General features: G+C 39.0%; 1 protein-coding gene and 1 long non-coding RNA gene across 2 annotated transcripts; one reads left to right on the top strand and one right to left on the bottom strand.

The window, feature by feature from the left end:
- Positions 1 to 29,258: 29,258 nt before the first annotated feature.
- LOC149788045 (uncharacterized) lies at positions 29,259 to 48,365 on the bottom strand. The gene is made up of 3 exons (XR_016424138.1): positions 48,052 to 48,365; positions 30,572 to 30,730; positions 29,259 to 29,883 (listed from the first exon to the last, which is right to left on the bottom strand). It is a non-coding gene; the product is annotated as an uncharacterized LOC149788045 (long non-coding RNA).
- Positions 46,733 to 69,925, top strand: LOC149788044 (putative inhibitor of apoptosis). The gene is made up of 4 exons (XM_089974326.1): positions 46,733 to 47,941; positions 48,395 to 48,411; positions 57,690 to 57,825; positions 63,263 to 69,925. Exons 2-4 carry the CDS (start codon positions 48,406 to 48,408, stop codon positions 63,454 to 63,456), a joined length of 336 nt encoding a protein of 111 aa, XP_089830452.1. The 5' UTR covers positions 46,733 to 47,941; positions 48,395 to 48,405; the 3' UTR covers positions 63,457 to 69,925.
- The last annotated feature ends 2,164 nt before the right edge of the window (positions 69,926 to 72,089 follow it).

The following is a 72,089-nucleotide window of genomic DNA, read 5'->3' as shown; positions in this document are numbered from 1 at the left end:
CTGGAAGGTGCCATCATTAAGTACGTGTCACTGGAGTTCAAAAACAAACAGCCCTTTTCAGGGCTAACCAATACTCTAGAAAAGAAATAGTAATCGATTTGCCGATGTGTGTATGTAGAGTAGTGTGAATATAAACACTGACTCTTTTTATTTGTGTGAGTGTGTGTTTTTTATGTGTGTGTGTGTGTGTGTGTGTGTGTGTGTGTGTGTGTGCGTGTGTGTGTATGTTTGTAAGCGCTCACGTACGTTTGTGTGGATAGTAGATTATTGGGTTATGTAAGAGCTTAAGTTGGTTTGTGTGAATAGTAGATTAGGGTTTCATTTTAATGCTTTGCGTGTGTGGATAGTAGATTATATGAAATAAGAAAAGTAGGGGATGTTTCCCTTCAAGTGCGCGCGTTGTTTGGTTATGATCTAGGTAATATAAATTTTGTTTTAGGGGGATGTTTTCCATCCCGTCGGCGCTTTCACTATAAGAGCCCACAGTGTTCGTCGTTCAAACCATTCTACAGAGAATAAAAAAGAAGATGGCTTCAAACCAACTTGATAAAATGAAAACATTGCAAGACGTCCTGGACAATTTGGGTATGATGGATCAAATGTTAGTGAGGCTAAACGAGGATCACTATTCTTATAGTCCCCATCGAGTGAAGATGGAGATCAACAATTTAAGAAAAGTAAAGGACATGATCAGTGCTCTGATGAAAGAAATAAAGGAGGAGAAGGAGGATGAAGAGGAACGGATAAGGATGAGAGAATGGAACGAAAAAATTGAAAAAGAAGAAGAAAATGAGAAGAGGAAGAAAGAAGAGGAGGAGAAGCAGAAAGAAGAGAAAAAGAAGAAAAAGGAGGAAGAAAAGAAAGAAAAGAAGAGAAAAAGTGTAGGACAGAAAATAAGAAGCTGGTGGAGAAATAGAAGAAATTAGAAGAAGAGAACCAAAGGCCCTTTTCAGGGCCACCCACATCTCTCGAAAGAGATCGACTTTCAATTGCCTACCCCATTTTTTTATTTAATATGTGTGTGTGTGTGTGTGTTCTATCCCTCTCCCCTGTTCCCTTTCCATAGACCCCTCAGGTCGGGACCTTATTAAAATAGGGTCCCGACCCTGTTCCATTTTGTCGCTCAACAGACCCACAATCTATTCCCATGTTAAATTTACATTGTCCTCAGATTGTCCCATGATTTTTCCCCATGTTAAATTTCCATTGTTCCCAGATTGTCCCATGATTTTTCCCTATGTTAAATTTCCATTGTCTCCAGATTGTCCCATGATTTTTCCCCATGTTAAATTTCCATTGTCTCCAGATTGTCCCAAGGGGTCCTGTAATGGTAATTCCCATTGTCTCCAGGGTATTCCACTTCACTACTGATATATATAATAGTTCAATCAGAACAGTGTTAGGATGGCCTGAAGTTGCTCCGCCGACACGACCAACACGACCAACGCCAAAAAAGTCTGATTATGTCACTGATAATAAGTCAGATCACGGACTTAGACTGTTATACAGATATATTTTGGATGAACTAGAAAAATCAACGGACAGGGTAATATTTGAATTTTACCGCACGAATGAAATGATATGGAGGTTTCCAGTCAAGGATGAGGACCCCGGCACATACATGACTGTGCGCCCAGATATGATCGCTGAACACTTTAAAATCATTAATCGAGAAAACGGAAAACAATTACAGCTGCTGCGACAACTTTTCAGGAAGATATTTCCGATATAACAAGTTTATTGACACGCAGCGAAATCATCAAAACCGTAGAAACATTAAATCACCTTGCGGCCGATATGGAATACATTAACCAGCGAATCGTTCAGTTAACAATTGATCACGCTGATGACATAGAGCCCTATAAACAAAAAGTTCTCGATTATTACAAAATAACGGAAGCGAATCTGCTGAATTTTAAATTTCCCGGATATAACGCGCCCGAACTAAGAAAGTCTGTCACCGACATCATCAATGAGTCCTTCGACGACATTCTTGCACAATACAAGCGAAAACTGCCAGCACTGACTATTCTCCGACACAACAACAGTCAAATCTCCGATGGCCGACATGTATCTCCGGCATCGTAAATATAACCGAAGTGGTCGCGGTCAGTCTTGTGTGTGATGTCATTGATGGCAGCTACAGCACAGACACGACAGTATCAAATCAAGCCCAGCAAATATTTGTTCTTTATTCATTTACTCCGAAAGATGTACCACCTGGATTTCTGATTGTGTAAGAGCCAATCAATCCAGTCTATCTACGATGTCATAATCCGTGGCTGACCAGAATAAATTTTAAACTAACAGACCAGAGTGGTCACCTTCTTGACTTTCGAGGTGAGACACTACATATTAATTTACTTGTGAAATCGTAAAACGATTTTCGGTCTTACAGTAAAAATATTTTATTTTATATATATTTTGTACACACCGACCAATTTCTCAATTTTGATAGGGTAATTACTAGTAAAAATCACAGAAATCGACCAATTTCTCAATTTTGATAGGGTAATTGCTAGTAAAAATCATGCGAATTTAGTAATCTGCAGAAAAAATATATTTTTGTTTTTACTGACAATTAATCAAGCGAGTAGTATATAATGTACCACCGCGTGAAATGTTTCATACATAATAAAGAACTTCTGGATGAAGCTGTCAGAACCGGAAAAGTTACCCCGGAAAAAATAATTGTTGATGAACACGGCGCTGATGATTTTATACTGACTGATACGCAACAACAGCAACTAAAAAAAGATCATATTGTGATCTCGCATTGCAGTATACCTCAAATTTAAGAGTATACACGCGTATTTGGATCTTGAAATATTTAAATATGTACCACCACATAAATGTTTTCGTGTATGACAAACAAGCGCTCGAGCAAGCAGTTAGGGCTGCAATTGCACAAGAAGAAATTAACGTTAAATTCATTATTGACGAATACGGAGACGAAGATTTCTTACTAACACAGCAACAGTTAGATAGTCTCAGACCCGAGCATATTATTTCAATTGTATGCGACCGAGATCAAATTCTCAATGATGCTCACTCTTGCATTAAATCCAGCCGATTAAGGAAAATATCGCCTTGATAAAATTAAGGAAGCAAAAAAAAATATATCGTCTTTTCTTTCATTTTCAAGTCCTTCATTTCTATGTATCCTTGATGATCAAATCAAGGTGAGGTATTTACTTTCTCGTCAAGAGACATACAATTTTTTAGCTTTCTTACACGAGTATTTATCACCTTCCTTGTTTCATATTCTTGAGCTAATTCCAACCTAATCTTTTCAATTGCACGAGACAATGAAACAAATTCATTTATTTGTGCTTCTTCTACTGTAGCCAGCGATTTATATAAATTGGTCTGAATCCTCTTTATAAATCGGCACTGAGCAGGCAGAATATAACTCCCTGCGCATTTAGCTTCATGTAGTGTTTCAAAATCAGACATGATTGTTTCAGGATTTAGTTTATCGGATATATTAAATCCGCGCTCTTCTAATTTTTTAATAGCAACAATCACATTTCGTAATCCATATATTTATAAATATTATATATTTAAAAGAAGAAAAAAAATTGCACATCACATCTCCTTGAGTCTCTAGCTTATCAAATGATAGGCTACCAAACTCAGGAGCGGAAACACAACCCCCATGTGAGCCCCTAACCTGTCAAATAACAGTCTAGAAGGCCCAGAGGGCGTGTTTGCGAAAGACGAAACATTCCCCATGTTGAACCCCTAGCTTACCCAAATGATGTGCTAGCGGGTTCATATAGGGACAGTACAACATATAGTATTTACATGTATTTACATTGTAAGCTTCTAAGGTGCCATCGCATCTTAGCAAGTTTACAGTAGGACAGCACAACATATAGTATTTACATGTATTTACATTTGTAAGCTTCTAAGGTGCCATCGCATCTTAGCAAGTTTACAGTAGGACAGCACAACATATAGTATTTTTTAGCTAAGGACGACACAGACAGATACGGGGTTATATTCTACGCTCAACAAAGTTGCACATCCTCCCCCAAAATCAATCCCGCGCGGCGTAAAATGTCACCCCGTCAAGGTGATAACGCGGAAAGTTGTGCAACTTTGTTGGGTTTCGAAAACATCGTACATAATTCGGACGCTATAGTATATAAACTGACTAATACTTGGAAGCTCAGAAATAGCTTGCTCGGGTTTTCGTAATTGTTTTCTTAAATATAATCGCAGAAAATAAAAACAGATGAACCAGAAAACCAAACGAATTCAGTAAAACAAGGATTTTATCTGTGAAAAAAAAATATTATTTATTGTACACCCGCCCGTGTTGACAGTTTTTGATAAAATCCTTGATAAAATCAACGGGAAGTAATTGGAGATGTTTTACTTCCGTGTTACCTGTACACGTAAAATTGTTTACCGTTGTAGTGTATATCGTTAACAAGTTCTGAACTGAATTTAAATTTTAACACAGCTCATGAAAAATAACACTTACCTGTACTGACAAACGCGGAAGTGTTATAGACTGTGACGCAGTGTGTATACAATTGGCTGTATACCGCTCTGCCGCGCTGGATAAATTGACATCTCAAGAGTGTTGCGCAAGGGAGGGAACTAATTGCATGAGATCTGATTAACAAAGTTATCTCCTATTTTACATTTAAAAAAAACTTCAGGATTTTAGGGAAGTAAATAATGAAAAACAAGTTTTTGACTATATTTTTTTGAGAGGGCAGATTTGTTTATATTTTTTGCCACGGAGTGTATTGAGAGTCTGTGAATATCAAAAACTTACCAGCCTCGCACATTGAATGAAATATTATTTCTTCATTTGTATCTAAATTTCTGGATAAAAACTTCCTTGGCTCTTTTAATGTTACAGCCAGTATTACCAGATTTACAATTTTGGCTTTGTGTGACAACCCTCAGATTGGATAAACTATTATTAAGTTTTTGTCTATCAACGTGATCGATCACAAGACCATCTTTTATCTCTCCGTTAAATACCTCGAACACGAAACGATGACAGAGATAATGTTTCTTTCCAACAGTAAACATTAAATAACCAGCATTAGTAACAAAACCAACAGGTTGTTTTAACCTAAAATTTCTGACTATTCCCTCAAGATTCGCTTCATAATTCTTAATGATAGGATGTGAGACAAATTCTTGGCTCATTTATATAATAATATATTTGTCTAATTTATAATTTGTCTGAAAACTTAGTTATAATATCGCGCTCACATTTTAGCGCAACATCGTTATTTTTTTGGTTATAATATCTTTTAAGTTCACTGTATCTCTTTCCTTCGCAACTTGCACATAACTGTGTTTTATCTCTGACCCCAACACCACATCGCAGGCAGGGTATTGGTCCTAAACTCCCCCTTCGGACGCTTTGGGAATGTTTCCCGCAGAATTCTTTTCTGCAGGATTTATTACAAACAGTTACAGATCCAAACTGAAGCCACTTGCACTGATTCATTATATATAATATTTCTTATTTAAATGTTTGTGTTAAATATAATATCGAGGAGTTTAAAAGATTATTTGCCATCGGCACCGGGAAAGCTTCTAGATTTGATCTTGACAGACTAACCCCTGATTCGCGGAGACGAGTCCTGACTGATCTGTTTGATATTATCAGAAATGCCAAAAAAGAATTTCGTAACGACGGTGCATCTCACGTATGGTGTACATTTAAAATTATACGCAACATTGACGAAGTCAATGTCGCTGACTCTGTCATTGATTCTACAATAAATGATGCACGAGCGAAAACAATTATCGATTATCTCTTTGATAATCAGAAATATTTTTTCAGAATAAAATTTATTGTGCAAGGTGATTCCGATATTTGGATTATCCGTGACAAAAATGACCCTGTCCTTGCTAATGAAAAAACCGCTCTGTTAAGTAAAGATTCCAAACCAGGAATGTTGACTGGGATTGATAAACGATATTACACTCGAGCGTGTCATGTGACCGCGGTCATTTATGGAATCTATCCGATAAAAACACCAAAAATCAATAAACTTACCCCAATGAGATTCTCAAAGCTAAATTGTGTAGCCGAGCGAGTAATGGAACATTTCAAAAATGCGATGCGCGGAAACGGTCTAACTGATTTAAGACGTTCCAAGATAGCAGAGTGGGCTGAAAAGGTCAAGGACACAGGAGCGTCAATAAACGATGTTGCTGAACTAGAATAAGCACTTAGATTTCCCATAACCGTAATAACGATAACAGAGGAAGTATTATACAAATCGAAATATAATCGGAACGGAGCTCCAATAAATATCATTCATCATAACGCTCACGCTTGGACTAACGCAGTTACGATATTTCCGCGGGATCGTGTTGTGAAATATTATTCGGGAAATATATTTGATTTTATTAAACCGATAAGCAAAAACGACCCTGTGTCAGTGTGGTTGTTTAAAAGTTCCGAAGATGGCGAGTATGATCAATTTGTAAGATCTAACGGTGAATTATACCGGACGGAATCTCTGCAACAGGAAATGAAAAAAACTCGCACAGAGATATTCAGAAAACACTGAACAGTTATTAACTAATTGTTTTACAGTTCCATCAGTTACTGCCCATACTGCCAGAGAGAGAAATTCGTGGAGACCAACCCGAAGTGAATTTCTCGAGGATATACAATTGAGTTGTGTCGAGTATGGACACGGCGGTTTGTGGAATACCAAGTATGACCACAGCGAGATGATTTCGGTAGACATGGTTGCGTGTTATCCGGGAAGCCTTCTTGGAATAGGCGAGTGTAGTGGATATTTTAAAAGATTTGGACATCCCACGAACTCGATGACACGAGTTGCTATAAACGGTCCTTTACCCGATTTTCCCTGACAGGATTTGCTCGTGTGACGTCGTTTGCGCTAGCAGAAAAACTTCATCCAATTTGTCATGTTTGGTTTGGCAGACACTTCTCAGAGAAACGCTGGGCACCAGTAGTGTTGTTGCGATATATGCTTGACAGCCGAATACTGGTATAGTTGTCTATCAGTGAAGCAATCATATCATATCGACCGCAGACTTTGGTTTGGTTACCAACACCAGAGCGTATCAGTCTCGATGAAGTCATTGAAGAATATGCATGAGAGTGTCCCCATCAAACCATGGATGTCATTAACAATAACGCTACTAATATTCTTAAGACTAAACTCAGCAATAGTGAAACAACAGCAAAAGATCTCGGTAGAAGAATAATCGGTAAATTTACTCAAGGTGGGGCATATGATCATAAACGACATCACTCACGATTGATTATGGATGATGCCGAATTAAATTTTATAATTGCTGATGTCGCTGCGAGAAATATATTTTGTAATCTGGAGGACGCTTTCTTTTCCGACGGAACACGGTTGCTACAATTGTAAGTTACATTAATGGAGAATCACCACAATACACACATTTAAGATCTTCGATGCTGGCTTATGTTTCTATAAATTTGATATCGCAAGTAAATAGATTTCCCGACACCGCAGTTAGAGTTGCAACGGACTCATTTTACTTGAATAAAAGATATTCAGAATCACTGACTGTAACCAACGATGAATTATGGAGTTCGTGGAGAATAAAAAAGGAAATGTTACATGGATTTTGTGAAACCGCTGATGTTGAAATTAAAGATAATTATTGCAAATCAGAATTATCAGAAATGTCTTCTGCACCATCTGTAAATGATCCAATCACCAGACACAAAACCGTTTATTTGAACGGAGCGGGTGGTTCTGGTAAGACAACTCGAGCGATTGAATTATTTGGAAATTCAGATATGATTGTGCTAACACCTACACACAGACTTGCCAGGGAGATGAAACAAAGAGGAGTTAATTCTTGTACTTATCACAGTTTTTTTCAAATACAGCGGTGGTGTATGGACTCCAGATCGAATGGGAACAAAACACATTCCGCGGAATATTATGTCGTTAGATATATTAAAATTATTCCTGGATTGGCTACAAACAAAAAATAATGCAGTCGTTATGTGCGGTGATCACGGTCAGCCACCACCTTTTGTTGGTCCATCTCCGCATTTGTGGTTAAAAAGATTTGTAGATTATTATGAAGCAGTGTCTGATGATTATATATCTCTTGATGCAACGTTGAAGGAATTTAAAACATTAATCAGATTACAGCCGAATAAAATTCAATGTGAAATCATGCGCGGGGTGATTTCAGAGACTTCAATGAGCGACTTTTGGAAAATGTGGAGACCAAGCGATTTGATAGTGGCAAGTAGAAAGATAGTCAGAGACACGCTTCAGATGAAATTGTTTTCACTGCAACGAGAAAAGTTTCCAATGTTGCCAGTGCCGTTGTGTTATAGACCAGCTGATACGCGGTTACAGAATATCGACGTTGATATTCCTGGGAACTTGACAGAGTCAAGGAAACAGAATTTAGTATTAAATGATGTTGCTGCAGTTGATGTCAATGTTGTTGAAGACGCACTAAAAATGATTAAATCCCGGTGGACGCTAGGATACGCAATGACGATACATTCATCTCAAGGACTAACTATTTCTGATACAGATTGTTGATGATCGAATCGAGTGGTCAAACTTAGTTTACTTGTCAATGTCTCGAGTCAGAAGAATATCTCAATTGCGAAGAATTGTCTTGGAAGAGTCAATAGCCGATGATAATGAAAACAACAGTGATATAATAAGAAAAAAATTAGCCGGTTACAAACAGAGTGACAAAAAAAAAAATAATCGCGATTTCGAGCTTGATATTGAATTTATCATGACACTGAAGCAACAGCAGAATAATCACTGTGCGAGCTGTAATTGTATAATGTTGTGGCAGTATTTGAGTCCAAGACAATTCACCGTAGACAGAAGAGATAATAGTCGCGGTCATACACGAGATAATGTGATGCTGACCTGTCTTGAGTGTAATCGACGTAGAGACGCTAGCGCCTTGGGTGCTAGTTAAGTGATTTGGGCGGTAATTGTGTGTCTTCAGGAATTACTTGTAATTGTTCACGTGTGAATCCACGTTGAGGAGCAGTTGAATCCAGCCTGTAGATTGCTAGTCTACCAGTAGATCTAGTTATGGTAGATATCTTGTGTGTGGTGATGCTCCAGATAGGATCAGTCGCTCTTTTTTTTACCACCTTCAAGTTCACCAGGTTCATATAAATATCTCACAGTGACATTACCCAGTATTGGTTGCGCTGGAAAATCACGTCGTACGGGTATATGTTTTTTGGTGACCGCGCTGATAGTTTTCATGGTGGTTGTTCGAGTAATTTCATTATTTAATGCATCTATCACGCTTGGTAATCTTGCAACCCATTCGCGGGATCTCGTATCCTGAATGAATTCTTTCGCGTACTGATATCCAAATAACCGCTCAGCAAGTGTTCGATTAAATCGCTCAACAATTGCTTGATCACGATGAATCGCAGCATGTCCTCGTCTAATGGTGACATTATGTTGTTTCATCGTTGATGATACTGCACCCTGAAATTCTTTGCCAGGATCAACTTGTAATAGATGTGGCCATCGTAGATCACCTCGCTGATAAATTCGTTCAAAAGCAGAAGCAACCTCAGATGCTGTTTTAGTCTTAACGGTTCTGCATCTTTGTATCTACTTGCAACATCAACGACAGTTAGCGCGTACTTGTATGTTCGACGACGAACGGTATCATGTGGCAGAAATAATATATCAGCTTGATGAACTTCATTAGGAACACTAACATCAAAATGTGCAAAATTAATTTTTTTAGGAAGCGGTAGATAAATTTGCCATATTGCCTGTTTGGATAACCAGTTCTTAGCAGTATCACGTGTGACTTTTGCTGCACTGGCAAGTTTACTAATTGCTGCGCTACCTCTCCAGTATCCTGTTGGGGAATAATAAATCGACTCCATTATAATTAATTACCAGCGCCTAATACAAGCTTAGATTTCATCGCAGATTTTATTAGCCAACTAGCTAACTTTTCTTTGAAAGATTTATCAGTGATGGAATTTAACGCGTGAATTAATTTCACATCCGCGAGATGCCTATCTTGTAGATTTTTACTTTTATAAGCTACATCATGGACGTGACATGCTTTATCGATAGCATTTATCGGATACTCACCTGGATTTGGCTGATCTAAGGCATCAAGTTTGATATCAAGTCGGGTTCCAGGACCACAGTAATTATATCCTGGGAGATGTTTTTCTCCTGGGTATTTAACCCACTGAGCCCCTGGTAATTTTCCTAACTTGGCGGCAATATCACCTCCTTTTCTTTTACTTGATGCTGGCTTTGACTTTAGTTTTGGCGCTGACTTGCCACTGGGAATAAATTTAAACTTTTTTGTACCGCATCGCTCACACTTGCCTGAAACCGCAGATCTGTTATTTTTTGTTGTAATAGTTTTCAGATCACCTGTTGGGGTACGTGCTCTACATTTCACACAATATAAATCCATATTCTTTTATAATATATCTAATGGAGATCACTGGCTTTTCTGCTACAAGAAAACGAGAACCAGTTAAGCATCACGAAGCACTACTAAATTATATCCGCGCGATTATAATTGGCCCATCTGGGAGTGGTAAGACGCAGTTGTTACTTAATTTAATAATGAAGTGGATGAAGTGGGACAAGTTGTATTTGGTAGCTCCATCTGTGGACGATCAGCGATGCTACAAAGTGTTAAAAGATTTTAACGAAAGTGCAAAATCCTTAAACGACGGCGATGATGTTGTTCAGTTTATCACTGACATAGATGAAGCACCAAGTATTGATGATATTGACGGGAGAATTAACAATACGATGATGTGATGTTGGACAAACAATCAAATCCTGCCAGGATATTTTCCAGAGGCAAGCACAAAAACACAGATGTAATTTATGTAACCCAACGATATACCCAGATACCAAAAGTGATCAGGGATAACTGTAATATTCTTGCTGTGTTTAACGGAGTTGATACACACACGTTACGAAATATACATCAGACTTTGTGCAACGGCGACATGGATATAAATAAGTTTAAACATTTCTTTAGTCGTGTTCAGGCAAAACCATATGGGTTTGTAACGATAAATTTACATGATCCTCGAACACGATATCGTGTCGGGTTAGATAAAATTTTTGGATAATTGGTTTTCAAAAAAGGACACACGCAAGCAGCAGGGAGGGCTCCGACAACACGACGGCGACAATTGTGTTTACAATGAAGCGTCATTTCGGCATTTGGAACCTTCTAAAAGTTGTGGGATTCGCCCTCCATAAAGGGTTTATTTCGGCATTTGGAACCCTAAAAAAGTTGTAGGATTCGTCCTCCCTGCTGCTCGTATGTTTCTTTTAGCATCTATCATATCATAAAATCTTGGTCTTCAGATATCTAACCGGATGTTCGTCAGCAAAAAAACTGATTAGTTTGGAAAAATCAAAACTATTACAATGTACCTCCAAATCGCTTTCAGATAGTCGCATTAGTTATTCAAGTCGCATTTAAAGGAGGCGACAGTAGTAAAGTGGGGCACATTAGGGACAATGGGACTTAGCATTAAAAAGACCCCTGGGTCAGATTAGGGACAATGGAAATTTAACATGGAGAGAAATCGTGGGTCACTTTAGGGACAATGGGAATTTAACATAGAGTTTGGGTCTGTCTAGGGACAAGGGAAATTAACATGGGGAATAGAGTTTGGGCTTTTGGGATTTTTTTAAAAAATTTTTTAAATTTAAATTTAAATTTAAATTTAAAAAAAGGGGTAGGCAATGGAAAGGCTATCTCTTTTCGAGAAATATGGCTGGCCCTGAAAAGGGCCTTTGGGTTTATGTTAATGTATTCATTAACATACAGGGCACCGCATTGGTCTTCTTCTTGTCCTTAGGCTGCGTTTCACTGTAGGACCGTAAATCAGGACTCTTTTGAGGCATCCTTGTCTTTCTACGTAGATCCTACGTATCCACAGGCTGGTGTTTGTCCTGTGGACAACGGTCCACTTGGATCGGACATACATGGGTATGTCCGTCCGGAACACCATGGAAGACACAAGCGTAGAAGATTGCACATCGGTCCACATCTTGAAGCGACGAGAACAAGTGAATCAATGCACTGAACTGCGCTTATTTATAGGTAGAGGCAGGATTGAAACGGATTGAGTTCATTCACCAATCCAAACACGCGTTACAAAATTCAGTCAGCCCGCATCCAATCCGAAGAGAGTAGTCTGTGACGTCAGTTGGTCTATATAGATTCGCTAGCGCTTGTGTGCAGTCAATCTATGCGACAGTGATTCAACATGACGGAAACTCAGAAAACGATCCATTGGGGTGCACCAGCAGGGGAGACTGCCCAAGGGAACCAGGACTTACTTTCAGAAGAGGTACATTGGGATTTTGTGGATTTTCTTACCTCGCAAGAATTTGTTCCGGAACCTTCGTTACCTTCTTCATTACCGCAAGTGGAGAATTTTAGACAGAGACAGAAAGAAGAATTGGAGAAATTTATGCAACGACAAAAGGAAGCGGAACAAGCTTTTCTCCTACAGCAACAGCAACAGCAACAAGAAGAGGTAAGAAAAAAACAACAGCAACAACAGCAAGAAGAAGTAGCAGCAAAGAAACAAGAGGGTGAAAATCAAACGGCTACGGTACTGTTGGACATTTTAGCGGAGTTAAGAAGTCTGAAACAAATGTATCAGACTTCTTTATCACGACCGAAGAGAATACGACCTTCCCGAGCTAAACACGCCAACCCTGTGACTAAGCCTGTCGTACCACCCTTAGTGATTTCAACCCAATCATCAGAAGTAGGCCTTGGCCGTGGCAAAGGCTTAAGGCAGTTAAATTTGATTGGTTAAACTCATCCCTACACCAAAATAAAAAGGCCCTTTTCAGGGCCACCCACATTTCTCGAAAAGAAATACAATTTCAATTTGCCAATAACTCAAAAATAAACCCCACCCATTTTACCCTTATAGTACGTGTCTGTGTATGAGTGCGTGAGTGTAGCTTCTTATTTTAAAATCAAAACTCAAAGACACTTACCTTATATCATTCATGTATTCTTTTATCCATTTTTTACAATCCCATTCACAATTCACCACAGAACACTTTAATTAAAAGTTCATTGACTTCTTCTTTCTCCTTGTTTAGTCTCTCTGTTTTTTGAATTTCTTCACCGTTTTTTCCTCATTTTCTTCCCTTCTTCTTTTCTTCTCCTGTTTCTTTGCTTCTTTTAAATAGAATTGTCTTCTTTCTTCCTCTTCTTCCTCTGAAGAATCCCTCTCTTCTTTCGAAGAATCCCTCTCTTCTTCCGAAGAATCCCTCTCTTCTTCTGAAGAATCCTTCTTTTCTTCTGACTCCTCTTGTTTTTTTTTTGGGCAATCTGGAGACCAATGTCCTTTTTCTTTACAATAATAACAGGTATCTTGACTTTTGTCTTTTTTAGCCCCTGTTTTTTTTTCTTTTTTGACGGTCTGAACACTCTGAAGACCAATGCCCTTTCTTCTGACAGATATAGCAAGTATCCTGACTCTTATCTCGAAAGGAAGGAGAGTAGTCCGTGGGCTGGTCTGAAGAGAATTTTCTAATGACCCCTCGCAAAGCTCTGACGAAACGTTCCATCTGGGTAGTCTCTTCCATCGTTCTCCTCGGTTTGAGAGTGAAATGAATAGTGAAAGGACAAGACACACCCTTTTTATATACGCTGGTTTGCCATGACTATAAATTAGTCTATGGTGTTTGAACTTGAGTCATTTGACGTTTTGCACTCAAGATGAAACGATCCCATTCATTCGAGAAGAAAGAAGAAGAAGAAAGTAAGAGGCAGAAACGTGATCTATCGCCTCGTACAAGGGCTGAAATCTTGGCACAAATTCATGCCAGTGATTTTGAAGAGGACATGAGTGAACCAGAATCCGAACCCTCTAAACCAAGTTCACCACCCTTAGTCAACCCTGAAAAGTACTATTCCATTCGAGAGACGGAAAAGCGCTCCTCTAGAAAATTTAGAACCACGGCTTACACCTACACGGTGAAGTTTAAAGATTTCAAGGCCGACGTACCCTTGGAGAAAGCAGAAGGGTTTATCACCGAGATGTGGGATTCTTTGCTCACCGCACTCAAGCGACAATGTCAACCCAAAGAAGACGATCGCTTGACACTATCCATAGATCACGACGGTTTGAAATCCCCTGTTTGGATCGAGTTTAGCAGACCCGCAGAACTAACCCCTTCCAAAGTCATGGACAAGATTCAACACGTACAACAATCTAATGACCAGTTTGACATCACCGATGGTAAAGCCACACTGAAAATGGCTCACGTCTCTCTTCCTCAAGGGACAGGACGCAAAAAGGTCCTACTGGTGAACGCCCTTCGCAACACCAAAAAGAGTCTCGTCCGAATTAACAACCCTCAAGACCAGATGTGCTTAGCCCGTGCCATCGTGGTGGGACGAACCTATGCCAACAAGAACGACACGGTAGAATGGAAAAGAGCCTGGGAGAACATTCGAAAATCGAACCGAACCAAACAACGAAACGAAGCAGAACTCCTGTTGCAACAAGCTGGCCTGTCCAAAGACACACCCTGTGGCATTCCTGAGATGCAAAAATTGCAAGATGCCCTAGCTCCACGCTACACCTTGAAAGTGCACCCTCAAGAAATGCGCGGGCCTCTGTTGTTTCGAGGCCAACATTTTAAGGACGCAAAATACATTCATGTTTATCATCACGATGACCATTTCGATACCATTACCAGTATCACTGGATTCCTGGGATACGGTTATTATTGTGAGAAATGTGACTATGGTTATAATTATCGAGAGCAACACAAACATTGTGGATGGAAATGCTCAGGATGTTTGGCCTCTCCACCCTGTCTGAGCGAAGAACCAGTGCCTTGTTCGACTTGTCTGCGCACGTTTGTCAGCCCTACCTGTTACCAACAACATTTGAAAACACAAGGTTCACAGAAGAAATGTGCTTGTCAACTCCTGAGACTGTGCCCTACCTGTGGACAAGGCATACGTACCAATAATGCCAAGGCACACGTATGTCGAGGAAAGAAAAAATGTCACATTTGTCACCACATCGTGGACTTGGAACACCAATGCTACGTGCAAAAATACCAACCCCCACCAGAGAAAGAGGACGGTCACAAGAAGAAAGGTAATTTCATCATTTTCGATTTCGAATGCATGCAAGAGACCGGCATTCACATTCCTAATTTCTGCGTGGCTCATCGAGCGTGCGAGAAGTGCATTCAACAACCTATCTTCAGTCATTGCCCTCACTGCAGCAAGATTCCTGGAGGACGTGAAAAAATCTTTCGGGGACCGAACACGTTAGCCGATTTTGCCCAATGGGTTTTAGACCCCATCGACAAGACGTGGAGCCAAGAGGACATCGAACGTTACGGAGATTGTCATCGTCATGCCACGGTGATGGCTCACAATTTCTCCGGATACGATGGACAGTTTCTTTTGAGATGCTATACGGAACAAGGCACCGAGCGTCCTAAAGTGACTTTGAACGGAGCCAAAATCATTTTCATGCAAGTGGGACAAGTGCAGTTTAAAGATTCGATGAGTTACTTGGCCATGCCTTTGAGTCGAATGCCTAAAACGTTTGGAATGACAGAAATGGCTAAAGGGTACTTTCCTCACTTTTTCAATACGGAAGCCAATCAACATGCCGTTCTACCCCATTTACCTGAGGCTCACTATTACGACCCCGACAACATGCGTACCGAACAACGAGAAGCTTTATACGCTTGGTACCAAGCTCACGCCTCGGACCCTTTCGACTTTCAGGAAGAAATGCTAAAGTATTGTCGTTCCGACGTGGACATTTTACGGCGTTGCTGTCGAAAATTTCGAGAACTGTTGATGGAACACGGAGGGGTCGATCCTTTGAAAGAAGCTTGCACCATTGCCAAAGCGTGTTCCTTAGTGTACCGGCAACGATTCATGCCTGAAAACACCGTGGCTGTCATCAGTCCTCAAACGACCCACTATGTCAAGCGTCAATACTCGATCAAAGCCCTACGTTGGTTACATTACTTGTGCGACAAAGAAGATAAATGGATCCAGCATGCCCGCAACGGAGGAGGCGAAAAGACCATCGGAACGTATTCGGTCGATGGCTGGGACTTAGAAAACCCCAAGATCGTGTACGAGTTTAACGGTTGCTTATTTCACGGATGTCCCGTCTGCTACCCTGACCGTGACACTAAAAATCAGTTTTTACAACGGACCACGGAAGACCTGTACCAGGACACTTGTCGGCGACGCCTAAAGTTAGAACAGGAAGGATACCAAGTGGTGGAAATGTGGGAACACGAGTACGATCACCGTATGAAAACCGATCCCGAGTTTGAACGCCTCGTGGAGAGTTACCAGTTCATGGACCCGCTGAACCCGAGGGATAGTTTGTACGGAGGAAGGACCAATGCCACCTGTTTGCTGTACCAAGCCGACGAAGAGAAAGGAGAAGAAATCAAATACTTGGACGTGTGTTCGCTGTATCCCTACGTGTGCAAATATTGTCGCTTTCCTGTAGGGCACCCGCAATTGTTCACGGAACACATCGACCTGAAAAACATTCGACAATACGAAGGCTTGATCAAGTGCAAAGTTTTGCCTCCCACGAACCTGTACCATCCCGTCTTACCTCACCATTGTCAAGGCAAACTGATGTTTCCCTTGTGCCGTACTTGTGCCGAAACGTGCAACCAAGATCAGCCTTCTCATCACAGCCAGGAAGAACGTGCCTTGACGGGAACCTGGGTCAGCGTAGAATTGTTCAAAGCTCTGGACATGGGATACCAACTGTTAGAAGTGTACGAAATTTGCCACTTTCCCAAGACACAACAGTACCACAAGGGTGACCCTACTCAGAAAGGCATTTTCGCCGACTACGTGGATGCCTTTATGAAACTGAAGCAAGAAGCCAGCGGCTATCCTTCCTGGTGTCACACTCCCGAAGACCAAATACAATTCAAAGAGAAATACTATGCACAAGAAGGCATCTCTTTAGACCACATCGAGAAAAACGAAGGCAGGCGATCGTTTGCCAAAGTGATGTTAAATTGCTTGTGGGGTAAAATGGCACAACGACCGTGTTTGCCCAAGACGGAATATTTGACAGAACCTTCCCGCTACTTCCAGATGATTCACGACAAAACCAAATACATGAAACACGTGGACGTCGTTCGAGAGGATTTGATCTTGGTCAATTACGAAGAAGATCTGGACTTTGTACAAGACGACCCTTTTGGAAATGTCATCATTGCGGCTTACGTGACAGTCCATGCTCGCTTAAAATTGTACGAAGCTTTAGAACTGTTAGGGGAACGCGTCCTGTACTTTGACACGGACAGTTGCATTTACATCCATCACCCGAGTCAACATCACCCTGACATCGAAGGAGACCGTTTAGGAGCCTGGACAGACGAGCATCCCGACGACAAGATTCTAAGTTTCGTCAGTGGTGGCCCCAAAAATTACGGCTACGAATACCGGGACAAACAAGGAGAAGTGCACACGACGTGCAAAGTGAAAGGACTGACTCTGAATCATCGTACCAGTCGAGTGGTCAACTTTGGGGTATTGAAAGAAGCCTTGCAATCGGGAGAGGATGGAAACTTTAAAGTGACCACCTATCAACCGAACAAGATTGTACGTTTACCCACTCACCACATCGTCAGTCGACCCTTGGAAAAAGTCTATCAAATCGTGTACCAGAAGCGAGTGAGACTTCCCAATCACTTTACGTTGCTGTACGGTCACGTCGGTATTGGTCTGTATATGAAAAGGAACCCTAGGCAAGATCGATAGTTCATTGTTCATTGAAGTAACTTACCATGTCGTTGACGAAGAAGAAACCAGATTGGTTAGGAGTCAAATGTTGGACATCACCGAGACCAGGGTTTTGAGGCTTGGACACAAGAGCTGGCCCAGTATGCACGAGAGTTATTCAAGGAAAAAAGTTACTTTTCAACCTGTGTTAGTGACGGTGCCAGAAGAACCCGTCACCCAGGACAGGACTGTCGTGGACAGGCCTGAAAGACCCTTTCGGGAGGACACTTGTGTGACCTTACCCCCTACTATAGAACTGGTTAGAACTTTACCCAAAACATGTGGCTGTTGTACAGACACTTGTTTTTATTCCACGTTCATGGTTATCATGTGCCTTTTATTCTTGTACTTAAGCCTTTGGCTTTTATGTATTTTTGTCTTTCGTATTCATGTTTGAAAAAAACATTGAATAAACGTGTTCTGAAAAAGTATATAAACTCTTGTCTTGTTTGTTTTTCGTGTCACAAGTGACATTCCTCACACTATAGCTACCTCTGCTGTCTCTGCTCCCTCTTCCTCTACTGTCAAAGTCATCGACGAACACTTAGATCGTGCCAGTTGGGAGGCTTTGTATCTTCGCCATCCCTTTAACATGCTCATTGCTGGACCTAGCGGTTCAGGCAAAACCGAATTCGTCAAACGTTTGATCGAACATAAACATCATTTGATCGATCGGCCCCCTCAACGAATCGTGTGGTGTTACAAAGAGTGGCAATCGGCGTACAACCTCTTGCGAGAAAGTCAAGGCGATTCCATCGTGTTTGTGGAAGGCATTCCTAAAGAAGACGACGGCATCGTCTCTGACTCCCGTCAAACCCATTTGGTCATTTTCGAGGACATGTTAGGGGAAGACGAAGAAGAAATTAAATTGTGGTTCACGCGCAAAGGGCATCACCGTAATACCAGTGTCGTTTACATCACCCAAAATTTGTTTCAACAAAGTAAAGCCCATCGCACCATCAGTCTCAATGCGCATTACGTGGTCTTGTTTAAAAGCCCTCGAGATAAATCGCAAGTGCAAGTTTTAGCCAAACAGTTAGGAACGCCTTGGCTGACTCAGGCGTACGACGATGCCATCCAAACGCCACACGCCTATTTACTCGTCGATTTGAAACCTACGACTCCCGAGGATTTGCGATTTCGTACCCACTTGTTTCACCACTGGTGCCAAGACGGAGGGCCTGTCCTATACACGTCACCGTCCTCCACTTCATTTCACTCCCCATAAAAAAATCTATAAAAACCTCAGACCCTTTTTCGTCTGTCTCACACAGTGTGAACATGACGTCCCTTCAGTCGCATCTTCCCGTCAAATTGATTCGTGCCTTGTATGGCATCAGTCGAGAAAAAAATCCACAAACACGAGCTCGTGTCTTAGAAGCTAGTCTCAAAGAAGTCTTACGATGGTTCACGGTGACGGCACGTCAATTACTCCAAGGAATCATTCATATTCCTCATCAAACCAAACGCTTTATTGATCAAAACAAAGTCGCTTTGGTCCAACTGGCCGATCCCCGCATCGACACTCAAACCAAAAAACAAATCATTTTGAAACCTGGAGGGAGCGGTACTCTAGAAGGGGTCATCATTCGCTCACTCTTAAGATGGGATCCTAATGCCCCCAAAGTTATACCCAAGACAAAAGTCCAACGAAGCCCCAAGAAGAAAAAGACCAGGTCCCCACAGGGAACTTCTCCAGTGGCAGGACCCTCCTTTGACCAGACACCACCACCACCCCGGAAAAAGAAAAGAAGCCCCCAGAAAAAGAAACAGAAAAAAGTCCCCAGAAAAAGAAAAGTCCACAGAAGAAAACTAGTCGCAAGAGAGGCACTTCGGCTAGGACGCAACCTTACACTCGTAAACCACGACCTGCCACGGCAGTGACTGTGTCTCCGGCATCCTCACGTTTGTCCACTTCTCCGTTGATGACACCAGGAACTGAAGAGTACTTGGAGACGTTGATCACACCAAGAACTTCTCCGTTGATGACCCCAAAAAGAACTTCCCCAGTGGCAGGACCTTCCAATTTAGTGGCAGTGGCTGCTGCTCACAAAGTACCTTCTCCCAAAATCAAAATCCAAGAAAGGTCGGGCATGTTACAAAGTTTACTGGATTTGTCCAAGCAAGAACTGGCTCGATTTAGTCCGTTACGTACCCCTGCACGACGTGTCATGCCTGTCCTCAAACTGATACGACGTAAAGACAATCAGTGGCGACGCGTTCCAGTATAAAAAAGGCCTGTGACCAAGTAGGGGTATCAGTGAACTTGTAAAAGATGTCACCTCCAAGAAGCCACAAAAGAAAGAGACAAAGGCAGACGCGTCATCCGACAAAGCGCTTAGCCAAGCATCGACATTACCCTAAGAAAAGACACAGTCGTTCCAAGAAAAAGAGGCGTCAACAAAAGGGAAGATTCCTTGGCGATTTTGGGAAAAACATTGTCACCTTTATGACAAAACGATAGTCCCAAAAAAAAGATAAAAGGGTGTGCGTTAAGTCATCGACGTTAGTGTCTGTTTGGTGAATGTCCCGGAACCCACAAGCAAAGATGTCACCCTCCAGAAAACCCCAAGGAAAGAAAAGGAAAGGACTGCCACCACGTTTAGCCAAACATGGGGACATGTTATCTGTCCTGTCCAAAGCTTCTCCACCCCTACGAAAAAAACTCATTCAAACGGCCTCCAAAGAGGTCATCGATACCGTGTGCGAATGTTGTTTGAACGTTTTAAAAGGTACGATCCCTTTGTCCAAACACCAGAAACAATGCTTAGGCAAACATCGTCACGTTCTTCGGAAAATGGTTCAAAAGAAAATTCCCATTCGTCAAAAAAAGAAGATGTTGGTCCAACGTGGAGGCATTTTGCCTCTCTTGTTAGGCCCCATACTGAAAGGAGTCTTGGGAACCATGTTGGGAGGACTGGTGGGAGCAAGATAAAAAGGCCTTCGGAAGTCCCAAGATCTCAGAATCAACCCCTGACAAGCCCATGGAAGAACGAAAACTAGCTTTAGTGCCTTACAAACGATGGATGGAATACCATCGGTGGCAAGAACAACGCACCCCGCATTTACCTCCCAATCCCAATTTGAGCGAGATGTCCCAGTTACAACACGAATTGCAGTCCTTGATGGATCGCCAAGATTTGTCCGAAACAGAAAAATCGCAAAAGTACGGTCAACGCTTGCAACGATTGCAACTCTTTCACCAGAAAGCTTTAGACGAAACAGCTCTACCCACTCTGAAAGATTTTAAGACCTTGATGAAAAGTCCAGCACCATCACCAGTACCAGTACCAGTACCGCCAGTACCAGTGACCAAGACAGAAAAAGGAAAAGAAGGAGAAGAAGAAGAAGGGTTTCAAACTCCACCCGAAAAAGTACGCAAGTTAACAACAACACCTACCTCCAGAATTGGATGGATTAAAAAGATGATGGCCACCCCTTCTTCATCACAAGAGAAAAAGAAAGTGAAGACAGAAGTGAAGACAGAAGTGAAACAAGAACCGATATCCCCCGCTCAGACATCCTCCTCCTCCTCTTCAACACCTATTGTCGGTCGCACACGCAAAGCATTGCAATCCAAGAAAATACCCCAAGAGAAAAAGAGTAGCCTCTTCCAAGAGTGGGTACCTTATGAACACACAAACACAAAAAATGGAAAAAGTCTTAGCCAGCATTTACTACGATCCCTCGCATCCTGCAGGTTACGCAGGAGTTCAAAAATTGTATCGTGCTGCCAAAATGCGACTGAAAAGTCTCCGTTTACCTCAAGTGCAACGATGGTTACAAGAACAAGCTACCTACACTTTGCACAAACCCATTCGACGCAAGTTTGCCAGAAGTCGCACCCGAGTGGAAGGCATCGATCATCAATGGCAAGCCGATTTAGCCGATGTCTCTCATTTGGCCAGCTACAATCGTGGCTACAAATATTTGTTTTGTGTCATCGACGTCTTTTCCAAATTTGCCTGGGTCGTGCCCTTGACTTCCAAATCGAGCAGCGAGTTAGTGCGAGCCCTGCAACGGGTGTTGAAACAAAGCGGTCGTCACCCTCTTCGATGGCAAACGGACAAAGGCACCGAATTTCTGAACCAAGCTTTCCAAAAAGAATTAAAGAAACGTGACATTCATTTTTTTACCACCGAGAATCCCGAAACCAAAGCCAGCATCGTGGAACGTTTTCAACGCACTTTGAAAGAACGCATGTGGAAATATTTTTACGCATCACCACACTCTGAAGTACATCGACATCTTACCGCACCTGGTGCAAGCGTACAACCAATCTTACCATCGAAGCATCGGACGTGCCCCGCAAGACGTGACTCCCGACAACCAAGTGCTGGTGTTTGAGCGCCTGTTTGGTACGTCCGCGACGAGGGCTGTCCCCAAGAAAAGTGGAGAGTTGGCCGTAGGAGATTGGGTGGGCATTGGGAAAACCAAACGCACTTTCGACAAAGGTTACTTACCTAACCGGACGACCGAATTGTTTCGCGTCACTGGACGAGTGCATGGCCGTCATCCTGCCGTCTATAAATTGGAAGACATGAACGGAGAAGTGCTCAAAGGAACGTTTTATTTGCCCGAGTTACAACGTGTCACCAAAAAAGAAGACGACGTGTACGACATCGAAAGCATTCTCGAACGCAGAACCCGTAAATTGGGCAAACGACGTGTCAAAGAAGTCAAAGTAAGTTGGAAAGGATATCCACCCAGTTTCGATTCTTGGATCGACGCTTCGCAAGTCATCGACTATAAAAAGAAGTGACCATCATGCCCTTTCACACAGCAGACGCAGCTACGTCGACCACTCCTCCTTCACCTAGTTCTTCTGTGCAAGATTTACAAAAACAACCCTTGTGGGTGTGGTGTGGAGAACGTGTGCCTAAAACGCAAATCGTCTTTTTCTGCCAAATCTTCGTGGTGGATTGTGTCATCGGGGCAGCCATTGCCAATTTGAGTTTGCAACAAGGAGACAAACAATTGTGGACCATTTTATTGAGCAGTTGCATCGGTTACCTGCTTCCTAATCCCTCCCTGAAATTCACCTCGAACGGGAACCCCGGGAACTTTGTGTCCAGTGCCAGTGCCAGTCACCACTTCAATCACAACCAGAACCCCATTTTGGGCGGAGACACGCCTCTGACGTCCACTAACCCCTCGGACAGCCACAGAACTCTGGAATTATGAGTCACCAAAACCAATTTTACTTAACTTTACCCAGTGACAGTTCCATGGAGGTGTTTCCCAAGAACACGTTGTGCTGTTACACGGCCAAATTACCTCAAGCCATCCAATTAGATCACGAAGCCCATTGGGAAGTGGCTTTAGTAGAAATGATTCACCCGACCCAAGTCCTCAATGTCCTTCCCAATCAAAATTTTTTTGATGTGGAAGTTCATGACGAGCAAATGCAACAGTGGATGGATAGCAATGTCAAATATGACAAGAAAACCCGTACACAAAAGTACACCACCTATCACTTGTTCATTCCCCCAGGCTATTATTTTAGTGGTCAACATTTGGTCAGCACCATAACCTCCAGGTTTAATGTCGTGTTTCTGAAAGCTTTGGAGCATGTCAACAAAAGTGTCACCATGGAGTACCACAAAGCAGCTCGTCGCTTCTTGATGAAATTTGAACGAAGTAAAATCATGTCCATTTTATTTTGTCCTGATTTGTTTGACATGTTGGGCGGAGACATGGACATGAGAAAGACCATGCTCAAGAAAAACGAATTACCCATCGTTTACGACAACGAGTCTTTTAGCAAGTTATTTCGTGCCCCGGTAGAACTGAACCAAGGACTGAATTTGATGTTTGTGTATTCCGATGTGGTGGAGTACAACGTGGTGGGACACACCTCCGTACCGTTACTGCGTGTCATTCCTTTCAAAGTGGATTCTGCCACAGATGCTGACGAGGAAGGTGGAAACACTTACCACGTCCACCGCGAATTTGTCCATCCTCACTATTTGCCTGTCAGTAAGTCGTATTTGGACACGGTCAACATTGCTATAAAAGGAGATCTGGGACAAAATATTCCATTCACCAAAGGAAAAGTCACGGTGAAACTCCATTTTCGAAAACGGTTCTCTCACGACTCTTAAGTCATGTATCCAGTGTACCGAGGGGTTGCTCGACAGCGAGGACACGGCTTAGGAGATATGTTAAAATCGGCCTTTCGTTCGGTGGCCCCGGTGTTGAAGCCGATGGTGACACGCGGATTGCACGCCTTGAAAGATGCGGCACTGACGCAAGGCAAAGAATTTCTCCAAAATGTCATCATCGACAAACAAAACCCTAAAGAAGCCTTCATGAGGGCAGGCAAAAATGTCTTGCTGCAAACGGGCAAAGACATTTTAGGCCAACGAGAAACACCTATAAATGCCCTGCACGCTACCGAGTCAGGCATTCAGCAAGGACAAGGCAGAAAGAGACGACGAAGAAAACACCCTTTCACCAGACTTCAAGCGAGAAAGGCCAAGAAAAGAAGAACCGTTCGAGACTTAGACGTTTTCGATTATTGAGAAAAGAGACAAAAAAATGATGCACCGAGAATCTTGCGCTTGTTCCAAGACGGAACTGGATCTGTTTGCCATGCTCCCCACAATGATGACGATGCAAGAATCCCAGTGGGTGGAATTTCACCCCGTCTCCTCACTGACCGATTCCGCTCCCATCGAGTTTGAAATCAAAGGACAGCCCGAAGATTACATCGATCTGAATAGCAGTTACTTGTACCTGAAAGTCAAAATTCTAGATAAGACTGGAGGTGCTATAGACGATGAAGCAGTAGCTCCCGTCAACAATTTCATGCATTCCTTGTTCAGTGGAGTTAACTTGTATTTGAATAACAAACTGGTCAGTAGCAGCATGGATACTTACCCTTATCGTGCCTACCTGGAAAATCTCTTGACGTACGGAATAGATGCCAAGAACACTCATCTCAATGCCTGTGTGGTATGGGAAGCTGACGAACCTACCAAGTTTGAAATATTGGAAACTGATGAAAAGAAAGACAACAATGATGGATTTGTAGAACGAAGAAAGAGAATCACGGGAGCCGACACAAGTTTAGAACTGATGGATCGTTTGCATTTGGACATGTGGTTGCAAGAAAAGTATTTGCTGAACGGGGTGGATGTCCGCCTGAGACTGAATCGTAGCAGTGCCGCTTTCCATTTGATGGCTGATAGTGACGGTTACAAAACCAAAATCCTAGAAGCCAGACTCTACGTACGCCGTGTGGAAGTGTTACCTAAAGTGGGAAACGACATCAGTCAGACGTTGAGCAGAACGACCGCCAAGTGTCCCATACGACGCGTGGAAGTGAAAACCTTCACCATTCCCAAGGGACAGCGATCCATGATCGAAGATCATCTGTTCCAAGGACAGTTACCCAAACGTTTGATCGTTGGTATCGTCGAGAATACAGCCTTCAACGGAGCTGCCGAAAAAAATCCTTTCTACTTTCAACACTTTGGCGTGTCCAAAATCGAAGTCAGTCGCGATGGCAAGACCTTGTGTACCCGACCTTTCGAACCTGACTTTAAAAAGAAGAATTACTTGAGATCGTACTTGTCCTTGTACGAAGCCACCGGACAGTTAGGAACCAATACCAGTCACGGTATTACGTACGAGGATTATGCAGGAGGCTACGCTTTGTGGGCTTTCGATTTCACTCCAGACCAAGGCAGCGACGAGGGACATTTCCACCCTATAAAATCCGGCCAGATTCGTGTGGAAATTCAGTTTAAAGACCGAGACCCTGATGAAACGGTGAACGTCATCCTGTATGCAGAATTCGATAATACCATAGAAATCAACAGTTTGAGAGAAGTCATCCTAGATTACTAGAAACCATGGAAGACTGTTATCCCTCTTTACCTAGTGGAGAAACTTTTAGTGTTGGATTATTGTTAAAAAATGTTAGAGTTGTTGTTGTTTAGTGTTAAGTGATTTTTGAATAAAAAATGTTGTGTTTTGAAAAAATTGTTTGATGTTATATTGTTGGATTATTGTTAAAAATGTTAGAGTTGTTGTTTAGTGTTAAGTGATTTTTGAATAAAAAATGTTGTGTTTTGAAAAAATTGTTTGATGTTATATTGTTGGATTATTGTTAAAAATGTTAGAGTTGTTGTTTAGTGTTAAGTGATTTTTGAATAAAAAATGTTGTGTTTTGAAAAAGACGCCTTTGTCTTTTGTTTAGCTATAAGAATGTTGGATTGATGCTCTTTCATTTCTTACTATCCCTCTCATGACACTCACTAAACGTTGCGACTCAAAAACCGTGTGGGGGATGTTTTCCTTCACGTCCGCGCTTTGACTTTAAGAACCGGGTTGTTTCCAGTCTAACCATCCATTGTCGACTCATCCTCCTAAGAAGATGTGCTCCAAACTAGCTAAACTCAACGAAGCCTACGTGAATTTGCATAGGGTCAGACACAGTCTGATACCGAAGCCAGAAGAAATAGAGAATGTGAGCATGTTAAAAATCACTGAAGACCTGATAGAAGAGCTCTTCAGAGAAGAAATGAACAGGGAAAAAGAAGAATGGACAGAGAAGTACAGACTTCAGAGACAGCAGCAACAACAACAACAAGAGCAGCAGCAGCAACCTGAAGCTGACAGAGGCTTTGTCGATTGTCGTATCGACACCAAAGAGTTCTTCTTCTCTTTCCGAAGAAGCAGACCTATCGCCAGAAAGTCTATCCTCAGAGGACATCGCATTCTTAGAAACTAAAAAGAATGCCATAGCAAACAAAAAAAACCAGCCCTTTTCAGGGCTACCCAATACTCTAGAAAAGAAATAACAATCGACTTGCCAATGTGTGTAGGTAGAGTAGTATGAAAATAAACACTAACTCTTTTTTAAAAAATGTGAGGGTATGTGTTTGTGTGTTTGTGTTTGTAAGTGGTTAAGTAAGTTGGTATGGATAGTAGATTAAAATGATGTCTTTTTTTTTTTTTGGTGTTTGAGGTGTAAATTTGGGGTTAGATTGGATTGCTTTGCGTATGTTGATAGTCTATTGAAGTGATTTATAAAAAATTTTAAAATAGTGATGGGTAGCATAAAAAAGTGAGTGAGTGTTTCTTTTAGGTCCGCGCGTTGTTGTTTTTTTTTTGGTTATGATCTAGGTAAGATCAATTTTATGTTTTTAGGGGGATGTTTTCCATCACGTCCGCGCTTTCACTATAAATTGAAACTCGTTCGGCAGTCCAGCTACCCTTGTTGATTGATCAACACCAAAAATGAACACGAGACTGTCTAAACTGTTGGAACTTCATGTGCATCTGGAATATGCCAGGCGCCTGTTAAATGAACTGGCCGCGAAGGCTATAGTAGAAGAGGAAAGAATGAAGAACGAAGAGGAGGAGAGAAGACAGAGGGAAGAGAAGGAAAAGAAACTAGAAGAGAGGATGTCGTACAATATTCCCGAGACAGAGGATTGGGGTGTTGAAGCGAATCATCCTCCCTCTGCGCTCCCCAGAAGAAAGGTGAAAGGAGACTGGGGAAGAAGATGCGTGTGTGGCGCCAGGCCAGGAAGGTGCAACCATTAGATAGGTGCATCTGGAGTTCAAAAAAAACCCAGCCCTTTTAAGGGCTACCCAATACTCTAGAAAAGAAATAACGATCGATTTGCCAATGTGTGTGTGTGTGTAGGTAGAGTAGTGTGATTATAAACACTAACTCTTTTTTCATAGTGCGAGGGTATGTGTTTGTGTTTGTAACTGCTCACGTAAGTTTGTGTGAATGGTAGATTATGGGTTTCTTTATTGTTTCTTAGCGTATGTGAAGAGTATAGTTTGGGTTTTGTAAGCGCTCACGTAAGATTGTGTGGATAGTAGATTATGGATTTTGTTAATTGTTTCTTAGCGTATGTGGAGAGTATAGTTAGGGTTTTGTAACCGCTCACGTACGATTGTGTGGATAGTAGATTATGGATTTGTTTATTGTTTCTTAGCGTATGTGTTTGTGTGTTTGTGTTTGTGTGTTTGTGTTTGTACCCGCTCACGTACGATTGTGTGAATAGTAGATTATGGATTTTTTATTGTTTCTTAGCGTATGTGGAGAGTATAGTTTGGGTTTTGTAAGCGCTCACGTAAGATTGTGTGGATAGTAGATTATGGATTTTGTTAATTGTTTCTTAGCGTATGTGTTTGTGTGTTTGTGTTTATGTGTTTGTGTTTGTACCCGCTCACGTACGATTGTGCGGATAGTAGATTATGGATTTGTTTATTGTTTCTTAGCGTATGTGTTTGTGTGTTTGTGTTTGTACCCGCTCACGTACGATTGTGTGAATAGTAGATTATGGATTTTTTATTGTTTCTTAGCGTATGTGGAGAGTATAGTTTGGGTTTTGTAAGCGCTCACGTAAGATTGTGTGGATAGTAGATTATGGATTTTGTTTATTGTTTCTTAGCGTATGTGGAGAGTATAGTTTGGGTTTTTATTATATGAAATGAGAAAGTATAGTTTGGGTTTTATTATATGAAATGAAAAAGTAGGGGGATGTTTTCCTTCACGTCCGCGCTTTTCGTATAAGAACCCACAGTATTCGTCGTTCAAACCATTCTGCAAAGAATAAAAAAAGAAGATGGCTTCTAACCAAATGGACAAAATGGAAAAATTGCAAAACGTCCTCGACAATTTAGGAATGATAGAGCAAATGTTGGTTAACCTAAACGAGGATCACTATTCTTATATTCCCCATCGAGTGAAGATGGAGATAAACAATTTACGAAAAATGAAGGTAATCATCAGTGATCTGTTGAAAGAAATAAAGGAGGAGAAGGAGGATGAAGAGGAAAGGATAAGGATGAGAGCATGGAATGAAAAAATTGAAAAACAAGAAGAAAATGAAAAGAGGAAGAAAGAAGAGGAGGAAGAGAAGAAGAAAGAAGAGCAGGAGAAGAAAAAAAAGAAAAGAAGAGAAAGAGTGTTGGAGATAAAATAAGAACTTGGTGGAGAAAAAGAAGAAACTAGAAGCAGAAGAAGAAGAAGAAAACCCAAAGGCCCTTTTCAGGGCCAGCCACATTTCTCGAAAAGAGATAGCCTTTCCATTGCCTACCCCTTTTTTTAAATTTAAATTTAAATTTAAAAAAATTTTAAAAAAATCCCAAAAGCCCAAACTTTATTCCCCATGTTAATTTCCCTTGTCCCTAGACAGACCCAAACTCTATGTTAAATTCCCATTGTCCCTAAAGTGACCCACGATTTCTCTCCATGTTAAATTTCCATTGTCCCTAATCTGACCCAGGGGTCTTTTTAATGCTAAGTCCCATTGTCCCTAATGTGCCCCACTTTACTACTGGCGACTGTGTTACGGTAGCTTTCGGACCACCATTGCAGGTTTCATTCTTGCAAAAATATTTTTCATGACTTTTAATAATGGAGGTAAGGAAGCACTTCGTTTACTCTGTAGATTTTAATGACTTTAAACAGCACGTGTAACATTTATTCGAATTAAGACAGCAGCACCCGAATTAAAACTTTACAAGGCTACATGTATTACTCGAACAAGTTTTGTGGAGGAGGTAGCGAAATTAAATTCTCCTTCCTGGCTTGTTGAAGTGAAATTAACGGTCATGCTGCGGCTGTTTCATACCAAGCCAGAAATAGGTAGGTTTTGCAGAAAATAAATATAAGGCCAGTACATGTAAAGATTGGAATTCGCAAGGTCACACTAATGTACATTGATCCGGTTGTTAAAGTGGGACTGTGACCTTTGCACATTAATTCATAATCATACATTTGCTATGAGCGCGTATCCCTCTGAATGTCTTCTATTTCTGAAGTTTATTGGGATGGTGGAATTTGAATGTCTTCTATAGCAGTCTCCTCCAACCATATTGTAGATCCCAAATGATTTTCATGGATACTTTCATTTTGAGTCTTTTCCGCCATTTTTGGGGATTTGGGTGAGGCATTGATCGCAATATATTCCGATGTCAACTCTACACGCTCGGACGTTTGAGTCATTGATACCATGGGTACAAAGCAGCTACTGTCAAGGACTTTATACCTTCCCTAGCGCTCTGAAAGCAAACAAAATCATATATGCTCAACAACATCGTCAGCATCATTTTTGAAATCATCATCATAGTCATCAGCATCGACCACTCCGATGGCCTTAGTGGTTAGAGCTCAGTTTTCTTGTTCCCCATATAATCTGGCGAAATGTGTTACAAACGTAGGACTAACCATTAATAAACATGTATATCGATATTGCTCTGTGTTGAAAAAAACAATATATCATATATATTTATCTATGTTTACATAAATAAATTAAATCCTGTGATCTCTTCTTGATGCCATCTTCTGTTTGATTCTAAACAATGATCAATTCGATCTAAATAATGCAGTAATTTTACATCATCCACATAGATCATATACATATTAACAAACTAAATTGAAATTGTCGTGTTGAAATTGTATATAGTGTTTTTTGTATATATCAATAAAAATGTATGCCAGTATTGTGTGAAAATACAGAAAATGTTTCCCTTTTTCTAAAATGAAATAATCAAAGATCTGCATGTCAATCTTCAGTTTAGATAATTTTATTGGCAAGAATATGGTTTAGAATTTAAAATGTCCTACAAAAACATATTGTATCTTTAATATAATTATCAGTATGATCATCATTAACAACAACACAGCAAACAAACATCATCGTCTTCTTTATGATAATCATTATCATCATCATAAATGATAGATGCATACCTTCTTCAAGCGTTCTAAACCCATGAGGTAGTCGAAAGAAGACCAGTCGCAAGCGCTGCGACACGACACACAAACATAGTCCAGGGGTATTCTCCGCCATAATTTGCAGTCTGGTTCATCAGTGCCCTGACATTTGTAGTGCGCACACGCCTGGCATGCCTAGAAAATTTACGAAAAGAAAAAGTCAAATGAATTTTAATGGCCATTTATAGTATTATATTACACCATACGCCGTTATCCTACTGTCAACTTTTTTTTATAAAAGCTTTCCAAGAATATTAGATTATTATATTCGGCAAACAAAAGGAAATTTTGGACCACATATTCGAAAATAAAACAAGTATCCCCTTCTTTTATAACTTATCTAAATTTAGGGTAACATATATTTCAGCTGACATTTAGCAGCAGAGGGGGCGAATCGGACATTTTGTCCAATCGTTATTTTGCTTAATTAATACTTTCTGCACTCAACGATCTAGTGTCGTCAGCGCCTGGTAAAAAAAAAACGACGTCGGTCCATCCTACACGATGGTGACGTCATTTGGTTTAATTAACACCTTCTGCGCGCCGATCCCCAGTGTCGTCAGCGTCCGGTAAGCACATCGACGACCGCGTCGATGTCATCGCCCCCTCTGCTGCTAAGTGGTTATTTACAATGATCTTACAAACAGAGTGATCACTAACTCCTCCTCTTGGAGATCAATTAGGTTATTTGACTGATCGGTGAGTTTAAAATTAATTCTCGTTAAAAACCGATCATGGCATCGCATATAGACCGGATTAATCGGACTCTCAACGATTAAAAATCCCGGAGGGGCTGTTGGTGAAAATGAATAAAGGATATACCCCTGTTGAGCCTGATTTGATTGCTTGGTATCCACCTGGTAACTCCCTTCGATAACATCACACACTAGATTGATCGCTATCACCGATGCGATATTTACGTTGTATGGAGCAATATGCCTACCATCATCCCCGTTATCGTGTCTGAGGATATAAGTTGATGGACTGATAAAATCATTAAGAGACTTTCTTAGTTCTGGCGCGTTGTATCCTGGAAACCTGAAATCAGGTAAATCGGCTTCTGCGATATTATACTCGGTTAGGAATTTTTGTTTATTATCAGTTCTGTTAGCGGATATTACCCCGACGATTCGTTCATTGATATATTCCATGTCTGATATAAGTTGATTTAACACCTCAACGTGTTTTCGTGTTTTTGTTTCCCGTAGCTGTTCTAGTTGTGATTGGTAAATACGATTAATCTCGATAAAAAACCTATCGATATCATTTAAATTAAGTTCGGCATTGACGTGCGATTTAGGAGTTTTCTCGTACTGAAAATACCAATACATGGTATTCCTGTCTTGAAATGTAAACCAGTCGGGGGATGACGCGTTTTTCATAATAAACAAAACATCTCGATAACTGGGATTAATCTCATGATACGATTGCTTGTCCGCGGGGTTTTCATGAGGTGGATTCTTAGGCCAACCTAGTATGGTTCTTATTGAACTGTTATAGATATCAACCATATACCCCGGTGTGCTTATTTCAATCGTCGACGATAACGTCGGTTCATGAACCGTAATAGCGATTTTTGATTCCTTTCCTGTGATCGATTTTATCCTGCGTTGAAATTCTTTATTGATTTGCTCTATTTGGTATGACCCAGTTGGTATTGTAACCTCCTCCCAGTCTGGGGTCCCATCGGGTTTATTTGTCCGTGCAAAAACCAGCGAGTTATTAGGTTGTTGTCCGTTAAATGCGTCCGCTCGGATATTAGGCCAACTGTGATATACTCGCAATTTTGCCAGCGCTATTTCCTTTACTGGAACCGGCGATGGGAAGTTCACACTGAATTCGGGTTTCGTTGACGTTATTGATATCATATTTGTTTGTACCGGAGTGGTGTTCTCCGCGATCCGCTGAAGTAATTGAAACCCTTCGGGGTTCAGCGACATTATTATTATTCGTTGTCTTTAGTGTCTAATTTCAACAACCAGGTGGTTTCGGCTTCCAGTTGAAAATCCTCGATTTTTGACATCGCGGAGCTATACAACTGGACCATCGTGGAGAATTCAACATCGGATACGAACAAATTATCAATCGATAACGAGATCAACCCGGATAATTTCGAGTACGCGTCGGATACTATTTGATGTTTTACTGTATACTCGTTGAGTTTTTTCTGAAAACACGATGATATCTTCCTAGTGATTGCGTTGGCGACTCCAGCAATTGTTGTCATTGCGGAAACAGCGATTGGAACAGCGATCGGGGCTATCGTGGTTACCGTGGATAAAATAACACCGGCGCCAGCTACTATGCCCGACACTGAGTACACGACCGCGTCGATGGCGGTTATTTTACGACGGTATTTTTTTATTTTTGCACGGTATTGTTCGGAAAGCGTTTTCAAGTTCGCGGAAAATTCTTTTGCGGTATCGAATCGATATTGATGTGACGTAGGTGATACCTCTGATTCAATTTCCTTGGTGGTCATTTTTATTTTAAAAGAGCTAGTGTTTTTAATTACTTAGATTCGCTACAAATTCCACATACCATGTAATATTTGCCCCGGCTAGATTTCTATCAACGGCATAAATTGTAAACAGTTCAGTTGCGTTCTTGTCTATAATTGTTGATATTGTATTGTTAAACCCGGATGAACTCGACGATAATATATTAAACTGCATCATTGAAACCAGTGTCAGTCGATAAATGCCCTTAACAGTTGCGGTGATATTTACTGTATTCTGTGTAGGAGTCCAATCGAATGATCCATGCCGAATTGTGTATACTGTGTTGATGATGTTCTCATGAGGGTTTTTTATTTTTTCGAGTTGCTCTGTTATTCTCGGTAGTTTTTCTTTAATCGCTTCAACATCAGTTATAACTATTCCTACTCCCCGCCAACTCGCGTCTATATTATTCTTGTTCGCTGCAACATTAGTTTTGATTGTTTCTATTTCCCGTGTATTCTCGGTCATACTTTTTTTGTTTGCTGCAACATCAAGTTTGATTGTTCCTATTTCATATGTATGCACGTCTATACCCTTTTTGTTCGCTGCAACATCAGTTTTGATTAATCCTATTCCCCGCCAATACGCGTCTATATTTTTTTTGTTCGCTTCAATATCAGTTTTGATTGTTCCTATTTCCTGTGTATGCGCGTCCACACCCTTTTTGTTCGCTTCAATATCAGTTTTGATTGTTCCTATTTCCTGTGTATGCGCGTCCATGTTATTTATGATCGTTGTAACATCAGTTCTGATTATTTCTATTTTCCGTCCATGCGAGTCTACATTATTTATGATCGTTGCAACATTAGCGCCGATTATTTCTATTTCCCGTTCATGCGCGTCTACACTCCTTTTGTTCGTTGCAACATCAGTTTTGATTGTTTCTATTTCCTGTCCATACGCAGTGATATCATTTATAGTTATTGTGATTTCATCCGGTTTGGTATTTTTTTTACCAAGGAATTTATCAAAGTTGTCATCGATCCTGTTAACATTTTTTCGTAACGAGGTAAATTGGCCCGACAGCGTCGTAAACTCCAAAATAGTATTTTTTATTGTTGCAAGATTCGGTTCGGTTACCGTCGGGGTTCCAAAAAAACTAGCGGTAGTGAGTTGTATATCGGTGACAGATTTTTTCACCTCGGCGACAGATTTTTTCACCTCGGTGGCAGATTTTTTCACCTGCGCGTCAAGTTCGGTCACCGATCTATCTAACCTTGTAAAACCGTCCTGGACTAATGTCACCGCTGATATATGCCCACCCGGTCTGATTCGTCCGTCGGCGGTATACAACGCGATAGAGCCCTCGTCGGCATCACGCTGTCGTGTTAAAACGTCATTCAGTGACATATTACCGGATTTCAATTTACCCTGGCGGTCTTGAAATACAACTATTTCGCCCGGGTCAACACTTGTTAAATTCAACATATCAGCGATTTCATCCTCAATTAGTTTTTTTATGTCATCGGTGGCGGGCGTTTCCGTGGGCTTTTTCAGCGCCGAAACCGGTCGTCCCCAAATATCAATCATTATTATTGTAAATGTTATTCTCTAAAATCCGTTGAGCTTCTACGACCCCACTAGTGTATTCGTTTACAACCACATGAGGTGGTTTTCGCGATGATGAAATCGCCGCGAGTACGTTCAATACCTCGCGGCCACATATCGGTGGGTCGCTTAATCGCTGTGTTGGCAGCGTGGAATAAAAAACCCGGGCTGAACACGCCCGGGCTGAACACGCCCGGACATACCGCATGAACTCTTTCGGCGGGGCTAACCCGTATGAATCAAAATAGACGATCGCACGCGGATCAATCGCGTACGCAACCCAATGAGTTCCCGCTCCGGAGGACCCATCGAGGTTAATTATGCCTGTTTCAGTATTCCTTGGGGCCGCCGGTAATTGATCCCTCATAAAAACACCTCTGAAGTTTTTTATCGCTAACGCGTTTGCGGCGTCTATTAAATCAAAATTAGACATTGGAGTCATAGACTCAGGAGTCATTGACTCCCGAGTTAATAAACGGTTCCCGGTAGTCTTAGACCCTTTCCCGAATACCATGAATACGGGGTTCCCGGTAGTCTTAGACCCTTTCCGGCCACGGGTCGTTTTTTTTTGTAGCCTTTCCCGGTTGCCTTCTTTAATGCCATTCCCGCCGCGGTACCAACGGCCCCCAACGCCGCCGCCTTAGCCACTGCTGGTGCGGCCGCGGCAATCAACGCTGGAATCGCAGCTAACAGCGGAAATATCCCACCGGTCTTTTCCATGTTTTTAATTGCTGCGGCGGAAAAATCTATTTGAACACCCTTTTTATTCTTCATCGCATCATTGAAATGTTTTATTTGACGCGCCGTCAACGATATCTTATGATTACCACCCGCCATCTGTGACGGCTTCAGCGTTATTGTGGTTCCGCATTGTTTAGCCGACTTTGATCGTAATTTCTTGACTTGACCATCAGTCAACTCTACACTGACGACACTATACGACATTTTATTGTAAACGCGTTTGTGTTTTCAATTACATGTTTTCCACTGGTGCATCAACGATTCTCATTCGTCCACCAACGCCTTCCAACAGCATTGATTTATCGCTGAGAATGACAGCAACCGCTCTATAATTAACACCACCCGGGGCTATACGAGCTCGGAAGTGTATATCAACGACGGATTGTCTCGTTAAATCAAGATGTTCCAACGAAAAGTAATAAATCGGATACAGGTTTTTAAAATCAAGTTGTGATATTTGCAAACCAGTGTCGACGTTTTGATCACGACCCATATATGACAGCAATCGATGATACACACGTGCGATATGGTTGTCGCCGTAATTAAGCTGTATATCCTCGGATGGTTCCTGTTGTCCGTTTATTCTCAGCGAAACATCCCTGACTCCTAATTGATCAAATATCATATGGCTGTGTTCTTGACTACCCAATCGATTCCTATTCTGCAGCGCTATGAATATATGACGCGGGGCTGAAACACCCTGTTTTGACGCCAGGTGCCATGTAAACGTATCGGCGACGTTATCCTCTTTAGCATCAGTTGTTACCGCTAGCCAACTCAACAGCGATTTCCCTCCCTGTTCCATAAATGCTAACAATCGTGCTTCCGTGGTAACTGATGGAGTCAGCACCGGCATCCACAATGCCATTTTAGTTAAAATGACTTTACCGGCGGCGACACCAGCAGCACGCCATATTGCATTGTTATCATCGCCCCTTCGCGTCAGCGCGATTGTATGCTTAGCCCCATAGATAACTTTTCTGACATTTCTGCAGAATCCAAATATGTGATGGAGTGGAATCGCGCATGAAAACTTTCGGCGTGGTCCTTGCAACATTCCTACTCGTGTTGCGAATCCTAGATTGAAATCATTGTTGGTGCTTTTTATAACAGTGAAATTGTCACCTGGTTTTGCTCTGCGGTCTGGGTTAGCTGCTTCATCCTGGTCAGCTGCGGTATTTCGTGGTGTCAGCACGTTAACGTACTGAAGATGGTCAGCGTTATTGGTGGTGTCCTTCGAAAACATCATAGATGGGCCCGCCGATCTTGTATAATCATCCGAGTATCTCGCCAACCCAATTATCGTTGTTGCAACATCAACCTCGCGTTCTATTGATTCAATTTCTCGCCCGTCAATAAGATATCTGGCGCTCTCAAATAACGCCATGATACCGTTGTTGACGAAGCCAACTCGAACACGATGGTCATCTGCGTATGGTGCATTATCGGCGGCATTTGTCACGAGTTCTCCCTCGATTTCGATAAACGCTTCACACGGCAGAAAGTATTTACTGGTATCTTGGACCTGAAGTTCAATTCGCGATCGTAGGTCGGGTTGCGCTGCATAATAAGAATAAAATTGATAATCACGGACAGAATCATCCCTGCGCACTGGGGCGTCCATATCAAACGCGGGATCAGCGGTACGCGCAAACATTCTATTATTTATCATGTTGATGTTTTCAATTGCGATTTTTTCGTCGTAAATTCTTTGAATTTAAACCACTCCCCGCTATCGCGTTCATGAGCGCGTTGGTTGCCGCATCGGCGGATGGCGAAGTCGTCGCCAACGACTCTAATTTTTCTTCCACGGCGTTATTTATTACTTTACTGACATTTGCAGGCATCACTGTCGTTGATGGCATTACCGGTGGTTTCTGTTTTTTTCTCCTGAATTTCACCAATGACATTAGTTTGCCCCGCGCGGCTGAAAACGCCCTTCCGGCAACATCTCCAATGGCACTAATACCCTTATCACGAATAACATCAATAGCCTTCATTCCTAATTGTTTGGCTAACGGCGCTACTTTTGGAGCCATTCTTGTAAATAACCCCGCAATGGTGCTACCGAGACCATCTCCATAGTACGCGCGGTAAACAGGCAATCGCGAGTTTACCAAGTAGACGAGTACTGGTTTATCATGGTTGTAGTGTATGATCATCCTTATTAAAAACACCAGTTTTCCAATTAATCATCCACGAGTTCGTCTATGAGCGTTCGATATGCATTAATGTCCATAATACCGCCTGCAAATAACCGCTTGCAAATATCAGCGGCCTCATTGATTATTTCCGTAGAGTTATTTCCGGCTCGTTTTCCTCCAATTAGTACTTCCAGCCGTGATATATCACTGAGAACACTATTAGGGCAGGTAACGCCGTAGGATTCTTTACCAACAGGGTATCCCTTTCCTTTTTTTGGTGTTCTACTCTTAACTTTCTCGAGGAATTTATCGTAATCGGGATCACCACGATGTGGTAATGCTTCTCTATGTTTACTCGCTAAATACACTATTCTTGCCCAGTTCTCCGTCGAGGTTATTTTTTTCTTGTAACCTTCATTGATATACTCATCTCGAATGCTCTTAGTTGATGTTGTAGCAACAAAATTAACTAATTCTTCATCGTCGTCGATGTCTCTAATTTGATCTATTGCGGACTTTTTAAGAACATTACGGGGTATATTTCCCTCTTTCTTTTTTTCTTTCGATGTTTCTTCGGGTGTTTCTTCGGGTATTTCTTCTTCTGGTTCTTTCGCAGTAGCACCTAATTCTTCCTCGTCGGCCATTGTAACATAAGGTTCTTGTGGTTCGGTTATAGCGAGTGGTGGTGGCCTCCGTGTTGTAGCAGCCGCTATTTTTGCAGGGAGTGTTTCTAAAGACCTTTTTGTTTGTTTTGTCTCTGCCGCTATCTTTTCAAGCGCACCAAGAACGGGTACAGTTGCCGCTGTAACATCCTTAGTCGCTTTAGTTACCGGGGCAAAGAGTTGTTCGCTTCCAACAGTAAAATCGGTTTGCATTTGTTGTCGCGTTTGAAGTTTCTCTCTCACCCTGTCTCGTAACGGTATAAACTTTTTAAGCGCTGCTAGCCGCTCTCTGGCTAGCCGAGTAGTAAGTGATTCACCTACCATTATTGTAAATTGATCCGCAATTTTCTAATTTTCCGCCGAGTGTACCATCGGGGGCTCCACGGAGTTTTCGTCTATAATCCTTCTAATGTTTTTGATCTTACTAGAAATCTCCCGGCGTCGTTCATAAACACGTCCGAGTTTTTTTCGTATTATTTCAACGGCAGTAAATAGTCCAATGAATGCATTTGCGTCATTGTGGTACAGGTTCTCATTAATCGTATGTTGTAATCGTTTTATAAAAAAATACTCGCGGGCCAGGGTAAAACGCCCCCGTTTCGACTGTTCGTTAATAATCTCATAATCGGATAATATTTTTTCACTGTCGAGACCATCAGATAATTCAATTCCTTGATTTTTTAATTTTGAAATCTCAGTTAATATATTATTGATGTCTTCGATATTCATTATTCTTATAAAACATCTTATTTCTAATATCAAAAATTTTAATAAAATTATTGGGGCCATTTTTGACCCCGTTTTTTGTATGGACAGTACAATGCCGTAGATCTCCACTCGAGTGTTGTGGCAGATTACAGGCATACATGGACAGTACAATGCCGTAGATCTCCACTCGAGTGTTGTGGCAGATTACAGGCATACATGGACAGTACAATGCCGTAGATCTCCACTCGAGTGTTGTGGCAGATTGCAGGCATACATGGACAGTACAATGCCGTAGATCTCCACTCGAGTGTTGTGGCAGATTACAGGCATATACATATACTTAATTAAGGACATTCACATCTTGGAACCCCAAAGCATACATCTCCGGGAGGGAGGCCTAGGGTGACAAACGTCATCGTAGACCGCCCAGAAGATATGCTTGGGGGACATCACTACATGTACTTAATTAAGGATGAATATATTTACAATGAAATGATTGATGGATGATGGGACGGCACAAGACAGCACAAACATAAAACGGCGGGGCGGAACTCTACGGCCAATTCAACCAATCAAAAGCAACCCAATTAAATTAACCCGGTTGCATGATTGTGAACAAAAGACAACCACACGCCCGGGTCAAGAGCGTGGGTTAGTTTTGATTAGTTGAATTGGCTTTCGAAAGCCCCAGGCTTATAACGAGTCATCTTATATATAAAGTGACTAATACAGCGGCGTCAGTCACAAGGTGTGTGTTAATTTGAATTCCCTTGAATCGTTCGAATCCTTAAATACTTATTAATGGTGTTTCACGGCATTTAAATGAAACCAAATACTCAAATAAAACATTAAAAAAAAGAATACAGCTGTTAGATAACAGCGTGTATTTCATTAGTTTTCATCGTAAAATGATTAATTAATCGCAACATTAATTGGACTTCAAGGGACGCAACATTAATTAGACTTCAAGGGACGTAACTCTTGTCATGCGACGCTATCACAAAACGAGTTATCTCCCTTTGATGTTATATATGAAAATCGAATTCTATGACCCGTCTTTTTTGAGATCGCTGTTTTAGTTATATTCTCCGCAACATCTAGAACTGATTTACTACAAATATCGAAGTATTTACCAGCCGCATTCATAGAGCGAAATATTTTTTCCTCGTGCGTTATTGTATCAAATGACTTTACGGGTTTTGCCTTTCTCATCCCTCCTGTTTTTCCAAATTTGGAATTTTGACTCGGTGTAACAGCTCTTAGATTACACAGTCTGTTATTTTGAGGACATCCATCAATGTGATCAATAACGAGACCGTCGTTGATCAGTCCGTTAAACGCTTCATACACCATCCTGTGAATAAGACAGATTTTTTTCCCAGCATTAAATCGCAAGTATCCGTGATTATTTACGGTACCAACCGGCTTCTTCAGTCTGCGGTTTCTAACAATACCGTCGCGAGATGCCTCGTAATTAACAAACACAGGGTGAGGTCTGAACTCTTGGTCCATTTGTATAATAATACTACTTGTCTAATTTATTATTTGGTTTAATTATAAACCTTGCAATGTAGTCCTGAGGAGTTTTGATGACGAAGTCTGCGGTGGGGTCAATGACGGCGTTTTTAATTCGCTTGTCATAATAGCGTTTTAGTTCCCTGTATCGCTTTCCGCCACAATTAATACACAACTGGGATTTTCCTCTTACACCGACGTGGCAAACCAAGCACGGTAGGGGGCCAAGAGAACCATTACGAACGCTTTGTAAATGATATCCGCAGAATTCACCTCTACATGATTTATTGCACGGGGTTGTCGACCCAATCATCAACCATTTGCAGTGATTCATTATACTATATTCTTTCATTTAAATACTTGTTTTAATTATATGGATGAGTTTGAGAGATTAGCAGTAATTAAGCCCCGGAAAAATATTAGGTTTAATCTCGATAGAGTCCTCAAGGACACACCAAAAGCGTTAATAAACGATAAAACCCTGTTGAGTAAAATACGCGATTGTATCAATGAATTCAAACGTGATGGTGCATCTCACAGTTGGTCAACATTTCGAATTGATGGCATTGTTGATGCTACCATGAACGACAACCGCGCAGCAATGATAATATCACAACTTGACGGTAAAAGGTATTTCTTCAGAGTAAAATTCATTGTCCGGGTGGAATCAGGCGATTGGATCATGCGTGATAAATTTGAACCAGTTCTCAGCGACAAGAAAACAGTCACTGTCAGCCGCGACTCCAAGCCGGGGTTGTTAACCGGAATTGACAAACCATACTATGAACGAGCGTATCCTGAAACAGCAGTTGTTTATGGAATATACCCGTTAAATAAGAAACCTGATATCGGAAAACTGAAACCGATGAAACAGTCAACTGGGATAAATTGTGTAGCAGAACGAATAATAGAGCATTTTACAAATGCATGTCGAGGAAACAAATTGACTGATTTACGACGTAGCAAAATCAACCAGTGGGAACTAACCGTAAAAGAGCGTGGAGCAACCATCAGCGACATAGCGAGATTAGAAACGTCGTTGAGATTTCCAATAACCGTTACAACGATAACCGGTGAAGTATTATACGAATCGAAGTATAAATCGAAGGGAGCCCCAATCAAAATTATCGATCATAACGAACACGCATGGACGCCCGTGATCACAATATTTCCACGGGATAGAACAGTAAAGTATATACCCGAAGAATTCCTGGGAGAACAATTCTCCAAGGACGGTTTTCTCGCGGAGAGGAAACTATTTGATGCTATTGCCTACTTGTGTAAAAACGACCCTGTATCAATGTGGTTACTTCGCAGCGCTGAAAACGATGCGGATACCTTTGATCAGTTTGTAAGACCAAACGGTGAATTATATCGCACTGAAGCATTTCACAACAGGATGAAAAAAACCGCCATAGAATTTGAGGAGCATGATGAACAACTGCTAACAAATTGTTTTACGATTCCATCGGTTGTAGCTCATGTTGCAGCAAGGAAAAATGCGTGGAGACCAACGCGCAGGGAATTTCTACCGGATGTACAATCCAGTTGTTTGGAATACTATCACGGTGGACTATGGAACACTGAATACAACCGCGACGCTATGATCTCGGTTGATATGGTTGCCTGTTATCCAGCGAGTTTTCTCGGGTATGGATCCGCCGCTGAGTACTTTAGACGATTTGGACACCCCAGTCATGAAATGACTCGTGTTGCTATTAATGGACCACTGCCTGATTTTGATTTAACCGGATTCGCTCGCATAGTATCATTTGAATTCGCGGCAGGACTCCATCGCTGTTGCTATATTTGGATCGGTAGACACATGGCTGAAAAGAGATGGCTGCCAATAGCGCTGCTACGGTATATGATTGATTGTAGCATGCTAGTTTCGTTGATTGTCAGTGACGCGATTATATCATACCGGGCACAGACTGAAGTCTGGTTACCAGAACCGGAGCGTCTAGATAGCATAATTGACGAGTCCAGAAAAAACATTGATGCCGACGAGGAATATATCATCGAATGGTCCAGGAGGATATTTAACCAACGAAACCGCGAGGCAAAAGATCTCGGTAGAAGAATAATTGGTAAGTTCACACAAGGTGGAAAAAACCACGACTACAAACGATATTGCTCACGGCTGATTATAGATGACGCAGAATATGATTTCGTAATCAAGGACACAGTGGCAAAAAATAGATACGTGAACTGCAAAACAGCTTTCTTGTCCAATGGAACGAGGTTGGGTACAGTTGTTACCTACAGCGATGGAGACAGCCCGGCGTATCCACATTTGAGGGCGTCTATGCTGGGTTATGCCGCTATTAATTTATTCTCGATGATAAATAGATTTCCTGACACCGCGGTTAGAGTAGCCGTTGATTCATTTTATATTGACGTAGCGTATAAGGGAAACGTAGCCGAGTTTACTAGTCCGGACGAGAGTTGGGGTACATGGAGAATTAAAAATGAAATACGACGCGATTATTCCCCGTCAGCAGATGTCACCGTTGAGAACGACTACTTACGCGGTGATAAATTGTCAGAATGGTCTAATGCACCATCGTGTTCTGATCCAATTTGTAGACACAAGACGGTTTATTTAAGCGGCTGTGGCGGGTCAGGAAAGACGACTCGGGCAATTGAATTATTTCGAACGCGGGCAAGTATAATCGTGCTTACACCGACCCATAGACTAGCGCGAGAAATAAAACAACGAAATGTTGACGCCGTTACTTATCACAGCTTCTTTCGATACAGCGGCGGTGAGTGGACTCCTGATCGAATGGGTGAAAAATTTATTCCCGACATTATCATCTGGGATGAGATATGTACTGTTTCGTTAGATACTTTACAAATGTTTCTTGAGTGGTTGCTGCGCGCGAATACAGCGGTAATCATGTGTGGGGACCATGGCCAACCACCACCATTTGTCGGCGAGGGTCCACATGATTGGTTAAGGGGTTTTGTGGACTATTATGAAGAAACCGATACTGATTACCGAGCACTTGATGAACAACTGCGCGAGGTTAAGAAATTAATCAGATTACAGCCGGATAGAATTCAATGTGAAATAATTCGCGAGGTGATTCCGGAAACGCCGTTAAATGAATTCTGGGAAACATGGAGACCAAACGATTTGATTGTAGCGAGTAGAAAGATAGTCAGAGACACACTTCAGCGGAAGTTGTTTACGTTGCATAAGGAAAAGTTTCCAACGCGTCCAGTGCCGTTATGTTATAGACCCGCGGACACACGGCGGCAGAACATTGAAGTTGAAATTCCAGGCCCGACAGCGTCGGGGACAAAAAAACAAATTCTCGTGCTGAATGATATCGTGCTCGTTGATATCAGCGTCGTCGAGGACGCGCTACGTGCTGATAAATCCCCGTGGACGCTAGGATACGCAACAACAATACATTCCTCGCAGGGACTAACCATCACGGACACAATTGTTTGGATAGTTGATAATCGCATCGAATGGTCGAATCTAGTCTATCTTGCAGTGTCCAGAGTACGAAGGATAAATCAGCTTCGAAGAATTGTTATTGACGCAGCCGGTGACGGAGTCACTGACGAAGCCGGCGACAAAGTCACCATCGATGCAAGCGTCATTGATAGAAAACTCTCGGGTTACCGCCAACAGGATAAAAAAAAACAGCGGCGTTTTGATATTGATGCCGAATTAATAATCTCGCTACGACAACAACAGAATAATCACTGCGCGAGTTGCAATTGTATAATGAGTTGGCGTTATTCGGATAAAGACACTCGCCAATTTACCGTGGATAGGATCGATAACAGTCTCGGTCATGTCAAAAACAATGTGAGGTTGACCTGTCTTGAGTGTAATAGACGCAACGGCGCTAGTTAAGACCACGCGGGGGTAATTGAGTATCGTTAGGTATCACTTGTAGTTGCTCGCGTGTAAATCCGCGCTGAGGAGCAGTTGAATCCAGTCTATAGATCGGTGGTCTACCAGTTGATCGTGTTATCGTTGATATGTTATGTGTGGTAACACTCCAAATAGGATCGGTAGCCCTTTTTTTACCGCCTTCAAGCTCTCCTGGTTCATATAGATATCTAACAGTGACATCGCCAAGAATCGGCTTAGAAACGCTATTTATTTTTAATTTTCCGGGTATATACTCGTATTTAATCGCGTCGCTGGGCTTCATGTTGATTACTCGGGTAATCTCGTTATTTAACGCTGCAATTACACCTGGCAACCTTTTAACCCATTCACGAGATCGTTTTTCTTGGATGAATTCCTTCGCGTATTGATATCCAAATAACCGTTCAGCGAGAGTCCGATTGAATCGTTCAACAATTGCCTGATCACGATGTAGCGCAGTATGACCTCGTCGTATCGCGACGCTATGATGTTTCAGCGTTGATAAAACAGCGCCGCGAAATTCACTACCAGGATCAACTTGTAATAGATTTGACCAGCGCAGAGGACCTCTTCGATAAATCCGCTCAAACGCATCGGCTACTTCAGTTGCTGACTTTGTTTTCAACGGTTCCGCTTGTTTGTATCGACTCGCAACATCAACTACGGTTAGCGCGTATTTGTAACCGTTGTCATGCGGCAGAAATAGTATATCAGCCTGATGAACTTCATTAGGTACGCTGACATCAAAGCGCGAGAAGTTGATTTGTTTAGGCGGTGGTAGATAGATTTGCCATATAGCCTGTTTGGATAACCAATTAGCCGCAGTGGTCTTTGTTACCTTTGCAGCGCTTGCAAGCTTACCAATTGCGGCCTTCCCCTTCCAGTATCCTCTCGGAGAATAATAGATGGAATCCATCGTTTTTCTTGGATGATTGTTATTAATTACCAGCGCCAATCATTAATTTACCTTTCATAGCCGATTTTACCAACCATGAGGCCAATTTTTCTTTGACGGATTTATCAGGAATAGCATTTAGCGCGTGAATTAATTTTACATCCGCGATATGACGCTGTTGCAGATCGCTACTTTTGTAAGCAACATCATGAGCATGACACGCCTTATCAATAGCATTTATCGGATACTCACCTGGATTGGGCTGATCCTGAGCATCGAGTCTAATATCTAATCGTGTTCCGGGGCCACAGTAGTTATATCCTGGGAGGTGTTTTTCTCCTGGATACTTTGCCCACGGTGTTCCGGGGAGTTTTGCCAATTTGGCTGCGATGTCACCTCCTCGCTTTTTTTTAAAACATCTCCGGGTCTAATAGAAATAAATCTAAATTTCTTTGTACCGCATTGTACACACTTACCAGTAAGCGCCGATCTGTTATTTCTTGTCGTAACGGTTGTCATATCATTTGTGCCAGTACGCACTCTACACTTCACACAATATAGATCCATAATTTATGTATAGAGATATGAATATAATTGATTTTTCGGCGACTAAAACAAGAGAACCAGTTAAGCATGTTGCAGCGTTACCAAACTCGATCCGGATGATTATCATCGGACCATCTGGATCCGGCAAGACGCAATTGTTACTCAATTTAATAATGAGATGGATGAAGTGGGATAAGTTGTATTTGGTTGCTCCTAGCGTAGATGATCAACGATGCTACGAGGTGTTGAAAGATTTCAACGAGAATGCATCAGCGATCGCTAAAAAGAATGTTATTGAGTTTATTACGGATATCAATGATGCACCGGGTATTGATGATATTGATGGCGACGTTAACAATCTAGTCGTGTACGATGATGTTATGTTAGACAATCAAAAGAACCCAGCTAGGATATTTTCCAGAGGCAGGCATAAAAACACTGACGTGATATATGTCACTCAACGATACACTCAGATTCCAAAAGTAATCAGAGATAACTGCAATATTCTTGCTGTATTCAACGGCGTTGATACACACACGCTACGAAATATTTGGCAGACATGGTGCGGCGGTGACATGGACTTTAATGTTTTTCGAAACTTTTTTAGTCATGCTCAGTCGACCCCACATGGATTCATAACGATAAATTTACATGATCCTCGGACACGATATCGTATCGGACTTGACCAAATATTCGGTTAGTTGTAAATAATTTTCATTGTAAATAACCACTTAGCAGCAGAGGGGGCGATGACATCGACGCGGTCGTCGATGTGCTTACCGGACGCTGACGACACTGGGGATCGGCGCGCAGAAGGTGTTAATTAAACCAAATGACGTCACCATCGTGTAGGATGGACCGACGTCGTTTTTTTTTTACCAGGCGCTGACGACACTAGATCGTTGAGTGCAGAAAGTATTAATTAAGCAAAATAACGATTGGACAAAATGTCCGATTCGCCCCCTCTGCTGCTCATTTACATGTGTGCATGTATGTGCATGAATATGTTTTTGACTTATTTAATATTTTATAGGAAGATAAAATGATTAACATTTGTTTGCTTATTAAAGTGATTTCAAGAAATTTAAAATAAAAATAAAAATAATAGCTAACGTATTTTACAAAATGTTTTTGTAACGTAAAATGGTAACGTATGTGTCGTAGTGTAAAACACGGAAATATGTTACAGTTCAAACAACGTTTAGCCATTTCTCAAGACACTTTATCTTAATGCAATCATTTTAATTGATTTAAGGAGACATCATATAATTAACACAGCCTTACAACAGAAATTAATAAATTAGATAAGATGAAAAAGTCACTTACCTCACAGTAAATACAGTCCGTCTTACAATCCAGTGAACAAACAGAGCAAGTATACATCATCGACATTTTCTCAGTGAACGCAAAGTACAAATAAATGCAAGAATATACAGACCGCAATATATAATTTTAATCTAGAATTTGTAAACGCAACAATTATCATTATTTTTTACTTTCAATACAAACTATGGATTGGTGAAGATATTCTTCTTTGATGTCACTCTTCAGACATGGTCACAAATCTGTAACTCAGTAATTAATTTTAAGATAATTACGGCATTCACAACTCTCCGTATGTTACCTACATATAAATGATTAATTATTATTGTGCAAAAGAACAGTTATAATAAACAAAAGCGTGAGAATCAAGCCAATTTATCCATCGTGGACATTACAATATCGGCTTTGATTGCATTGACAGATAAAAGAACCGCAATCGGCTTATTAATGGTCACCTTGCTTATGCCAGATGTACATACTGATATCTTGACCAGTGCTGACGAAATTTTCTGTTAATCCAATTTAGGCGAATGAATGCTTTTTCCTTCCGGAAAGACTTCAAAGTCAATATCCTTTCAAACTCTATAATTCTTATTACATTTCATAAAATCGAAGTAGTGATTTACTAAACGAACCTAGAAACACTCGTTATTAAAACTATATGTTAAATGATTTTAAAAATCAGCTATTACACAACATAATTGCATTTGTGAAACAGAAATACTATTTGCAACTGATAATATACTATAGTCGATCCATTTCGCAGATAAGTATCTGAATGAACTTTTCGTAACTTTTCGCAACTTTTCGCACTTTTCGTAACCTTTCGCATTTTAGTCATACCGGACATTGCAATATAGTCAAGGTGGACATAGTACACAATTAATTTTACTATATGTTCTCTACATTTGTTTCTCAGTACTGACCTTTCCACTGTGTGACAATCAATGCAAATCATATGTTAATCTAAAATACCTTCAAAGATGACTTCACGGTGAAGTTCTTGTCAAAGGTTGACCTGCTCTTTTTTTAGCTCATTGACTGTCAACATAACATCATGTAACCAGAACACGTATTTCACTTCCGGATCATCACCAATGCCTTATTACTCACTGTGCACTGTCGCCAAAATACATATAGACAACAACACCCTGAGCTCATATTATCAAGAATAAACAGTTACCTTTAAATCCCTACCAAAAATGCATAAATAAAACTCTTCTATCACCACCAAAATGAGAGAGGAAAAAATGTTCTAAAAATAGACTAGAACTACATTCGTACTGAACTGGAAGTATTAATTGTGATGTAATTCCAGGTGGAAAAATAATGGAGGTAAGTATGAACTTGTAATGCTTTAGGTCTCACTGGACAGTTTATCTGGTGAATTTTCATCCGACGATGACCAACTACAGAAAAATGAGAATAATTTTACACTGAAGATACAAATAAAAACGAACTAATGATTTTTGTAGAAAGCATACATGTGAGATTTTGACTGCAGTAATCAGGTTAATTCCTGATGCAACTGGTGGTTTTTATACTGAACCAACACTGCCACCAACCCCTAGATTTTACATTCATTTTTGACAAGAAATAGCTATTTTGAATATTTTTCTGTGACAAGGCAGCTAAAAGAATCAGTATGTGCCTTATGCTTGAATAAAGTTCACTAGTACTATAACAAATTAGCAAACTTTTCATCACCCCTCAACCATCTAGATTTTTAGATATTTACCTCTGTAGCAGACACACATAAATACGTAAGCCAAGTCGACAGCTCATTTGCAGCCCACGTTACGCATTTGATTTCCAATGCAAATCTAACTGACAGGCAGTCACCAACAAGCCAACCTATTTCCAAGCCTAACTCAAAGTAAATCTGAACCACATTATAGATTTAGCTTATGTGTGAATTTATAAATGCTAGGCTTGTGATAATTAGGTTCATGCCTTCTACTTAAAAATTAGGGGGATGTCAAAATATGAAACTATCCAGTGAGACCTTAAATTCGTTCATATTTATCTAGTGCTCATAATTACGTGTAGCAGTCATTCGATTTAGACAATCAGCTCCTGAATTCAACCTTAATCTGAATTCATGTCTACATGTTTTTGGTTTTCAAGAAGAAATATCCACCTGATCACGGAACAATACTGCTGCGTCAAGAATGCTGGCTTATATCCAACGCTGTCCATGTTGTAGTATTTTTTTTTCTCAGCTCACGTGTTTATTGTATTGTACTTTTTGTTAACTACATGAGTATCAGAGCTTTAAAATTATATTAGTAGTGGTAGTAGCTAGCACAATCAGTAGGAACAGCAATGGTAGTAGTAGTAGTAATCGTTTTAGTAGTAGTATTAGATGTTGTAGTTATTGTTATTGCAATTAGGAAAAATCAGAATGTCTTACTTAAAGTTAACTACATAAGATATCAGACATTGGTTGTGAGACAAAAAAGACCAGGGACTGAAGGGTCGATAACTTTGAACCTAATACATACATAATTATACATAAAACACAGAAAAGCATTTTAACGTAAGGAAAGACATTTTGATTGTACCATGAATTGCCCAAAGCTCCAATTTTTATGTTTTCTCCATTTGGTTTTTAGTTGTGGGTTGAAGATTTGGGGGTCAAGAGTTGTGCCATTAATGGAGTTGAAAAAACAACGCGAACGAAAGCACAGAGTTTGAAAGTTGCACTTCACATTTTAAGATAGATAATTGGGACAGGTTAGGAGAACAAGTAATTGAATCTTATTAGCAAAGGCCATTGAAAACTAACTCATAGTACCTGAGTAGATGAAGATAGGAAGGGTGTGCCATCTTAATGTAAGAAAAATCAGCTACTGTCAGTATTAATTTTAAATTTGGTAGCAAACTTTCAAATTGTGCATAGAATTAACACTCTAGAAATGTTATGTTTCTGCAGTCTATACAAATACAAGCATAATCTTTATAGTACACTCACCCCATGGCCATATAGATATTAATCATTTGGTTTAACAGCTGTACCTCTTTCCGGTAGAGCTGAGAAAACAACAGGCACATGTGTGTGTTTATATATGTTATTTAAATGATTATTTAGAGTACTTATAATAAACTTTAGACCTTGAAAATGCTGACATTAGAGACAAGATAGTAGAGTAAGTGGCCCTAATTAGCAACAGTAACTTGTATATAGTTTTAAAGGAAATAGATATTAAACTCTGACAATATTTGCCAGGCCTCTACACCTTAAATACATTTATTTAACATTTTATATTTTGCTGCTGAGGTTGACAGTGAGTGTGTGTCTGATCATATATGCATTAATCATCTATATGTTAACAAATCAATTTGTGCATCAGAAATAATCAAGCCAGTTAAAGGAAATATCATATCAGGATGCCTCCTGTGAAGTCCGCTAGTTTTATATATATATATATATATATATATATATATATATATATATATATATATATATATATATAAACATATATATATATATATATGGGGGGGGCTTGTGGATGTTGGTGATGTGGTTGATTGGAGGATTGTACCTTCTTACAAGGTGTCCGCTTTATTTGGTTATCATTGTCTAGAGGGTGATCGTCCTTGGTCTTGTGTCCCATATCGAGTAAATATTAATATAAAGTGTGAAACTTATAGATGGGATAAATAGAGATCTGAGCAGATATATAGAACAGAATGACATGAGCCCATGTACATGAAGTATTAATAATTTAATCAATTACATAAACAACTTCGATAATACATTACATTAGGAAGATATACATCTCTCTTTGAAATAAATCATTCACCGAATTTCAAACACAAATACACTTATATAAATAGCCAATCTGTTTTAAAAGATAGAATTGGTTCATCATAGAATCGAGTGAACAATCGAAGTCATGGCCTTGTACAACTTCATAACATTTATTCCGGTTCACTCCAACTTCACTGTGGCTGGTCTTCTTGGTCCTTTCGCTTTTTTTCTCCAAACTCTCGATTGTCTCACCTCTTTCAGCCCTCAAACTTTGTTTGGGTAGGTGGATACATAAGTGTTTTATTGTTACAGGTTAGAACCCCCATCACTGGTATTGTGTACACTGTAGATGGAATTGTACACATACCATTATGAAGAGCCAGGTTTCTTGTAGGTTACTTGGTGTAAGTGCAGTGTCAAGGGATTCACCAAACTCTTTTTTTTTCTCTCTCTCTCACCACAGATTTGCACATATTTTTTGCCCAGTATGCATGAGAAAGAGTGAGAAATAAAACCAGATAAAGTTTCACTTAAATTGCGTACCATGTTTAATTCATTTAGACAACATTTGTCTCATTATTTCCTTACGTCACTAACAGTTAGTCAGTGGAAATTCATGGCTGATGTATAGAAACATGACTGTTGAAACTGTGTTTTTATGTATGTATATTAATGTACCATGAGTGGATCACAGTTTAATATTTCTAATAGTACGTATTGGTATATCAAATTGCTTTATACCAACACTTTAAGAGTAATTTTCTTTTAAATGTGTGTGTGTGAGAAAGAGAGAGAGTTGTTTTTTATTTTTATTTATTGAGGTCTTTAATAACATTCTCTCTTTACCCCTCCAGTGGCCTAGTGGTTAGAGCATCTGCCCTTGATGCGGTAGGTCATGGGTTTGAACCCTGGCCAAGTCATACCAAAGACTTATAAAAATGGTATACTAACAGCTGCCTTGCTAAACGCTCAGCATTAAGAGGTTATTATTAGGACTGGTCAGCCTGGTGTCAGGATAATGTGACTGGACGGGACATGATGCTTCAAGTCTGTGGCATGATGCGCCAATACTAAACATCACTATAAACTGCCACACTGCAGATATCGTAGTGATATGACTGATTTTTTTTTAAAGCTACATTAAAAATCCAAAATAAAGAACACACTAATTCTCTCTCAAAGATTAATGACTTAAAGACTGTCTGGATACTGAGGTAATATTAGCAAGTATTTGGCAACCATTAAATTTGTGAGAACCAATTCCTCTCCAACAGATATTACCAAGATGCAAGAAGTTGTCTGACACAGTCTTTCAGTGGGTCTCATGCAGTCTTGCATTAAAGTGGTAAAATGGAGATTGAAAAAATATTCACAACATCAAGGACACCTGATATTTAGTAAAAATCTATTCTTCAGACATCTTATTGATGTTTGTCCACCAAAAACTTACCAGTTTTGGAAGTATCATTTCAGTTACCTCAGAGTCCAGTTCAGAGAGTTGAAGTTATTTGACTCACATTGGAAAGAGACAACACTGTTCTGAATGAGCCTGTAACAAGATAAACCGGGTTCGAGTCATTATAATGAAGACGCGAAGAGCAATTTGTGAAGAAGTTATTTATTTATGTATGATTGAAGAAATTCCTTCATCAAACTTGTGCGTATAATTAAATCTCAGCAATTGATCTAATGCATTGATGCGCACTGAGTTAAATAATTCATATAAAGAAACATGATACTGTTTCTAACTGGAATGAATTGTAACATGTAACCTGAAACAAACAACAAGAATCAATGAACAGAAATTGAACAATATGATTGATTGATGGATATATCAGCACAGATGATCAATGAATAAATCAGAATTGTACCGGTCTTGTCTCTTTAGTGGAGATTGATACCAAAGAGGTGAATTAGGAATGCATCAGTGATCGGAGGATACATGGCCGATGACTGAATCTCTGCCAGCATCAAACTCCTGCATCTAATCAAACAGGGTCATTTCAGTTTTTCTCTTTCTCTGCTTGATGCTAGATACATCTTGATACCTACAATTCATAAGTAAATCAGATTCGTTGTGGTGTCATGAAAGGACAGCATGTGCTAGTGGTATATTCATGAAAGGACAGCATGTACTAGTGGTGTCATGATATGACAGCATCAGCATGTGCTAGTGGCAGTGACATTCTGTCAGCAGAGCTTCACTGCTATATCCAGGGTCATATTTTGCTTAAGAAGAAGCTGATAATGTGACTACCTGAATAGAAACAAGTTTCTTGCCAGTCGACATTTCCACAATAAAAACTTGAAAAATGTTTTTTCATCAATCACCCCTTTTACTTCCTAAATGTGCAAGATAGTTATTTCTTCTTTAGACTCCTGATTTGTCTTGTATGTGCTTTTAGTGTGTCTGAAGTAAATTATTATTTTTCCTCAAATATAACAATGTGTCGTAAAGTTGGAAGGTGATTTATCAACTTGTGACTAATCACCTCTGACAAGTACTCTATGTACTGGTCTCCAGTTGAAGAGGTTGTTCTGAACTTCACACCAGCAAATTCTACGACTAAACCTTTCGTGTGATATCTGTAACAGCCTTGAAGTTGCTTATGAAGAACATCTCTAAGTTTTTGATAACCATTTTGCTCACTTGCAGCTCCAGTATCAGATATTGTCTTGATGAACTTGAGAGGGACTCTTTTCACACCAGTGTATTTATTGGTGGAAGATTTTGTCCCATCTGGCTTAAAAATTAATTGGAAAGTATTCATATAAGAATTCAAAAAGTCCACACTGGTCGTCATCATCTTCAAATTCCTTTTTCTTTTCTCTTTGCTTTTCTCCTTCATGCACTTGCATGATGCATTTTTGGTGCATCTTTAGTACTCTTCATTGCTTACCTTTCAATCATTTTATTCTGTTAATGACATGTTTGGGTCTGTTCATTGATTCAGTGTTACTCAAATCACTGTGTCAATACATGTACCAAATAGATCCTCTCCAGCTGCATAACTGAAGCATGAACTTTCATGTCTATTATGTGGCATGATTATGGAATTCCGTATGTGCTGTATTGGAAATTCTGGTAGAAACTGGATATTTTTTGTTTTCATCAATCATCTTAAAAATTTCTTGCAATCTATTAGTCAGGTGCAAAAAAAAACCCTATTTCATTTCACTCATTGCAGCCTTCTCCAAAAAATTCATCAAGAACTGCTTTTAATATGGTAGTATCATCATCTCTACCACTGGAAGGTGTGCGATGGTGAAATATAAGTGCTTTTAATATGGTAATAATGTCATCTCTACCACTGGAAGGTGTGGGATGGTGACATATGAGCGGAGGCAATTGTATATACTTTAGATCTTGACTGTACCACTATTAGTATTGCAGATCACAGTTTCATCTTTGTCTTAATTGTACTTGTATTTCATAAATGAGGATTTGAGAATATCTCTGTCTGCATCGTCAATCTTTTAACCTAATTTTTGAATACTCTTCTCTCCTCATTTTCTTCATTCGTTTCCTCTCCATTAATGGATTTTGCATCCTCATCATCAACATCACTGACATCAGTATAAGGCAACAAGGTCATGTGATACATCTGGGGCACACTGGACATTTGCAGTATCTTCAGCTTATTCCTGTAAGTGCAGTTGCTGTTATTTAGGTAATAGCACTTGAAATGTCATCAGTTTCTTCATTGGAAATGTTTGCCAAGAAGTTGTTCTCTTTGATATTATTATTGACTATTTCTTCTTTGACATTATTATTGACAATTTCTTTTTTGACATTAATATAGACTATTTCTTCTTTGACATTATTATTGACAATTTCTTCTTTGACATTATTATTGACTATTTCTTCTTTGACATTATTATTAACAATTTCTTCTTTGACATTATTATTAACAGTGTCTATTTCCTCCGTATAATGAAAGGCCAGGGATGTAAAGGTTTTGTCTAGATCCAAGTTTACTTGCTGAAATTGTGAATTTTCCATCAAACCCGCTTTCTCCAACATTTGCAAAGGGGTATAATGACCTATGTCTAGTTCAGATTTATTTCAGGTCCCAGGTGGCTTGCTTCTCAAAATGAGCAAATGCACATGGTTTGTCTGGGTCATCTTTAGTAGCACCTATTCCAGATCTTCTTTATTTAGTTGGGGTATACTCAATCTTCTTTATCTTTACACAGTGGAAGATGCCGTGACAATACATCTTTTGAATCATTTGGAATGCCTTTGATTGTGATGAACTGTGTACACAGTTGATTTATTTAAGTTCTTTCTACGGGCTGAGGTTCTGTTTTCATGATGAGTTGTGCAAGACTGACAATGAGAAATACAAGATGACAGTCTTTTGAGATTAACCAAATGTTCTGTAAATGTGGCAACATTTGCTTTTTCATGGTATAGTGGGTATGGTTTCAAAAGCCATTTAAAATTAAAAAGTTCTGGATCAGCTGTTTTCATGTTCATTTCACAGACTTTGGCTTATATTGGCAACTGTTACACTGTCATGGTTGTTAATGAACAAGTTGTCTGTGATAATATCTTGTGTAAGACCACTGTCATTTCTGTTATGTTCAGTGATGACTCAAAATGGCAATATAAACAGGCCACGTTTAAGGTATAGACATCATCCCAAAATATCTACACCTGATGCTGTCTTTATTAAAGTTTTTGTTCTAGTAAAGCAATTTGCAGGCACTATTCTCAAATTGTTTCAAAGTGGTTCACTTCTAAAGTGTCAGCACACCAATCATTCTCCTCTTTAAAATATTGAAAACAAAAGGAGCCACGAATTCTGAATTCCTCTGGAAGAACTTGATCATCCTGACAAGACGAAAGGAACACATAATGGGGTCTAAGTTTTCCAAATTTCACAAGACTTCTTGCAAGGAAGCTCTTACCGGGCAGAAGACAGCCTTTGGGAAAGGTAATTATGACAGGGACATGGTGGATTTTCTTCAGAGAGAACTATCAGAGGTATCATATGTTTCAACATTATTTTGGGATTCTTGGAATTGGATGCCAATAAGTTTTCCTGCTCCATGCTCACACATATTTTTGCACTCAAAACACGATATTTTGGAACTGAAGAACAGGTATATCTCTAAGAACATCCAAGCACTATTCTGCTGACAGACATTCAAACACTTCTTGTCCCTTTTCTGTTGACTCGATACATAATCCAAAATATGACCCTTTTCTTGCCTTACCTTCAGAGCCATATACTTCATATAAATAATCTTCATTGCTAGATATGTCTTTCTTAGAGAAGGAACTAAAATGGCACTCAAACAGTGGAACTTGATTCCTTTCACTGTCAGAGAACTGTGTTTTGTAATCATTAATTAAAGATGAAATTTCCACATATTCAGGTTGTAGCTTGTTAATTGTTTCTTCTGTTATCTGTATTTAATTTTTTTTTGTGTGTTTGTCATTTGTACATGGCTGAGGGTAGAGTTTAGGCCTACCTGTCATATAGATTGTAAGGTGATCAGTCTTTGGAATATATGTTTAAGGGGGACAGAAATAACAGAAAATCATGTGCATAAAGCTGATTTACTGCAGACAAATCATTTTTTTTTAAATGGTCTCTTCAGAACCGTTTATATAACATTTTTGGGAAAATGAAACTTTTGACAATTTTTGGTTAGGAACTAAATTTGGGCAAATATTTTTAATGAAAAGTATATTGCACTATATTGAAAAACTAATGATTTTATGAATATTGTGAATTGACAGTATTTGAAAAACTAAATAGAGGGTATTGTTGTTTGTTTGCATTAAGACCCAATACATTTCATTGTGTTGTAAACAATCATATTTTTAACAAGTGGCCAAGAATTGAGTTCAGTTACATTGCTTATTTGTACCACAAGATTAAATATTATAGATGTTATTAATGTGGGAAAATGTATATTTTTTTAAAAAAAGATCTTGTTTACCAGACATGATCATCATTTGAAGCATAGAACCCCCAACCCTATTTGTAAGTTCACTTACATTTCTGTTTAGAGGATTGTTCTTAAAAAGCAATGATTTAAGAAGATGGTAAATTTTGTGAAAGCCTAATCTGTTGCGATAAATTACATTTTTGACTTATTCAAACTACATTACTGTGTACTAAACTACAATAGCAAGCCAGATGCTATGAGATGGTTCTAGCTTTCTAAGATTTGAATTACTTGGCAAGCTGACTTAAGACCAACATGTGGTCATAATAATGTCATTGAGAAGCAAACATTGGCAAAAGAAATATCTTTTGCAAAATGTAATTTCCATGCCTAAAAGGTATTGTAATCACCTTGTGCCATTTAATGTTTTAATTAACAAACTGCTCTGGTGACCTACATGGTTAGAGCATATGCCTTGGATGCGGGATTTCGTGTGTTGAAACCTCAGCTGAATCATACCAGTGACTTATAAAAATGGTACTAACAGCTGCCTCACTAGGTTCTCAGCATTAAGAGGTTAGTCTTAGGACTGGTTGGCCTGGTGTCAGGATAATGTGACTGGGTGGGAAATGATGCTACATGTCTGCGGCATGATGCCCCTGTGCTAGACATGACTATAAACTGCCACACTGCAGACAGCTTAATGTTATGACTGAAAAATTATGAAAGCTATGTTAAAAATCCAAATTGGACTCTAATTGACAAATTGCTTATCTCTCTTGTGAATAATAACTCCCATTGGAACCAAAAATTCATCCATGATGGGAAATCATGTATTTTCATATGTGATATAATAAGTATGTACTTTTTACACATGAAAACCATAGAAATAATAAAAAAATTCTATATTTCACTTTCAAATGTATAATGTACTGAGGTTTATTACAATTTACAGGGTTTGCAAGGCTACCCAGTACAGGCTAGTGATGATGATAGTGATGGTATGTTGCAGTATGCTGCTGCCTTGCATCGGGTATGCCAGAGTAGAGTAGAACCCATACCAGATGGAAACTTTGTGTTAAGAGAAAGAGGTACAAAAAAATGGTTCAGAGAACAACAGCAGTCACAAAAATAAGTACAATAATAAATACACAGACACTCAAAGCTAAACAAACTTAAGTCCTTATATAGGGGTAAATACACGTAAGATCACTTAGGAAAAGAGATTCACAAATGAAATGCAGGCCCTCATTCTTGGAATCTTTTTGACAGACACTCAGGCTCAATTTAGTCTCAGAACTTTCACAGTTCATAACTTTATTAGAATAAAGGTAGAATTACATAACTTACAACATATTTTCTTAGGTTACTATGGTGGAATCAAATTTCAGTGACATTCCTGCCTTCAAAGTATCATATCTGAGTTTCAAGCTTGTGTTTCTTGCTTAAAACCTTTCAGGAATACAGGGCCCAATGTTCTTTATGGAAGTGTCTGCTAAGATGGATTTTACAGTACAGTAAAAAAAATTACTATTTATCCAGACACATGTTCCCACTGTCAGTTTTGTTGAATTAACAAAGAGTTACCATACAATTAACCTATCATAATACAACCTCTTACAACTAAACCTCATGGTCAAATTCACATTAAACCATTTATAACAAACAGACCATACATTCCAAATGTTCTACATTTTAAAAAAGAAACGTTTGTTAAACAAACAAAAAAATGTCAGCATTTTCCTGGAGTTTTGTTATAAAAGGGTTCTGTTTTGGCTAAGGCTGTGAATAAAACACCAGAATTCACAAGTATCAAAGAATATTTAGAGTGGAATAGGCTTTACTTTCGTGGTCATGGTAACCCACATAAGCAGGATATCTGCTGAAAATGATTATGTTAATCATAAAGAACAATTTTTTTCTCTCTTTGTTTTATTAGTTTCCTTTGTCCAAATCATGTTTACTCTCCCAGTCCATTACATTGTTATTTATGATTGTCTTGTACAGTTTTTGTTCCAGTCTTTTTATGAATAGCAGGGGGACTTTTGCATTTCCATTTAATTTGCCCATCAATCCATCCTTCCTTCCAGACAGGGGCCCCAAGTGGCCAAAAGGTCTAAAGCACTTGCCTTTACTGATCACTGCCATCTCACCTGTCTGCATGGGTTTGAGTCTCGAACTCTGCCAATTTGGGCATGTGAAAAGGCTACCAGTAGCTTTTCATGGGTTGGTGGTTCTTACCAGGGCTTTCTCTGGGTTCTCCCTCCACCAGTTATACTGTTCACCATATATAGCCTATCATGCACTGAGTAATGGCAACAAAACTTTAAAGCAACGTGGACAACATATTTGCTGGCCTATAAATCGATGCAGAGTTTAAGTTGAATTTGCACATTTTGTAAATTTTCCATCCTTCATCAGTAAATAAGTCAATTCTGAGTGTAAGTTAAGGCCAGACAAATATCGCAGCTTCATCTTTTTCACTTCATTTTACACAGAATCACAAATTTTATCCTATCTGTAACTCAGTAAATTTTCAGGTCATCATCATCAGAAAATGTGGCTAAGAGTACCTAATTCATTTCACATAAAGTATTTCAAATGAATTATGTACTTTTAGCTTCATTTATTGTCCCTGATCTGAAAATTTACCAAGTTACAGATAGGATAAAACTTGTGATGCTGTGTTTAAAGAAACTATAGTAACTTCCTGTTTCATGAATATTAATGAGATCACTGTATGCTGTTTCGGATTACTGGCAATAGGGAAATTGCACCACTGATGCTCAAATGTTTTCTCCACAGTTTTGGAGAGAGAGATAGAAAGATGTATGATTATTCTACAGCATTTTTCTTCTTGCACCTTGAGATCAAAATTAAATATGCCCCTATATGAGAGATATATTTCAGCCCAACTTAATGCTACTTTTACCTAGCTGTCCCGGTTTAGCTGACACTTATGTCAAAGAGATAAAACAGTAATAAATTCAATAGTAAATGGAAACTATTAAAACACATACCATACTCCTTCAGTTTTGGTGTTTAAATATTCACAGTATTTATATCCATGTAGAATCAATTTAGGTTAAATCCCAATAATAACCAGTAGGCATGCTGTGTAGTTTTCTGTGCAACCACAACAACCTCTCCACTCCCAACAAATATGAGTATCCTTCGTCAGTTAAGTGAATATACGCTTCCTGTATTTAGGAAGCATTCAGCTTTCATCTTTGGTCATGCTAGTTGTTACTTTAAATTGCTGACAGCTCTCTTGGTGAGTACAGAAGGTCTCGCTGATTGAAAACTTATACCAGTAAGCACCTGGCATTTCGTTTCATTATACATTATTCTAAATACCCAATGGGTAGCCGCATTTCCCTATTGGTGCCTCATGAATTCGATCTGGTCTGCTGACCTTTGACATCAAAGAGGTGTTAGAATATTTAATTAGCAAGCAAATAACACCGCACAATCATCAGGTAACTAAACAATACAGATTACAATCATGCAACATCTCCCTCTCTGTCTCTATCTTTGGGGCATATTTTATTTGATCACGAGGTACAAAAAGAAAAATGCGATAAAATACCTGTCTTTGTCATGATATTTCATTTTTTAACTTGTCTATTCTAATGCACATACATATTTGTAATCAAACTGAAATGATGTATATTACTAGTGCATGCTGTTTAGTGCAATTACATCTGATGTACGTGAATGAAAATTTACATACAAAAAATTACATGACAAACAATAAAAAGATTTGAATGTCAACTTATAGGCCAGCAAACATGGTAGTGGTTATGTTATGCATGGTTGGATCCATTCTTGTAATATATCATTGACAGGCCAGTGGATCTCACATTATCATCACTGTATCTGGCTAGTCCAGTAATTGTCATGGCAATGTCAAAGTTGTCAAGAATTGCTTGAATTTCTTTTCCATCTGTGAGATGCCATTGGTAATAAATCTAACTTTGGATATAAGTGGTGGCATTTTGATTTCCCATGATTTCTAACATCTCACTTGGGAGAAAATACTTGTAATTCTATTTTTTGTTCTTAGGGTACTTGACTGGGTTCGAATAATGCTACAGATTTCGGACACTTTGATCTACTATTACACAGGCTCAGCCTGTCAAACACTGGATTGGATACATGATTAAATTTTATTATTATTTATACCTTTTCGGTTTTGTCTAATGCTCCACTTTCATCCAGGCATAGTCCACAACTATAATCCACTTCCACTTGCTATATTGCAATAGTTGAACCAGCCAGACATTGTTGACCAGCTTCATAGATGATTTTACCAACCAGAGATCTGGCATTGTACTTGAACTTAATTCATTTTAACCACATGCAGTCCCAGTTTTGATAGGTGGGATAATGTTTCTTCCCAGTAATCTCCCTGAAACTTGTCTTGTATCGTGTTTTGTTCAAGTTAAAATCACTCAAGTCTGTTGGTATTTTCAACATGATCTCATACCAGTTACATAGTTTATTATAAATGGCACTTGTGGGATTTACGAAAATCCACTGCCAGCCTTTATTGGCAAATAATTGTTGAAGTAATTCTTTAATTGACTTGTATATGGGTGATTGTGGTGCTGGAATATTCACATGTGCATCTCAAATATCTTCATCAAGTATCACTATATCCTAAGCATGTTACACAGTTTCTGCAGTCATGATTTCATTTTCCTTTGTTGGTTTGATCTGTGGAAATGTTTGCTTGAAGTCCTTCTTGAGATCTTTCTGTGCATATTATTGCAACTGTAACATATCTTTGACATGTTTGTGTGCAAACATATACTTACATATCAGTTCCAGTTGATCTCATGCAGCTTTGTAACGTCAGTCAGCTAATTCCTCTGGTATGGTTTTGCTGGTGGATTTAAACATTGTATATGTTTATTACAGTTGTTAAATTGCTTTTCCACTAGAGGAGCCAAATCGTGGGCCCTGGTTGGCTAAGTGGTCTAAAGCACTCACCATTATGGATTACTGCCATCTCACCTCTGTCTGCATGGGTTCAAGTCTTGGGTTCGGCCATGTGGGTACATGAGAAAGCTCGTGAGTAGCTTCATGTGGTTTTGTAGTTCTTCCCAGGTTCATAGTCCACTAGTTATACTGGCCACCATGTGTAGCCTATTGTGTGCTGAAAGTGGCATTAAACCAAACAACAACAACAACTAGCCAAGTCAATAATGAGGAAACCATATATGTTCTGTGTGACTTCTATAACACATTCTGAACTCATCATTTGGTTGGTCACCAGGTCCAGTGAATGTTTGCAAGACCATGCATATGGACCTAACAGAATATCAGCAACATGTTGCAGTTATCTCAGATCACTTTAGGAATGCGTGCATATGATTGTGTTGCATAGATCTGTGTTTTTATGCTGACCTTGGCAAAATACTTTCACGGGAGGTGTCTTGGTGTTAAAGCAATAAATCAATGTATATAACAAAGTTATCCTCACTCTGATCAAGGTTGTCAATGGCAGGAGCTTCGATGAGTGGAAAAAGATGGTGGATGATTTGTTTCTTGTTGACAACTTAAGTGATGCTTTAATATCCCAGGTGAACCAATCCAACTCTAGCCATCTTAAGTCAGGTTTAATACTGATGTTTTGAGAATATCCTCATTTAGGCTTTCAAACATTTAGATATCAAGGTGTTTTTTATTATCTATTTGGATTTTAAGATATTAATTCTTTTCCCTGGGAATATTTAGGTGCTCATACAGAATTCTTAGACAAAGTCATTTATTGAAATTTTATTCGGAATTCAAATACCAGAATATTATTTTCCGTGGTACAACAAAGAACTGTTGACACATCAGTACTATACTGGCTACGGTATACGTCATTGCCTTCCATTTTGAATTTTTTTGGGACTCTAACTCAAATTCATTAGAACATTTTATTAATAGGACTTCTAAGTTTTAATTCTTGGAGTATTCTTGGATTATTTTTGTATTTGATTGTTAAAACCATAAGTTCTTTACCTCATTTTTACCTTGTTTTTCTAGGGAAATAAATTATTTGTTAAGTTTTACAAAGCTTGTTGTCTTCACTTTCCTCTTATTACTGTTTATGAAAGCCTAAACACATAACAGACAGAAATATTAATCTTTGTTACTTTCCATGTCTATACAGTAGCTTTACAACTGTCACAACAAGAGTATCATTGTACACTTTTGTTGAACTGAATATGGTATTTCACTAATTTGCTTGTTCGTTTCTATTGTGTCTGTCTCCTATTATCTAGTTCAGATAGCTAGTTGTAGTCATCAGATGCTACTAGCCATCTGTCATTCTATTCATATAGTGATGAACATAAAATTTGTTTGTTATATATATATATATATATATATATATATATATATATATATATATATATATATATATATATATATATATATATATATATATATATGATAATTATAGAGAGGTTGATTAGCAAACTACATAAGAAGAAAAAAAGCAAAAATTCACATTTTTGTACATATTTTTTTTAGATCGTGATGAGATGGACGAGCTCCAGGGATTACACCATCAATCTCTGTGTAAAACATGTTTTCAAGAAAATGCCAGCATCATGTTTTTACCATGCACTCACCTTTCTGCTTGCCCATCATGTGCAGCAAAACTTCAGAACTGCAATGTATGCCTGCAACTTATCAAAGTCACAGTCAGGGCATATTGCAGTTGAAAAAGGACAATTCTAACACAGGAAATTAAAATCAGTCCTTTGTACATTACTTGTTTTACCATTATAAATGATCTTTCTGTTTATTAATAGTTGTCCATACCACAAGAATGTATTTGAAATGTGTTTAAACATTTATTTGAAACACATTTGTTTTGTGTTAATATGAATCAAGTATCTCATTAATTACAATTCAGCATCTTGTTTACTGTTTGTCTTATAAAGTCATGATTTTTGGGGGGTTCATGCCTTTAAGAATGAATTTGAAAAATGTTTCTGAGAGACTTCACAATGGAAATAACTAAAAAAAATCATAGCTTTTTGTTTGTTTAAATACATGCCAACTTGTACCTAGCAGAGGTACAATATAGTCAACATATTTTTGCAGACTTTTCATGAAGACTAACAAGCCACTGATATTTTTATATATCTTTTTGTAGTTTTTTAAAAATAAATATACCTCCACAATTATATATCATCAGCAGAAACAGTGGACAGTAAAATAGTATTCAGCGGCAACTTTTATTTTTGACTCAAGTTCAAGGAGTGAGATATCTTAAACATTTCAGGGAGACAGGCAATGTATTTTAGTGAGACTGCTCAATAGCAGAGTGAATCTTTCAGATATGGATTTTTTTTCCTTTTGATAATTTTATTGCCAAATGTTATACATTCCATTTTCATGGTGATAAAAATCCTGTTTCTTTCATCATTTGGGAATACTGCTCTGGTGGCTTAGTAGTTAGAGCATCTGCCTCGAATGTGGGAGTTCACAGGATCAAACCCCGGCAGAGTCAGACCAGAGACTTATAAAAATAGTACTAGCAGCTGCCCCTCTAGGCGCTCAGCATTAAGAAGTTAGTGTTAGGACTATTCAGCCTGGTGTCAGGATAATCCAAATCACACACATCATTTGGGGTTTATCATTCATGGTGTATCTTTCACCATATATCATTTATTGTTGAGTATTTGTTGCTTGGGGCAAGCAGCATTTGGCATGAATCATTTGTCATTCATATCTGGTTCATTTTCTGTATTTTTACCATTGTGCTTTGTTCCATTTTCATATAAAAGGGGTACAAAAATGTTTTATCATCTATCAATTTTATCAGTTCATTAGTGTAAAGAACTGTAAAGTTAGTTATGTGGCTGATGCTTGGCTTATTGGGTAAAATATTTTAGTGTGTCTAGCAGACAAATTGACCCATGCTTGCATCGTTTAGATTTATGAGACAAAATCATCATTTATAAACAAGTGTACAGGGAGAGATTCTAGGCCAGGGCATAACAGCTGTGCTTTTGCTCTAGGGGTCGTCCATTAATTATGTCAACCAAATTGGGGTTGTGGGGGTTGGAGAAGTTTGACAATTGTTGACATGGGGGAGGGGGAAGTTCAAGATAAATTGACGTCAACAATGTTACTTTTTTACAATAAATTTAATAAATAAAAAAATAGGAAATTAGTCGGTGCATTGGTATGGCACACACTCGCTCATCCGTCAACAGCCCACCAGTTTAATCCTAAACCAGTTGAGCTCTTGCCAAGGATGATAGTCTTGCATCATCATATTTTGTTTTTATTCAGTGTACATTGTAGACTGTAGACAGATTTTTAAGGGAAGCTGTTGCTAAATTCAAAGACTGCACTGAGCCATAGACATCTAAATAGTATAGCTATCCATCTATGTTATATGTATAGATGCTATTATATATTGAAGTCCATGAGCTATCCCTTGAGAGCTTGACTATTATACAGTCATCTTTAACATAATACATAAAATATATTATGTAGCCTTCACACTAAGCATACAACTTCTTCAACTAGATGCAGTAACCTTAATGCCTTACAAATATTGTACACTTTGATAATAGACTCTTGTTCATTTCAGGCAAATGCCCCCCTCCCCCCAATCTGCATGTGCTGTAAAATTGCTGGAGCCTATATGCAAAAAATAACATTGCCCCCCCCCCCGAAAAAAAGTAAGAACAAGTCAATACTTTTTACAAATTGTAAAATGCCATGATGTAAATTGTTGCCAACCGATTAGAAGCTCGTACTTTGAGATTATCGCCGATAGATTCATTCCACCACCAATTCCAGTCTGCCAAACTAGTGAAGGCCTTAAAGCACCAGATGCATCTGAGAGCGACTTGCACAGATTTCCATCTCTTTTCTTCAGTCAGACTTTGAAAGTTGATAACATGTTACCTCAGTCGGCAAAGGCATTCAAAATTCTTCCATATGACTATATTGTCCTTCCATTCAGTTGTCGTTGGTTGAAAGGATCTGCAAAATCTGTCACCTCTATGTTGCTTCACATTAGTCATGTTCAAGAAGCATGTTCAACAGCACCGACAATGCGATCTTGGGCCTAGGCAATTACCACATGCTCCTCGACCACAAAGAATTCGGCCAATACGAGTGGCTGCCAAAAGACAGAGAGAGCTGATGGCAATTATTGCTCATGGAGAGATGTTAAGCACAGAATGGTTAGATGAAGATGTTGACTTGTCGGGTGTATTGGTTCCACAAGAAATTAATAAATCAGCCACTATGCCCATTGTAACAATTGAGAAACATTTGGCTTCCCCATGGGAAGATGGTAGAAGCTAGAATATAAACTCTTGATTTTTTTCATGAATTCAAAGTGTTATAGTCAATTTGTAATCTGTTAAACAAGTAAAAAAAATGTATTAAAATGTATTTGTAGACCTTTTAATTTCCATAATTCTATTTTTAGCATAAAAGCCAGCCATATAAAATATTGTTAGTTTGTAGGGGGGTAAAATTTTATTAGGGGGATCACTGAAAGTTTGACAGTTGTCGACAAGAGGGGAGGGGGGTACAAAAATTGCCTAAAAATTGTTGACATAATTAATGGACATACCCCTAGACCAAGATATGCCAAGCAGCACTTATTTCATTTTATTTGTGTTCATTATTACCTCTAGCATCACAGTATGTAAATTTTTCTGGCACCACTTTGCCTGAGGAATTAACAGAAATCCTGTTTTCATGTGGTACAGCTTTATGGACAATTATACTATGGACAATTATACATAGCATATGATTAATTGAGAAGTATCCTTTGGTGATTTGGCCAATTTTCTTTTTTAATTAACCTCTTTCTGGATCCATGAGCTGCTGCTCAGGGCCAAGTTGTGCCAAGCACCACTTATTTCATTTTATTTGTGTTCTTCTTTATGATCTCTAGTACCATGGTATGTAAACTTTCAATCTTTGGTACTGAGGAACATACAAAAATCCTGTTTTCTTGTAGTGTACTGCTGAGGGACAATCATGCATAGAAAATGATTAATTGAGAAGTATTGTGAAGAGATATGGCTAGTTTTCTTTCTAATGCCCACAAACTAATCAACCTCTTTTTGAATCCAGGAAAGGGATTTGATTGAACAAATTGTACAGTACTAATGAGCATATTTCTGCCATACAATTATTATAAAATGAATGACAGAAAAATTTCCCATTTTTCATATTACTGTTTATGAGCTGCTGTATTTATGTTTCACGTTTAATTTGTCTGTTGAATGTTTTTTTTTTTTTTTTTACCATTGTTTTGTTTGCTATTTATAAATGAATAACTATTATGTAAATTCAGAATGAATGTATTTAGTGATATATGTACCTGTATATGGTGCTGTATGTGATAGTTAAAGATAGTGTCCCAAATGTTAAGGTGGATTTTAAATCTCGTAAGTTCATGATAATACTAGCTGTACTGTCTTTTGTTAATAAGACCCTCTCTTTTCCATTTGTTACTATTATTCTCATTCCAGATAGGTGGTTCCATGTGGCTGAGTGGCCTAAGGTGCTCACTTTTACACCTCACTCACACATCTCACTTATGTCCACATGAATTGGAGTTTTGACTTTACCAACCATTATATGTAAGAAACCTTGCCATTTGCTTCCTATGGGTCGGTGGTTCTTTCTGGGATCTTTCAAGGTTCTTCTCCACCAAATATACTGGCCACCATGTATAGCCTATCATATTATTATTATTATTATCATTATTAATATAATACCAGTGGGGTCACAGGTTTGAACCTCAGTCGAGCCATTACCAATATTGAATCATCATAAAACAAAGACCATTTATTTTAGTACATTATTGCTTGCCCCTTTACCCTGGGGTCTAGGTCAGTCATTCAAAACTTGCATTAAGGATTTGTTTTAAATTTTTTCATTTGTTTATACTTGATAAACCTTTGATACAATATTTTCAAACATGGGATGAGCCATTCTCAAGTTAAAACAATTCTGCAAAATGCTGGGTCAACCATTTTATGTTGGGACCATCATCACCATCAAAGAAAATTTGTGTGGAGGTTTTGGTTAGGTTTTCAATTGCTTATATTATTTAAACTCCTTGTTGGATTTTCTTCATGCTTGGGATAAATAATTATGGAGCTAAGGGAAATCATTTTATGACATGCATACTCACCCTGCTTTTATGGTGGGGTCAAGGTCACATACAATTTGTTTCAATTTTTAAAAAAAAAGTGTTTTCAGTTGCTTGTAGTTTGTAAAGACTTGAATGGATTTTTCTTCATACATGCATTTAATCACTTTGAAAGTTCATTCTGCCACATGCTGGCTGGCTTCTTTGTTACCATTTGGTCAATGTAGCAGTCATAGAAAATTTGCTTTATGGTTTTGGCTTTTTCCTTTGCTTACATTTCCTACCACCCTTGATGGATTTTCTTCATACATTGCATGACTATTGATGAGACTGAGACAGTACATTCAGTGATTTTTTGTCTCATCCTTTTGACCTTGTAGTCAAGAACATGTTCATTAGCAATTAATGCTTTGGTCATGAGCTTGACATGGAGGCCCCAGATTATAGATTCCTCTCCATCATGGTTTTGGTATGAGATGCAGGAGAGGTGTGGCTATATTTAGCAAATTATTCCTCAAGTTAGTTTTATTCTCCACTCGAGAGGCCACCCCATTTATAAGGCCAATTTTTATAGCAGAAGGGGTGACTTAAATATTGAGGGACCACTGTACAGTAGAAGCTAAATGGTTGCCATTTTCCTGGACTTTCTGATAATATTGACTAATGCAATATTCCCTTGATATAATTTCTTATAAATTATCAGTTATTGGTACAGCCATTTATATAGACACAAGGTATGTTTCCTGATAATCCAAATAAAAGATGTTCAACTTGAAGTGAAGTGAACTTGAAAGGAAAATAATTTCATAAATCAAGTAAAAGGATTGAATTAAATTTTGTGAAAATCTCACAACCTTTTAAAATCTGATGATAAAAAAAATCATCCATAGTGTTTTTGTATATTTGTCTTATCCAGTTATATTTTTTTCCCCACTTATCATGTATTTGTATTGATTTGATTATATGCTTCTTTATGTGATGATTCCTATTGTATTTCTTATGTTTGCCTCACCTCATTGATCACATATAAGAGTTGCAATATTTGCATTTTCATTAACTATGGGTGTAATATGCTTCCCTCAGGGGAAATATAATTTACAGAAGTTGCAAGTGCAAATCACTTGTCCTCTGCTCTGTGTACATTGAGAACATGATTCAGCAATAGACTGATCCAAGAAACAGTGAAATTAATTGCAAAAACAAGTAAATTTACAAGACTTGAAATATAGACGTAATTTTTTATTAGATACTTTCTGGATCATAGATTGATATTACTGAGAAATTTCATGCAAGTGGAGATGAGCATCATGAGGATGAAATAAAAGAATGAACTTTACCTGCACACCAAAAAGCAGAGTTTATGTTCTTTTATGTCACAGCAGCTAAAATAGTTTATTCAGTGCTAATGCACTTGAAATAAAGTGCCTTGCCCAATGACATCCTGTGATAGACGACCCTGACTGATCTGATGGTAGGGTTCAAACCCACACCCTTATAGTTGCAAGTTCAGCATGTTAACCACTAAAGGTATACAGTATTACTGGTTTACTGCGGTATTTTTTCTGGTGTTAATACCATGCTACTACTTTTGACTGTACTGGTACTTTAGTAGTTTCTGTCAGTATGGAATATTTTGAAATTCCCAAGTTATTTTGTTATGAATTTAATGCTATTTGCATCATGTTTTCATTTTTTATTACAAAATTTTTCAAAACATTAATTTTTTTACAACACAATTGTACTTGTCACAAATTAATTTTGAACACTTCAAGTATGTATAATTATATTTGTGATCTTTTAATCACATGTCTGACATGTCACTTATGCCAAAGTGATCCAAATGGGATGTTTTGAAAGACATTTGGGCCAAATCCAGCTTTTGGAAAATTTTTAGATTCACAAAATATTTTTTAGTTGTTTACTTTTGTATGCTTGTATATTCAATACCAGTTGATATGTTTGTAAGGCTGCATATCATCCTGTGATTTTTATAAGAACAGATATTTTACGTTTGAAATTTTCATAGTATATTAAATATTGTCTCTTTATTTAAGTGTTTTGTGTTCACTGTTTCTCTCTGATATAAATATCTTGCCCTGGTGCTGGCATCCCACTCAGGGTTTCCCTGCCTGTTATATCATTAGTGTAGCTTGTATAGTTTAGGTTTCAGTGTCAGTACTTCCAATATTTATCAGCAAGCTCTCTAATGACATTATCTTTTACAGGATGTTATGTGTGTGTGTGTGTGTATATATATATATATATGTTGTGTATGTGTGTGTGCTTTTTATCCATGATTGAGGGTTGTGCCAACCTGAGTTTTTGCCATCATTCGAAGAAGTAAACAAGATGTTTCCTTAGATTTGAGTTCAAGACCTGACATGTACAAACTTAGCTTTGAAAGCAGACTTGTTTACAGTATGGTTTACTATTCCATTAAGATGATTCGCTTTTCCAGAATTCAGTTGTGACATAGGTCAAATGAAATATTTATATAAAGGATTTGGAAAATAATTGTCAGTCCTGTTTTATGATCAAGTCTTTGGAATCCCTTTTAGTTGTTTTCAGATATAATTTTAAGAGGAATGATTTATTTAAAATATTAATTGAAATTGCAAGGTGTTCATTGACTTTTCGGATATCTAATTTCAGGATTATTAAGAAATCATTGAAATACATTCTGGATTATATCATTGTAGTACATAGGACAGTCACGATTATTGAATTCATTCAGAGCATTCATTTCTATACTTATAAAAATGGTACTAACAGCTGCCTCAGTAGGCACTCAGCATTAAGAGGTTAGTGTTGGGACTGGTCAGCCTGGTGTCAGAATAATACAACAGGGTTGAATATCATGCTACATGTCTGACACATGATGCCCCAGTGTTAGACCTCACTATAAAATGCCACACTGCAGACATTGTATTGACTGAAAAATTGTTATAGCTACATTAAAAATTAAAAATAAATGCACTTTTAAACTAGATGGTAACTTAAGCAACAATTAGTATACACATAGCAAATTATCTATTATAAGGATTCCTGACCATTTGATTGTCAATGGGTGTGTGAGTTTCTTTGGATCTGAGATGGTTTATTCTTTTTAATCTCAAGATAATTAATTTTTTTCAGATAATATAATAGATATAACATAGTATTATTTTGCTATAATTGGAGCACAATATTTTTCAGCTATTGACAGACATAAATTTTAAGAAAAAGTGTCACAAGTATTAGATTATAACTGGAAGAATCTGTGTGAATGCTGTTAAACCACCCTCTGTGTAAATGCTGTTAAACCACCCTCTGTGTGAATGCTGTTAAACCACCCTCTGTGTCATTATTAATTTATTATAAACAAAAAAAATGCAGCAGCAACAATATCAATATCCAAGCATGCAGTGTGAAGAATGTGTTCCAATAAGTCGCACAAAAAAATTATTCTGCACCACATTTTGTGATTCTAGGCAGTGTAGCATGCTATTAGGATGTTGCAAACTATGTCATCTTGAGCTTAGTGCACAAACTGAACCAAAGCTAGCAGCAGATGAGATATTGGTCACGCTGAGTATTTTATATTGTAACAGTGTGTTACCAATAGAGATACAAGTCATCATTGGTTTCTTGATTCTAGCATGAACAGTCCCTGAGAAATGAACAACAAACACAAAATGTAACCCAGGCTGGTGAAGCATAAAACATGGGCCATCATGATCTGTTACTGACATGAGGAAGTAGTGGTCATCCCCTCACCAAATTTCATGATTCAAGATAATAGTATGTTCATATCATGCAAGAAAACCTATGTGACTAGTTTGGTTCTTGATGAACAAAAATAGCACTGAATGGACATGGGGAACTGAGCATTAGGTAAGATACTATATTTAACATTAGGTTTGGCACTTTATGAACAATGAGGAATTTAATATTATGTCTGTCCTTTTTGAAAAATTTGTATGGCCAAAAAATGGCACTATACAGACGAGGGGAATTTAACATTACAAAAAAAGCACCTAAACCAACACTCACACCTACCAAAGAATATGCAAGGATTTGATGCAAAGTAATGAGGATTAGCAACTAATTTGACACACTCACTATCACCCTAGTTGGTTTAAAAATCATAAAGAACAAGGGAGTCCCTTGAAGAGAATCCTGCCTAGTGGCTAAATGCATGTATTCAAGATTTATACATAAAGCATTACCTAC

Source organism: Sinohyriopsis cumingii, chromosome 11 (genome assembly GCF_028554795.1).
Source record: "Sinohyriopsis cumingii isolate HCF-2022 chromosome 11, ASM2855479v2, whole genome shotgun sequence".
NCBI lineage: Eukaryota > Metazoa > Mollusca > Bivalvia > Unionida > Unionidae > Sinohyriopsis > Sinohyriopsis cumingii.
The sequence above is the reverse complement of the archived record's forward strand: the minus strand, read 5'-3'. Positions and strand labels throughout refer to the sequence as shown.

Bases quoted from the DNA above. Each gene is read 5' to 3' on its own strand.
- LOC149788044 (XM_089974326.1), top strand. The intron at 57,826-63,262 runs GTACAAAAAAAT...TATTTTTTTTAG, and splicing joins CTTTGTGTTAAGAGAAAGAG to ATCGTGATGAGATGGACGAG.